The sequence below is a fragment of the Xyrauchen texanus genome, chromosome 5 (genome assembly GCF_025860055.1).
Source record: "Xyrauchen texanus isolate HMW12.3.18 chromosome 5, RBS_HiC_50CHRs, whole genome shotgun sequence".
NCBI lineage: Eukaryota > Metazoa > Chordata > Actinopteri > Cypriniformes > Catostomidae > Xyrauchen > Xyrauchen texanus.
The window spans coordinates 44,606,100-44,678,188 of record NC_068280.1 but is presented as its reverse complement, the minus strand read 5'-3'; the positions used below and the strand labels follow the sequence as shown (position 1 = coordinate 44,678,188).

The 72,089-nt window shown below is 37.3% G+C and overlaps 2 protein-coding genes across 5 annotated transcripts; both read right to left on the bottom strand.

Moving 5' to 3' along the window:
* Nucleotides 1-13,777: 13,777 nt before the first annotated feature.
* Nucleotides 13,778-39,938, bottom strand: micall2b (mical-like 2b). 3 transcript variants are annotated; one of them, XM_052126300.1, is made up of 16 exons: nt 39,627-39,938; nt 37,686-37,734; nt 33,627-33,765; nt 33,053-33,201; nt 32,087-32,217; nt 27,986-28,335; nt 25,814-25,919; nt 25,329-25,652; nt 22,944-23,110; nt 21,786-21,853; nt 21,335-21,452; nt 20,040-20,142; nt 19,858-19,931; nt 18,816-18,930; nt 16,224-16,270; nt 13,778-14,913 (listed from the first exon to the last, which is right to left on the bottom strand). In XM_052126300.1, the coding sequence occupies exons 1-16, from the start codon at nt 39,767-39,769 to the stop codon at nt 14,828-14,830; spliced, it is 2,169 nt and encodes a 722-aa protein (XP_051982260.1). In that variant the 5' UTR covers nt 39,770-39,938; the 3' UTR covers nt 13,778-14,827. The 3 variants fall into 3 exon arrangements, 1 of the variants encoding a protein (XP_051982260.1); XR_007970528.1 differs by lacking the exons at nt 13,778-14,913; nt 16,224-16,270; nt 18,816-18,930; ... (3 more) ...; nt 21,786-21,853; nt 22,944-23,110 and having other exon boundaries at nt 25,507-25,652; nt 25,814-28,335; XR_007970529.1 differs by lacking the exons at nt 13,778-14,913; nt 16,224-16,270; nt 18,816-18,930; ... (4 more) ...; nt 22,944-23,110; nt 39,627-39,938 and adding an exon at nt 38,512-38,547 and having other exon boundaries at nt 25,507-25,652; nt 25,814-28,335.
* A 6,791-nt stretch (nt 39,939-46,729) lies between these two features.
* gaa2 (alpha glucosidase 2) lies at nt 46,730-67,275 on the bottom strand. Of its 2 annotated transcripts, none has more exons than XM_052127453.1 (20): nt 67,128-67,275; nt 62,512-63,162; nt 60,910-61,055; nt 60,176-60,341; nt 59,944-60,040; nt 59,323-59,442; nt 59,103-59,221; nt 58,663-58,794; nt 57,500-57,610; nt 56,722-56,835; nt 56,555-56,639; nt 55,298-55,415; nt 55,056-55,189; nt 54,387-54,538; nt 53,956-54,104; nt 53,560-53,701; nt 53,345-53,443; nt 50,701-50,865; nt 50,235-50,381; nt 46,730-48,098 (listed from the first exon to the last, which is right to left on the bottom strand). In XM_052127453.1, exons 2-20 carry the CDS (start codon nt 63,151-63,153, stop codon nt 48,036-48,038), a joined length of 2,901 nt encoding a protein of 966 aa, XP_051983413.1. In that variant the 5' UTR covers nt 63,154-63,162; nt 67,128-67,275; the 3' UTR covers nt 46,730-48,035. The 2 variants fall into 2 exon arrangements, with proteins under 2 accessions (XP_051983413.1, XP_051983412.1); XM_052127452.1 differs by having other exon boundaries at nt 67,136-67,275.
* Nucleotides 67,276-72,089: the final 4,814 nt, after the last annotated feature.

Genomic DNA, 72,089 nt, shown 5'->3' with positions numbered 1-72,089 from the left:
AGACCATTTCATGTCCTTTGGGATGATTTTCATCAAAACAAACAGATGTCAACACTTTTCTTTTTGTTATATGAGGGTCTCATTGAAACCTTTTACCATGCCATTAGAATTTATTTTTGGTACTTTTAAAATGATTTTTTATAGATAGATGTGACTGTTTTAGCCTTTTCCTAGACCCAGACTATCAATATTACACTATGAAAATCTATTATGAAAATACAAATTATTGCTTGCATAAAGCTATAAAGATATAAACAAACAGTGAAACAAACAAACAATTTCAATATTTTTGTGAGAAAATTATTTATGTCAATTTTTAAGTGCAAATTAGCCTTAGCTTAGCCTTAGTAGTGAAATTAGCCTTAGCAAATTCTGCCATATTATTTCAAAAGCATTAAAAATGCAACTTTAAATCACCATCACAGAACTAGAATAGAACAACACAGAATTCTATTCTAGTTCACACAAAAATTATAAATCTCTCAGCATTTACTCACCCTTATGTCATCTCAAACTTGTATGGCATTCTTTCTTCTGCGGAAATCAAACAAAAATAAAGATACAATATGTTGTCTGTTTGTCCATACAAAGTGAATGGTGACCAAATTTTCAAGTTCCAAAAAGGACATAAAAGCAGCATGAATGTTGTCCATAAGACTCCAGTGGTTTAATCCATCCCTGCGTCCGAAATCGAAAGTATGTACACAATACAGAAGAGGTAGTGGAAATGACACCGTGGTGGGAATTTTCATGACATGACTTAATTATATAAATCTCATGTGATGCACGTACATACACTGTTGGATATTTTTAGAAGACAAATTTGTGAAAAATGTTTTGACAAGACTTTACGTTCTAGAAATCCACAGTGCTAAAAATTGAAGAAAAACCTCTTGTACAGAATGGCATACTACATTCTAAATGTGTAAAGAAAGTAGTATGCATTATCTACAATGTGCATAATATGCAAATGTTAAGTATGCATGGAACTCTGCATGGCATATCCGCTTGTCATGTGAAGCATTAACAAAAATACATAGCAGACACAAAATGCGTATAACAGTCCATTTTGCTTGAGAGTGAACTACACTTTTCAATAATTAATTAAATATATTTATAACCAACATAACTCTTAACTCCACCATCTTGAAAAAAAAAAAACTCAGCTGATTGCAATGCATACTAAGATTGCCTTATCCATGAAGGAGACATGCAATGCAATGCATGACATCTTATAAAGTAGCATAATTTGGAGCATGCCTACATTATGATGCCTTAAAGATGCACTCAGTCATTTTCTGAAGGATGTTGAAGTGGCTAACATTGGCTTACACTGACACCTAGTGATCTGGATGTTCCATCATTCAAACACAGTAGTTTTTAGTTATTAATGCCATTGTAGAAATTTACTTTGCACAGTAAACCAGGATTAATTTAATCCATGAATAAAAGTATCCAATAAAAGGGCATTTACTGAGATTAAGCGAGTGGTATTCAGCTGGTCATGTAATGCTAATATGGCTGCACACATGAGGCGCCCCTGCTCCATGTAGAATAAAAGAGCTTTTATGAGGTTACTGATATGACTGAACTCTTCATCTTACATGAGTGGTCATGATTTTCTGAAAAACATTTCTGAGTGAACCTTTAAAGTACAGTCTACGTAAACAGCTCACTAGGTTTTGGAACAGTAATAATAATTGTTTATTACATTTCTAGCAGTTAGTGTGCACTAAAAATACCCATTTAAAATAGGCTACCATTTTTTCCCTTCTTGACAAACTGAAGCAATTAAGTCTATCTGTTATAATAATCACTGTCCAAACGGTGGGATGAAATATGCCTCATTCATACATAATGCATGCAAATCACTGTGTGTAACTTGGCCAGTGAGTTTGAAAGGTCCCATAATTCACCACTCTGTTTTCTTATTCTATTCCGACCTCTCTCCTCTCACTCCCCACCAATCTGCCACTTCTTATGATTTAAAATGTACCTTATTTAATTTCTTAACACATCTGCCTGGTCTTATTGTGCAAAGTTTCTCTCTGTAATCTTTCATCTGAACTTTCTCTGCCTCTAAAATGATTTCCAATAGTTAGTTATATAATCTAAATGTCAGTTAACGTACATATAAAGGTAACTACTTTAATGGCAAAAAATAATGCATTTGAAAAAAAAAAAGAGTACTACCATTCGGATATGTCAAAATGCTCTGGAGGGAGAAATTCAGCCTCCATGTTCTGATCAAAAAAACCTCCTCAAAACCAAACATACCATGTTTCATGAGGGGAGTATAGTTTGTGCTATTTACTGACAAGAGAGAAAATAAATGTTTACCAATATACAATATAACGTAGCATTAAAATGGGAGTTCCAAAAATGTGAAATGATCAGATGGGGATAGGGCAGCACCTGTCGTGTGTTTACCAGTCTATGTGTATTTAGGAAGTGTACCTGTGTGTAATAGTGTGCTTGTGATGGCAGGTTCCAAATCTGTTCTCGTGCTGAGTGGGTTTTGGATTATCTGTGTACGAATTAACGCCCGGGCAGAGGAGAGGAGAGAAGGTCTGTCTCAACCCCAATGAAACACGCACATGCAGATACATGCAAAATGCACACCAATTTACACACACACAGTTCACTGATGAGTGTGCAACAAACATAAACAACATGCGCACACGCACACATGCTCACAAGGCTTACATTAAAGTAAATGCCTTTGAATGTCTTCAATGAATATTAAAGATTTGTACAATTTCTTTAAAAGACTGTAAAGGGTTGGGAGGGCATTACTATTTGGTTGGTGTTCTAGATGCAGGGTGGTAACTTACTGTTACTAAGTCTTTTTGATATGCTGGTCCCAAGATATGGCTCGGGTCCCTCCTTCGGTGTAAGCTGATAGAACTTTATCACCCAAAAGATGGAAATCCAAAAGGGATAGTTTACCCAAAGATGAAATTTCTCTCATCATTTACTCACCCTCATGCCATCCTAGATGTGCATGACTTACTTTCTTCTGCTGAACAAAAACTAAGATTTTTCTAAGAATATCTCAGCTCTTTAGGTCCATTCAATGCAAGTTAGTGGTGGCCAGATCTTTGAAGAATGAACAATAATAATTGTTAATCTTGTCTTAGAGTGCACACTAATAATCTTTTAGAGCAAACTGACCCATTGCCAAATAATGAAAAATGTCTGCACATTGAACTCAACATAAGAGCAGACGATTAACTATGAAAATCAGCTTTGCTATTGGATAAAACAGACTAAATCCTTCTTAATATCTAATCAACATAACAATCTGGATGTTGTTAGAAACTGGGCCATTTTATTGCTGGATCTAAAGTACAAGAGATAGTATAGTACATCCCAAAGATATGCAGTATCTTATGATTCCATCTGTAATCATACTTTTATAGACCATTCATAACTTTTTGTTATGAGTTAGCCTAAAGATTTATACTTACTGCGCTAACAAAATGCACTGACATTTTTGTTCTGCTAAGGCATTCTTATGATAATATGTCTCGTGTTAATATTACTCATCCCTGAAATTCTTGACCTAAGAGACCTCACAAAAGTGTTGATGATTGGTTAAAATTAATCATCATTGTGGTTTGGACATGACGGCCTTTATTTATTTTCCTCAACAAACTAATTTAAAAATGATGCAATAGTATAAACCAAAGCTTCGTTCGCCTAGGGTGCTTTAGGTTGTTCAGGAGTTTGGCTTCTTCCATTGTATAAATTAGGCTTAACTCTTCGACAGTGTTGTATCTTATATTGGAGGGGGAGTATGCCTCATTCCCCTATATGGGAGGATGCAAGCCATTCATTGCTATCTGGCTCGCTCACACAAACCATGAGAAATAGGTCTGAAACGCTGCTTGAAGGCATAAAAAAAAAAGAAGATGCGAAATTACTCGCAAAGAGAAACAGAGAAAGTGTGAGACGTATGGAGAGCGGCCTATCAAACGACTCCAGGCAAGATGATACGATAAGGGCATAATCAATCAGGAGCGTGTAGAAATCCTTAAGTGGTTGGTGTAGCCTGCCTCAAATTCAATCAGCCAGCCTTAGAGGAAGCTTATATGGCATGAAGACATGCTGAAACGTGAAGCTCAGATATCAGGTAATTCTATCATAGGAGCGTGATGAAGTTCTACACGCCCATTGGAAAGGCAAAACTAAAAGGTCGGGGGCTTTTTTAATATTGAAAACTGAGGAATATTATATCATTCAATTTGTAATAGAGGGAGGGAAGATATGATTAGGCCGTCTAATGTGCTTTGGTTGAGAGAGGTGTCTCATTTTCAATGGGAAGCCAACAGAGAGGTTGTAATACACTGTGATTAACTATCTAATCCACTAAACGGAGCAGGATCTGTCTTTATCTGTGCAGACTACATGGTCTGAAATCAGGTTAGCTTAGAACCAAGAAGATGGAACGCAAGAGGAGAAAGAGGAGATGAGGTGTAATAAGAGTAGAAAATAAAGAGCTAAGAAATGAGAGCGGTAGTAATGGAGAAAGGGGTGTAATGAAGAGGATAGATAGCAGACAGGAGAGAAATGAAAGGACAGAAGCGAGTATTGTTTGTCTATAGAATCCACTTTTATTGATATGAAACAGAGGCATCATGTCAAGATTGAGAGATTGGCATTCACATCCTTGAGGCAAATAAACTTTGAATAGCTGCTTTTACACTATTGGGTCAGTGCAAGCCAGGGCTCAGCCGGGGCCAATAGCCTCGGACCTCAAGCTGTGAGACCAAAATCAATCTTCATTTCCACTATCAGGCTAATAGTCACCCAGCGTTGCCCTACAACCTGGCCTTAATATGCCCCCTTGTTGCCAACACACCCTGACCATTTCACAAGCAAGAGGGAAACTCAAGCTGAGGCATCAGACTCTGGAGACTAGCTAGCCCTCGAAATGAACACAGATTTGTACTGTGCCCGCAATTTTAAAATAATTTTCTCGAATCTGTACCGCTGTGCACTGGATACACAACTTGGTAAGTTTGGCAACAATAGACTTAATCACGTCTTCATTTCTGCTTGTCTGCTGCATACGTCATTGAGGCTGTCTCGTTTCAGAAAAGCGAGTAGGACACTTTGAATGCAGCCTTCTTTATAGGAATTCGGAGGATGCATGAGGTGTATCCTTTTGGGCAACCCACAAACCTTTGCTTAAATGGAAATGTAAAAAAAAACGCAGTGTCGTGCACGTTCCATAACAAAAGATCTGAATGCATGTAGACACAACAGTCTACGTCGTTTAATGTATTTTTTAAACAGACACTGCGCGCTAACGTTTGAACTATAAAACAGAAAGACCATAACCAGTGTTGTCAACTTAGCGACTTTGTCACTAGATTTAGTGACTTTTCAGACCTCTTTAGCGACTTTTATTAAAACAAATAACTAGCGATAAATCTAGCGACTTTTTGGACAAACCTTATCTACTTCCGTAGAAGTCACCAATACTGCCCCGCGAGCATGTGGTCTTGCTTTCCTGCCCGAACTCAGAAGCACACCTCTCTCTGTGTCTACTCTGTTCAGTGAGATTGACAGAGAGAGAGGTGAGAAGGCGGAGCAGCACAATCAGTTGACTGCATGGCAGCTGACATATATGTGAATGAGCTGCGCATGTTCAAACAGTGTTGTCAATGACCAATCACGAATCTGTGTTGTTTGCTCCCCTATAATTTTACATTTAAAGAGTTTAATTTGACCATTTATTTTTATTATTTTCATGCACTTAATCACAGGAGATTTTTAGAAGGTTGTTCATTCCTGTTTCTGAACTCTCTGAATTAAGACACTTGTTTTTTGTAAATATGTCACGTCAACTAAATTTTATTTGTATAGCGCCTTTCACAACACACATCTTTTCAAATCAGCTTTACAGAAGATCAGGCATTACCATGGTGAGGGGGGTCAATGTTGGGGTGTTCCTCCTAAAGTCCACAATCATCTCCACCGGTTTGTGCGTGTTCAGCTCCAGGTTGTTTTGACTACACCAGTGAGCCAGCCATTCAACCTCCCTTCTATATACAGACTCATCATCATCTTGGATAAGGCCGATGACAGTAGTGTCATCTGCTAACTTCAGGAGCTTGACAGAGGGGTCCTTGGCAGTGCAGCCATTTGTATACAGGAAGGAGAGTAGTAGGGAGAGCACACATCCCTGGGGGGCACCAGTGCAGATTGTACATGTGCTGGAAGTGAATTTTCCCTGCCTCACTAGCTGCTGCCTGGCTGTCAGAAAGCTGTTGATCCACTGACTGATAGAGGTAGGAAAAGAGAGTTGGTTTAATTTAGTCCGGAGAATAGCTTGGATGATGGTGTTGAAAGCTGAACTGAAGTCCACAAAAGGATCCTTGCATAAGTCCCTGGTCTGTCCAGATGTTGCAGGATATGATGCAATCCTATGTTGACGGCATCATCCTCAGACCTGTTTTCTCGATAAGCAAATTGAAGGGGATCTAGAAAGGGTCCATTGATGTCCTTCAGATGGGCCAACACTAGTCTCTTAAATTACTTCATCATGACAGACATCAGAGCGACAGGTCTGTAGTCATAAAGTTCTGAGATTTGGGGTTTCTTTGGGACAGGAATGATTTAGGAAAATGTTGGATAGCATTTTTATAATTTATGGCCATCATTAAAAGTACTACATCTGTAGTCTTGTCACACAGCAAAATCGAAGGCACATCACGATAGTTATGCTGCAGCTTTTAAATAAACTTGAATAATATTTCAACCTTTGAATTAGCTTTGAAGCACATTTTACAGTGGATTTGTTCAAACTCTCAGCAGCTGGACAATTGTCCTCGTTTTGCTAAATTAATATGCCTACTGGAAAAAACACTGTCACATTCTCATTTCTTCTTGATATTTAAATGACTAATGGGACAATACATCATAAACTGGAATAATACAGGATGGAATAAGTCTTGAATAAGTTGTCACATTTTGGGCCTGGCCTTGTTGGTGTGGTGACGCCAACGTGTTTTCTTGGGAGATGATTAGTCAGAAAGTAATAAACGTCAGCACAAAATGATGGCTGCGATGAATGACAAGGCCAAAATCAGACCCAGATTCTGATTTGAGTCACAGTCGTCTGCCTTTAGACAGAAAGACGGCAGAGTGCTGGACAAAACCGCACACGAGCCACAACATTTAAATCACACACAAAACAAAAAACCAAGACAGAAAACACACTTGCTACATGACATCAGTTTGCGCAGAAACACTCATGTCTTTTAAGCGATAATTATGCTAGAGCAATGTTAGGTTTGGCGACTTGTCCTCCTTCACCATGATTTTAAATTATTGCTTCGGACAGTCTATATGTGTGAGAGAGACATATTACAAATTGTTCATGCACTCTGACATTCGCATCAGTGGAGGTGATTCACAACCTTTTTTGAGTGAAAAAGCAGAACCGATCTGAACTACACAACAGAATACACACACAAGGCTAATAAGAGTGGATAATATCAGAGGGCAAAAAAACCTGCAAGAAGTAAAAAAAAAAAAAAGGTGAAATAATTTAGCTCAACTCACTCTCATATCCTACAATGATGTCAACTGCTTTGGAGAGCTCATAGAGATCACTAAACAAGTGGAACAGAGTGAAATGCTAGCTGTGCGCTTGCCCACACAAACTTAAAATGATTCATCTCTCAAGAAAACAACAAAGATTAATGTAGATGTAGCTTATATTTGGAAAATGTGTTGACTCGCATCCTCTGCTTGAGTCATACCCCAGTCCTTCACGTTGCAAGTGAAATGCTCCATCAGTTGAGCTACCGCACAACTTGATTGCATTTGAATAAGCATGTAAACGTAGTTGGTTCAGTATTTCAAACATTAAAATGTAACACCTTACATGCACTATAGAACAAGTGTTTTGATGTCATAAGACAGTGTTTCCCAACCTTTGTGTCTCAAGAACCCCCACAACATCACAAACACCATCAGTAAGACTCAAGTACCCTTTTCGACACAAAACCAAAGATGTGTACCAACACTACAATTTAGCAATATCAATTATACTGATTATTATTTATCAAGGTAAAGAAAAAAGTGGGAGGTGTCCTATGCGTTTTCTCTGCCACTTTTTGAAACGCCGCTGTCTCTATAGTTTTAGTGATAGTAAAAATAACAGCTTGTCTGATATAAAGACTAAACACAATGGTTTTTACATACCATACAAACACAGTTTCATTAAAGGGGTCATGATAATCCTCATGATATCTTTTGGCAACTCTATAACCTGTAAATCCACTTTGCTGGCTAATTACACTTGGCATCAACACCACAGATATCTAGAAAACATTAGACTGGAAGTTCATTGACAAAATCCCTGGTGGAGTGGTGGTGGTGGTGTAGTGGACTAAACCACATAACTGGTAATCAGAAGGTCGCTGGTTCGATCCCCACAGCCACCACCATTGTGTCCTTGAGCAAGACACTTAATCCAAGTTGCTCCAGGGGGATTGTCCCTGTAATAAGTGCACTGTAAGTCGCTTTGGATAAAAGCGTCTGCCAAATGCATAAATGTAAATGTAAAATTTTCAAGATGGCTGTGCACAGATGGGGCAAATTATTGGCCTGCTTCAAGCAAAGAAAAAACTAAACTAAAGAGATTGCTGAAATCACTGGAATTGGATTAATTGTCCAACGCTAAATTAAAACCTGGTAGGATAGTGTTGACCCATCAGATTACCGGAAGAAATGTGGTTGGAAAAAAATCTTGAATGATCTTGATCGGAGATCACTAATATGCACAATGCAACAATAACTTACAGGATTGAAAGCCACTTGTTAGTGAGGCTAATCAGAAAAAACAACTTCAATTTGCTAAGGAGCATAAAGATTGGACAGTGGTGCAACGGCAAAAGGTAATTTGGTCTGATGAGTCCAGATTTACCCTATTCCAAAGTGATGGGCATGTCAGGGTAAGAAGTGAAGCGCGTGAAGCGATGCACCCATCATTCATAGTGCCCACTGTACAAACTTCTGAAGCCAGTGTTATGATCTGGGGTTGCTTCAATTGGTCAGGTCTTGGCTCAGTAATGTTATGCGGCAATAAAACGAAGTCAGTTGACAACCTGAATGTACTGAATGACCAGGTAATCCCATCAATTAATGGCACAGGCATATTCCAGGATGAAATGCCAAGACTCATCGTACTCAAAATGTGAAAGAGTGGTTCAGGAACCATGAAGAATCATTTTCACACATGACTTGGACAACACATTGTCCTGACCTTAACCCCATTGAAAGTCTTTGGTATATGCTGGAGAAGACTTGACGGAGTGGTTCAACTCTCTCGTCATCAATACAAGATCTCAGCCAAAAATAAATGCAGCTCTAGATGGAAATATATTGTTGTGACATTGCACAAGCATGGCGAAACAATGCCACAATGAATGCACGCGGTAATCTACAGAGCCCCCGAAGTGACCTGTGCAAAAAAAAAAATCTAAGAGACTTTCGCGTGCGCACGAGAAACTTTCGCGTGCGCACGAGATACTTTCGCGTGCGCACGAGAAACTATCGCGTGCGCACGAGAAACTTTCGCGTGCGCACGAGATACTTTCGCGTGCGCACGAGATACTATCGCGTGCGCACGAGAAACTATCGCGTGCGCACGCGAAAGTCTCTTAGATTTTTTTTTTTTTGCACAGGTCACTTCGGGGGCTCCGTAGTAATCAGAGGTAAAGTCGGTCCAAAGAAAAATTAGACCATATGACTTTTATTTTGGCCAGCCAGTGTATAAATGCTGATGTTTCTCAATATTATAAATCCAGCCCCATGTATGCCCTAATAACCAAAATTGGCCATCTTCCATATTTCTTTTTCTACCTCTGCACTCCTTTTTGAAAATCTAAATCATCACGTGAAAAGGAAACAATCTTTACAGTATGTTCACCGCACTTCATTGGTGTTTACTGTTTTATTGAGCCATCACACTCAAGGCAGAGTTTAAACCTGGCTTAAATACGTGCGCATAGGCGCGCGTGCGTGTTCGTGTGTGTGTGTGTGTGTGTGTGTGTGTGGAGGACTTTGCACATGGCAGCTGACTTTGACAAGGGCTATCACTCCAGGTTTTTCCATCTCTAATGTCTTTCCCAGAAATCTCCTCACTCACAATGAAGGGCTTATATTCCACCTTAGATGTGTGTGTGTGTGTGTGTGTGTGTGTGTGTGTGTGTGTGTGTGTGTGTGTGTGTGTGTGTGTGTGTGTGTGTGTGCGTGCGTGTGCGTGTGCACACTGAAATCCATTTAACCCAGGTCTTTTATGACAATAAATTATCCTACTCAGCACAGTGAACCTACTGAAAAGAAAAAATTACACACATATCCGTACAGTATTTTACATATACTGTACATGCCTGTAAAGTAGAACCTCTCTGTTATGTCTCTTTTACAACCATTACCTCCAACCATATGCTAGAAATGTTAGTGGTGGTGGCGCAGTGGGCTAAAGCACATAACTATTAATCAGAAGGTCTCTGGTTCGATCCCCACAGCCACCACCATTGTGTCCTTGAGCAAGGCACTTAACTCCAGGTTGGTCCAGGGGGGATTGTCCCTGTAATAAGTCACTTTGGATAAAAGCGTCTGGCAAATGCATAAATGTAAATGTTGACAAATTGGTAAAATTATAAACCAGAGTAGGATTTAGTTAAAATTGCTTAAAACTACTTAACCTTCATTAAATCAGTTGTTCTTAACTGGTGTGATGCAGACATGTGGGGAAATGCTTAATGTAAATTAAAGTAACTAACCATATGATCAGGCGTAATTTTAGGATAGCAAAATAAATTAGGCACATGCCAACACTGACAGGTTGCTTGAGTTCTCCTCATTATCCTTAACATCTTGTTGGCCCTACGCAGTGTTTTGGAATTGTTAATAAAATTAAATCTTTGATTTTAAAGTACTTTTTATGCAATGGGTTGCAACTTAATCAAATTAGGGTCCTGAAGCAAAATCTGTTAAAAGCCACTGCATTAAATCTTAATATCTGCACATACACTCACAAAATAAAACACATGCACATCAAATGCATTGTTAAAGTTGTTCAGATGTGAATTAAATGGGGCTAAATATGGAGAACTGCTGGACTTGTGCAAACCTACATTCATCAATCAATGCAAATAGCAACACAAAAAGACTCTTAGCATAAATGCATATCAAACGCAGTGTAACATGTAAAGCTCAATTGGGTGTCCTCTGTTGTTGGCACTTGCAGTGGATCAGATGTAGAGAAACACAGGTAATCCACTCTATCAGCACTGACAGAGCGTCAACACATACATTAGCATATGTTAGCATTCCTATTCTTGTGGCTTCACATACTGTATAATCTGTGTGGCAGCCGATTTCTTCATACGACGACAAAGCCAAACACGGATAGCACCGGAATAAATTTGTATATATTAGAAGCCCACAAACACATGAAGCAAGATATAGAAATGCAGGCCTGTTTCAACAAAACCTACTTCAACAATCATGGTCAGTACACATATGCACATTGTCTACACACGTATTAAACAAGGAAATCCTTAAAATGAGGTCAAACATTGTATAATCATAGTACTGCTGCTAGATGTTTTTTAGGAAAATCTTTCACTTGTTTAAGTGAGTGATGTGTCACAAAAATGGGTTCCTACAGTCATGGAAAAACTATCAGGGAATTTTTAAAATTTGTTTTCCAGCGCTGGGAAGTCATGAAAGATTCTTTTTTATTTTTCTACATATAATTTCTAATTATTTCCAGTTATGTTCAGCTCTAAAATATTTTCTATACACTCCAAAAAGTGATTTTTTTCTGCTTGCTAATTTACATAATTACAATTAACTAAAGCAAAACAATTTTAGAACATAATGTCACAATCAGCCACGTCTCTAAATTAGGGGCATGTGGGGCTAAGCCCCACCAGAGGTGGTACTGTTGTGCAAATTGCATGGCATAAATTTATTTTAAGAAATAATATATTTTACACAACTTAAACATGTTTTATGTCCATTACACAAGAAAAAAGTATGTATTCTTTTGAGAAATAATTCTGTTATTATTAAAGCATGCTGTGTAAAAGCCATTTAATTGTTCTCATCTGCTATGGGACTAGCCCTTCATCCTCAATGTTAATCAACAGAGATCTGGAGAACGTAGGCCTGAGGGGCTAGTTTGCCTTTGCCCCTGAACCAATCTAAAGCTTTGATCATATTTATGTCAGCTGCTGACAAGAGCATCTGAACTTTTCTAATGTGCTGTTGGTTGGACTAGTTAAGCACGGTTCATCATGTAATTGAATTGTATGCCATTACATTGAGGTGTTGTGTTGTTGGTGCATCAGTTTTATTAGATATAAAGGACTACTCAATATTTGGAGTCTATAGTTTTGATTAGTTTTGTTATGCTGTTCATTCGAGTTAGTGCGATAATATGCACACCCTTTGACGATTTGCCTATATGTGGTTTACTTTCACGGTCACTTGATCTTTTTGACATGGATGTGCACGTCTTAGTGGTGTTTTGTGCTGAGATTACATTATTAGGGATGTTTGTGTGGCATCACGTTCAGAGGTTGCTCAAAAAAAGTTTATTTGTCACTCTCATACTTGTTTTAATTTTATAAGTACTAGTGCATTGAGGGGCTTAGCAGCTGGTAGAGTGGGTTGGCCACTAATCGCAGGGTTGGTTGTTCGAATCCCGGCTCACACGACTCCACATGTCAAAGTGTCCTTGGGCAAGACACTGAACTCCAAGTTGCTACCAATGGCAGGCTAGCACCTTGCTTGTGTGTGTGTGTGTGTGTGTGAGAGAGTGTGTGTGTGTGAGAGAGAGAGTGTGTGTGAGTGAGTCACAGTGTAAAGCGCTTTGGATACAGTTTAGGTTAAAATGGCACTATATAAGTGCATACCATTTACCATTCCAACCAGCAAGTATGTAGCATGCTAACATTTCACTAGAAAGTACTTAAAAGAAATGAAATACATGTATTTGAGGACACATTGACGCATCTAATTTTGTTAGGTTTTCACAATTCAACTTGTTATTTCTACACAAAGTGTTTGTGTTGAGACAACATAAGTTTCAAGAAAAGTCATTTCAAACCGGTGGATCCACTGTACATGATGGTAATTTTTTTGTGAGAAAAATTATATTTGAAATCATTATTCAGAAACCTTGAACGACTGGAAAAATGTATGGTCAAAATGTGTAGTAAACCTGTACAGGGGACACATTTTAAATACTTTAAATGTCCAATGTTATTTTACCAAAATAAGATTTCTTTTTTATATATATTAAATATAATAAAACATTTATCATTGTTATTATACATAATCCTCATGGTACATATCTTCATTAACAGTAAATGTATATAAGAAAAGAAAATGCCTCATATTGGTTAAATACCAATATGAGGCATTTCACTTTAGTAAAAACAAAGGCTGAGATTTTATATACTTTCTAATGTAAATGCACAACTGACACATTAATTATAAAATGTACATATCCTCTCTCTCTCTCACTCACTCACTCACTCACTCACTCACTCACTCACTCCTATATGGTCTCTATCATATCTATCATATGTACACAGCAATCCTGGGGAAACTAATGTAAGCAGTCATGTAAAATCGCTGTTGTACCATAGAAGGACAAAGACCACTAAAGCAATTGTAAAGCTATCAGCTTATAGAGAATGTTATGGAGAATGTTATTATATTGAATTTCTGTAGATGGACAACAGAAAGGCATTTATATTGCAAATTGAAATACATTTTGTACAATGTATGAAGTAATGCATTTCATTTACATGTTGTGAAAACAAAAGACTTTTTGGCCTAAATTAAAACCTTTAGAAGTTAAGGAACTGTTTTAGTACAAACAATGTGTTACAGAATTTGAAAACGCATATTTGATCAAATACAGGCGAAAGAGAGCTAGAACATCTGAAAAAGAAAAGAAAGTGCTCTAATTTTAGGAGATCATATGCTGACAATTTTAACTTTAGCTCAAATTCAAAGCAAGAATCAAAAAACCCACACAAAATAAATGTAATGTATTATAAAAGTTATCTGGACAGTGGTTAAATAAAATCCTAGTGGCAGATATATCATGATGGATTCATATAATGAGAGAATCTAATGACTAATTTCTTAAAATGTTGAATCGGGCTGTTTAAATGTGAGATACTGAAGACGAAAAAGGCATTCACTGTCTGCCCCCTGCTGTTGAGTTAGCAGAAGTGTGTCTGGCTAATGGATCATTACAATGGCAATAGAGTCCAAAAGACTCCAGCAAAAAAGCACCAAAGGAAATAATTTTACATTCTCAATTAAAATGTATTTATACACATAAATCAAGTGTCAAGTGTAAAACGTTGGACCTTAACATGTCCATTTTCAGTTTTGATCCAATATGAATCAAGATGACTTCCATTTTCTTTTCTCAACATTGAATCCAATTCCCTGATTAACCACATAATGAGAGATAGAATCGGCATAATTCCAAGTATTCAAGTGCACCACTTTTGCTAACAAGTGCACAAATCACATCCACAAAGAAGGATGCAGAGGCAGACGATAAATGTGAGAAAAGTGCATGAGAAAGGAGTGTGAAAATATATAACAACATGAGTCTCCATAATCCCATCTGTTAAGGACTGTGTGATTGCAATTTAGATTTTGTGATCCGACCTCAAACTGCAGTGTCAATGATAATTAGCAGAAAACAGTGTCTGAGATAAATACACACAAGCGCACAAATACACCGACACATCCTCCATGAGGATCAGTCCTCTACAGGCATCCGTTTGCTCTTCCTGCTAAACCACTGGGATATGGATGATCTTCTCTTGATTCTGTCTTTCTTCATATCTGTATGCAAAATGTAGAGCAGAACCCATAATTAAAGATATAGTTCATTTAACATCTTTTGTGATCCTTTGAAAAAAGAAAGTAATTCGAGTTTGGAACAACATAATGACAACGTTGGGTGAACTATCCTTTTAACAGAAAGTTCACTAATTTCAAGAGAAACTAAGAGGTCATTGACTTTTAAATGTAGTTCTTACGGTGACCAAAGTTTCATTTGGTAGCTTGGAATTTCCATAACACCTTCCAAAACATTCCGACAGCTTTTATGACATGGATTGCAAATGGATATGTCTTTTGCGTTGGCTTAATTGGGTTGGTGAATTATACATTTTATTATTACTCATTTTAGCATTGAAAAAGCGGGCAGATCATTAGCCATGGCTGGATAACGATGGTGTCCATTAGCGGTCATTAAATCAAAATGGGTCACATTACTTTTCCTATTGCTCACATAATGGCCTTTTAAAACATGGACTATATAAACATACATAGACCAATTACTCCTAAGATTAGCTTGAGTGGTGGGTGGAGGGTTGCACAGGTATCAGTGATTCCAACAAGGAAACTTTAGTTTTATCATCAGTGATCTAAACTTCAAAAGAAAAAAAAAACTGTCCTCTCACCTGCTTGGTTAAAAGTTCAAACTATATTGTGTAATTAATGCATCTTTATATTAGAAAACTTTTTAGTCTTTAAAAAAACATCCCCTTTACATATAGATCATGTTTTAAATGGCATTGCTGCCCTCAAACAACATCACTTGTATGTCTGGCTTTCCAAACAGTGTTAACTATATGCTAAATATAGCTTTTTATCATTGTATTGAGTGAAAACATACAATAAGCCTCGCACATAATCATCTGTGCAGCTGTATGGCTATCACTGAACAAATGGTGACAATAAACAATTGTCTCACTAGTGCCAACCTCGTATTATTTGCAAACATAAAGAAATGTTAGTTTTCAGTCAATCAGCAGAATGGACTGTAATAAGAGTTGGCTGCAAATTTCTGCCTCTTTAAAATGGGACCAGCTGGTGCACACGAATCAGTTTCTTCTAGCAAGGAAAACGTAATCAGTTTGAGCTTTCTTGAGAAATGCAAGGGAAATTTATGTGGTAGTTTATGTTAAGATCCTTACTAGGGGTAGTTTTTCTTCTTATTATTGTTATTATACCTCCCTGAATATTATTTATTTACTTTTGTACCTTTTTTTTTTTTAAAGGCTTATGGGAAAAACATGCAATAGATAATATTTTAGATTTTCAGGTTGATTCCAAGCGAAAACAAATTTGATAATCATTATGCTTACCAAGACTCTCCATCATCTTATTCAGCTGCTCATCCTCCTCTTCCTCCCTGTGGACACAGAATTTAATTAAAAAGGTACTTCATATGTGTACAGAATTGGATCAGTGACTTGAGCCACATTCTAGTTAAAAATGACCATGGTGTATTGGAATACTTGATTCGGATTGGCTGGTATGTGTGCGTTAAAACAGCTTATTACACAGGTCTCTGGAATACATGATTCGGATTGGCTGGTATGTGTGCATTAAAACAGCTTATTACACAGGTCTCTGGAATACATGATTCGGATTGGCTGGTGGTATGTGTGCATTAAAACAGCTTATTACACAAGTCTCTGGAATACATGAATCGGATTGGCTGGTGGTATGTGTGCGTTAAAACAGCTTATTGCACAGGTCTCTGGAATACATGATTCTGATTGGTCAACGGCACCATCCTGCGGTCTGATATTTAACAACCACATATCTGGGAATTAGGACATATCAGACCAGCTTTTCGGGTTTTGCGTGTCACCTTTCCTACTTGTATCGCTCTGCGATAAGTCTTCTTATTTTGTGTATACTGTATATTGTATATTATTTATTTTGTATATGTCTTATTTGTGTATAATGTATATTATTAGTTGTATATTGTGTAACAAGATGTGTAAACTGTGTTGTGTGTAAATCAGATGTTTATTGTAATTGTCATACTGTTATGTTGCATGGAACCGCACCCTAGAATTTCACCCACTGTTGCACTTGTGTATATGGTTGAGTGACAATAAAGGGATTAGATTTGATCTCTACAAGTAATCTAGTAAAATAATGAATATTTTTCATGTCCATTTATTTGGCAAGTAGTCTTATATTAAGCTGGATAATGCTGCAGTCAGATGGTCATTTTAACTAAATAAACAGCAACAGAACTCCAACGAAAAAATCGGAGGTGGAATTCAGCTGATTTCTTTCTACTCGCATAATAACATAATTTTAACACAAAACCAATATTTCATGACCATTTATTTATTTGGTTAGTCCGACATGCAGATAATTAGAAATGCACCTGCACTTTCCTCTTAAGCCCTGTATGCACATGTAGTGACTTTATTGCTTGATGTTGCTAGTCTCTTGACTGTGAAGTCTCTAGTGTGCATTCCTACTGCTGTCACTCTAGCATTATTGGTGGACTGACGTCTGGCCATCTCTTAAAAATCTGATCAAAAATAGGCATACTGTCGGTAAAATAAAAGATATCATTCTAATTTGACAAGGAATTTGTTTTCTTGTTACCAAAAATGTTTTATATAAACTTCAGCAGTGCTCAATGCATTATATCATTAACAAGACGAACAATAAAATCAAAAACTCATTCAAACGGCTGATCATTTCTTTTCTACGCAATGTTTTTTATTATATCCACGCATGTTCAGAATCAGAATCAGCTTTATTGCCAAGTATGCTTACACATACAAGGAATTTGTCTTGGTGACAGAAGCTTCGAGTGTACAACAATACAAAAACAGCAGCAAGACATAGTTAATTAAAAACAAAAAAAAGAATAAAAATAAATAATTATACATATACGTACATACACTCACCTTCATTCATACCCACATACACACACGTAGTGCAAATCTATTACAAATCCATTATATAAAGAACAAAAATACAGTATATTATGTACAGTGCAATGTATGTAATGGCAGAAGTGGATATGTTGGATAAAAAAAAAAATAGACTTAACTGTGTATTGCACATAATTATTGCTCAATGGGGCAATTTAACTGTTCGATAAAGATGGATAGCCTGAGGGAAAAAACTGTTCCTGTGCCTGACGGTTCTGGTGCTCAGAGCTCTGAAGCATCGGCCAGAAGGCAACAGTTCAAAAAGGTAGTGGGCTGGGTGAGTGGGGTCACAGACAGATGTGTAAGTCATAAGTCGTGTAGTGTGTAGGAGGCATAAGTGTGTACGGGGCTTTACAAATCCATAGGGCTTGCAAAGAAAGTATGGTTTGACATTCAGCTATGTTTTGCATGGAGGGGGAGAGAAGAAAACCGGGACCAATCAAATACTTCTTTCACTGTCCAGCAAGATGATTTGAATTGTAATAAGAAGAAAAATCTAATATTGCTGTGCTGGTCAGCACACACCCGCTAGAGGGCGCCACTTGTTCACGCATTGGTGACCGAAACGCTGAATGAAGACAGTTTTATAAAATGCAGCCTTTTGAGGTTTTGTAATTGTGCAAGGCCATACTGTACTTTTATTCTTAATTCAATAAAATCAATCGTGCAGCCTTAATGGATATCATACCGATGTCTGCAGGTTTCAAAGCGTTTCCGATGGTTATTCCCTCATCTTGTAAGTGCCCCTTTTACAACCATCACATCCGCAATGCATGTTTTTTATTAATAATAATATTGACAAAGAATATAAATTAAATATTAACCCTTCTACATGGTACAGCTTTTTATTTAATTAATTCAAATAAATGTAATCTTATCGCACCACTCATTATATGTGACTCATTTACAACTGGCAGAACTCTAGATCTAACAAACTGAAGATAAAGTTAACCTTTAGGGTTATTCATAAGTTATCTACAGCATTACCTTATTCTGTCTTCATCCAGCCCCTCTACTATGGCATTTCGGTCGTTCACTATCTCCATCAGTTTTGCCATTAGCTCTTCCTCTCGTTTACGATCCCGAAAGGTCTTCAGATGCTCTGCAGAATAAAAAAAAATTAAAAATAAAAAGAATAAATTACTTGTTTAATTGTTGCACTGTTGCATAATTGGGAAAATTGAATTTGCATACCATTCTGATGAGAGGACATGTTAGAAATCATGTTATCTGGCAACAACAATGTAAAAAGACAGTAATGTATAGAAATGTATTTCCTCCTCCTCCACGTAATGCGTGACCTTACCAACGAGCTTAAGTCATCCCTCTCATGAGCGTGCGTGACAGAGATGTACGGAAGCAAACATTTGTAGTTAAAAAGTATAGAAGTATTGTTTTGTTTCTAAAAATAATCAATTGTTTGGGTTCAGAAGAACTTTATTCTTCTGAATGAGTCATGTGGATAATTTTGATGCACCCAATATATGCATTTTGCACCGTCAAAATATGGAGTACATTCACTTGCATTGTTTGAAGGAGGAGGCCTGAAATAAAATCCTAAAAATCATAAATTATGTTTTGATGAAGAAAGAAACTCAGATACATCTTGGATGGCCTAAGGATGAGTAAATTATCAGCAAATTTTCATTTTTGGGCGAATTATTCCTTTAAGTTTTGCACTGCTGCCACATGATTGGCTGATTAGATAATCACACGAATAAGTAGGTGTACAGGTGTTACTAATAAAGTGCTCAGTGAGTGTTTATGATTATGGGCTAATTTAATTATAGCATATTATAAAACACATATACACTGAAATTTAACTTAATTAAATTAAACTAATTAAATAGCCTAACAAAATGTCATAACATTGTCAGATAAATGGGCCCCCTGGCTGATTTATTGGGCAATCACTTCAGTCTGTACAGAGCCTCTTGAGATCTAGTGATAAAGAATTTAAAGGTGGTGTGGATTGTAATTGTGCATGTCAACTATGAGTGAGGCTCTACAATTTTATTGTCCCACCAACCTGGTTTCTCAAGCAGTCTCCTGAGCTCTGCCTCAACACTGGGCTGCTTTTCCTCTAGATCCTGTGTTCTGGCACTATCACAAGACAAACATGGTTATTCAGAAGCACACAAAGCATTCAGATATACAGGATATTCTCTATCTGCATTTCCAGCGATTCAAGAGTTGTTAACACATCCTTACATGTACACAAGTTCAGATTCACGCCTCATGAAGACCTGTTTGTTTCTGATGAGGTTAAACCAGTCCACCATCAAGTCATTCATTAATGCGTCCTCTTCTCCTTCTGAAGAAAAGAGAAGAACAATATTCCTTTACACTTCATTTCATTTCGTTATGCTAGTGATGCAACAATATATAGTAATATCTGCTGTAATATTTGTCTCCACCTACTGGAGCACTAGAGAAGGACATCTACTCTTTTTATTAATGCTCACTGGCTTTTCTGTGTCAATGATATGCTTAATGATGAATAATCACCAGTTTTATTTAGGTACCATAATGAGTTTTAAAATAGCTTTTAAAATATATTAAATTATATAATCTGTTATAGTAAACGTTAAAGAAATTTATAATTTTTTTTCCTTTTTGGAGCTTTTTGTTCTCATTCCCTTTTCTCCCCATTTGGAATGCCCAAATCCCAATGCGCAAGTCCTCGCGGTGGCATAGTGACTCAATCCAGCTGGTGTAGGACGTCAATCCACGCATTTATTCACATGGCTTGTTGAGCACATTACCACGGAGACGTAGCACGTGTGGAGGCTTCATGCTATTCTCCGCGGCATCCACGCATATCTCACCACGCACCCCACCAAGAGTGAGAACCACATTATAACGACCACGAGGAAGTTACCCCATGTGACTCTACCCTCCCTAGCAACCAGGCCAATTTGGTTGCTTAGGAGACCTGGCTGGAGTCACTCAGCACGCCCTGGATTCGAACTTGCGACTCAGCATCTTTACTCGCTGAGCTACCCAGGCCCCTGTCCTTTTTGGAGCTTGATAGTTGCCAGTCACTATCCACTTTCATGGTATGGAAAAGAGCAGCGTGAACACTTTAAAATATCTAATTGTGTGTAAAACATTTTTTAGCATCATTATGGTTAAATTATTATACTATAACAGGGTTTGAATGTCACATGGGTAAGTAAGTGACAAAAGATGACTAGATATATATTTTTTAGCTTGTTTGCGTGTGATCCTCCCCTTTTAACAGAAATGACCCTTCCATTTCAAAGTAATTTTATTACTATATCAATTTCCATTAACAACCTCTTCCAAAGAAATCACTACCTAAAACAATACACAACAATATGAAAGACCATTAATAGAAATAGGAATTACTTTACTTGGTAGTGAATCTGATGAAAAAGTTCAGTGCAGGTCAAGTGTGATTCAGTTGTCAAAATGTTGATTAATTCTGAAAGGTGAGCTGTTTTTAGATGTGTGTATTGTGTATGCATATGTGATATACAAACCCTCATCACACTGTCGGAGTTGTTTTTCCAGCTCTACTCCACTCTTCTCCATCTCATTCATATTCATCTCGATTTCCTTCAGTTCCTTTGTAAGCTCATCTTTAGGAATATAATCCGGCTAAAGCAAAGACATACAAGTATATACAGTATGTCAAATGTGCAAAAGACAAAAGACTCTGAATGGAAAACATTGAGGGTCTGTACAATACTTATGTAGAAGTTAAACACATAATTCTAAAAGAGTTGAAGACACCATTTAAAAATAATGAAGACTCTCTATTTAGATTTCTCTGTCCATTCAAAGATAACGGTTCCCAAAGGTCATTCTGATCCTTCAAAATAGTTTAAATAGGCACGTTGACAAAGTAATCCCTCTGTGCTTACATATATCAGTGCGGACAGAAACGCACACGACCATATAACACATGTAATTACTGTTTGACACACACACCTTGTGCAATTTGTGAGCTTCAGTCCTTGAGGGGCTCACAGAAGATATACTGCTACTACTGCTGGAGTCTGGAAGAAAGATATGATCAAACAAAACAAAAGCAAAAATGAACTGTCGGCAATGCTTCTTCTCAAACATTTTGAATGCAGGTTTGGTGGTATATGGCATCTTTGGTCCCAGTGTTTTCTGTACATGGTACCTTGATAATTCTCTATAAAAAATATATATAAATCTTAATTTGCGTCTTCTTTTTGTCTTGTTTACAGTAACAATATCTTGTAATAATAATAATAATAATAATAATTTAAAAAAAAGACACATTTGCACAAGATATTAAGACTAGATTTCAGAGGAGGTATCTTGAATATGCATGCAGATGTGAAGATTATGTATTTATTTATTACTTATTTTAAGCATAATCTCACTAAAATTTGTATTATAATTATTGGATTTTCCAACTTGTTATAAGAAAAAGCATTACTAAATTGATATCTAAACAGCAACGTCCTTGATTGAGTTACAATTAGTTTTAAGGTTGAGGGTTTGAAAAACATTGTCAACCTATCATTTTAATGACATCAATCTGCTTATAAAGCTTCCAGGTTATTTAGTCACAACCTCAGAAATGGACATTGCGCAGACAATTTTATGAAAAATCTGAAATAGGTCTTAAAAACCGTTTTACAACAGTTAGTTCTGGTCCACGAGTCTGATTGGATGAGCAGCCTTTCAAGAGTGCCAATATGGATTGGTTCAGTGACCATTTCTGGAGATTGCAAATTCACTCCAGCAGGTGGCGACAAATAAGAGTCTTTAATGTTATAAGTGAATCATTCAATCGCTGACTAGACTTTGTGATTTTCCAGAGTTGATTATGTCACCATTATATCATAATTGAATCACTATTGAAATCATGTGAGAACAACAAAGCATATCCATCCCTTAACAGTGTGAAAAAAGAAGAAATCGCAATATAATTATACAATAAATATACTGTTCATGATTGCATCGATTCGGCACAGCCCTAAATTAAATAGTGTCTAAACGTGTTTAAAAGTGTGACATCTGCAAACACATAATAAAAACAAACATTCCAAATTGCATTTAAATGGAAAATGACAGACAGTGGAGACAAAGAGGGAGTTTGAACTTCCTCACCCTTGCTGTTTGTAGACAGCGAGTTTGCAGACTTGGGTGAGCTTTTGTCATTTATCCAGGATGGTGTTCCAGCAGCAGGGGCAGTAAGTTCCACGCTGATATCGAGTGGTTTCAGACGCACCCTTCCAAGGGGGCCTTTAACACCCGATTCCGCAGGGGAAACATTACTATGAAAATGAATGAAAGAGGGCACAGCGTTAATGATGGTTGTCCTTTTGGAGCAGCGTTTACATGACTTGAGATAAGCAACAAAAGGTCTTTGTACAGAAACACATGTCAACAAACACTTCAACATACAATATATCTGGAAATCAAACAAGACTCAATAGGGCCGTGTACATAAAGGCTATAATTTCGCTTCATTTATCATGATCTTATTATTACCCCACCCTATAAAAACAAGTGCTAAAATAATTTATGTAATAGTATGGCTGGATGATATAGCTAAAAAATTTATATAGCAATATTTTTATTTAAGTTTTTCTGGCAATATTATGATATATTTAAGCAATATCACATGAGCAAGAGTGTGATATGGCCCTACATCAGAGTGCCATTGGTAATCACAGCAGTACTGATTTAGGGCCATATAGCACGATTGCGAGTGTGATCTTGCTTATATACAACAGTTCAACGAACAAGTAAATAAAATAAAAAAATTGGAAAAACTGAGAACGGTCATAAAAAACGCATTTGTGCATGGAACTACTTTCTTACGCGACGGATCTGCCGTTGCTGGTTCAAACCAAATGATGCGTCCAAGCCTTTGTTAGTAATTCAAAAATGACACTTCAGAAATAGTATCATGGCTTGTGCTGTTTCTACCAAGTTATCAGATAAACAAGGATTGATATGTGTGTGTGTGTGTGTGTGTGTGTGTGTGTGTGTGTGTGTGTGTGTGTGTGTGTGTGTGTGAGAAAGAGAGATATGGAGCATGTGTGATCACCTGTTGCCACACCCAAGCAGAGATGCTGTCAGCTTTCTGAAGATCAGCTTTGTCAGTGGAAAAATAGCGTCCAAGCGGAGGTAATTCTCCCTATTTCGAGGTTGCTGGTGAGCAAGTATTTCACTATAGAAACAATAATCTTCTCCGCCATTTTAAACAGTATGTATCCAATGTGGAACTCCAGTAAGAGGTAAGTGTCGAGTTTGTGTAATTAATCAGTCTGTTGTGCGTCTCAGCTGTGATGAGCCTTAATGCTTAAGTTATTCGTTTAAAGCCATTTTCTAGCTTTAGTCGTGTAGTAGTAATACGAGCGATCACGAAGAGCTGTTGTATGTAAACAATGACTGACACGAATTCACTTCAGGTCACCTAACTGTCTCATATTAACACAAAAATTATCTTTTGCCACCACCTGCTGGCTAACATATGTAATAACCCCAAAGATGAAATCGATATTTCAGCGTTTGCTCGGAAAAGGCTTTAAAGGGTAATTTTTCTAATCAGGGAAGCATCTTTTTGACCAGTCACTACTGCTAAGCATATTAAAAATGTTTCGTGAAAAAACAGAAACAGTACAAATTTATAAATTAATTATATATATATATATATATATATTAAATAAATAAAAAAACATACAAAAATGAAGGCATGCTTTCTGAAGGACAACCGATAGTGGATTTTCCTTGATTCATTAAATTTTTAGGAGGTCTCTCTAGGGTTAATTTTTACCTCATTGAGCATTCTGCCCTTTGAGTCATCTTCTAGGGAGAGTAGCCACAGAAATAAATAGTCCCCATTATAGACAATTTGTCTAACTGTGGACTATAATAACTAAGCTTTTTTGAGATAACTTTGTAACTCTTTCCAGCTTTATGTGGTGCAACAATCCTTGATCAAATTTTTTCTGAGACCTCTTTTTCGCGAGGCATAGTCCACGTCAGCAGATGATTCTTATGAATAAAAAAAACTCAATGTTTTTAATAAGTCAAAGTAGCTCTAACCCACACCTCCAATCTCATTTCATTAACTTGATGTCAGGTTTGCCAACTCCTGACTTTAATTAGCTTTTCTTGATGCCATTAGCCTATGGTTTTACATAATTTTCCACAACCTACACTCTGAATGTTTGAATCATGTACTCAAAACGTAAACGAACAATACAATAATTAGTGTGTTATTAGTTGAAACAGATTGTGCATGTTCGTTATTGTAACTTAAATATGTTAATCGACTGACAGCACTAATTAAAACCTTTGGCTTAACACTCTCACACAAGGATAAAAAAATATAAAAAAAATAGTCTATTCGCACCCTTGAAAAAAACATATGGCCAAATAAAAAGTACATTAAAAATCATCATATTTTATATTGCCAATAAAATAACTGAATATTCCATATATCATTCAGCCCAATGCAGTAGTGCTTTAAACATAGCTCACCTGCCATTTGCATTCAGCACAGCTGGACTCTGAGATGAGTTAATGTTATTTTTATCCTCTGTCACCTTGCAGATCAGAGTCTTGGCTTTCTCCTTTTCATCCTCCTCTTTTTCTTTCTCTTGCGCTTGCGCTTTCGCCCAGTCTCCCACCCGCAGCAGGACTCGACCTTTCCTTGCTCCTGTTCCAGCAGAGGTGCCAGATATTGTGTGCTCTGATGAAGAAGTTTTAAGACCTCCTGGAGTCACTGATGTAGTAGATGTGTCTGCTGAGGTGCTCTTATTGGGAAGAACAACACTGCTGGAATTGGTGCTTGAATCAAATAATCTATTTAATGAAGAGAAAAAAAAAAAGAAAAAAAAAAAAAGCCCACAAAAACCATCGTTAAAAGACATTCATTTCAAGGTCTTCCTGTATGAACTGCCCCTTCAAACGTCAATATAGTAAAATCAACAGAAAATCAGAATACTGAATTTATAGACATTTACCTTTTTCTGACTTCTTGGTTCTTCTGTACACTGTTGCTTATGGGTTTAGGCATCTCAGTGGGCGTTCTGAGGTTAATGGGGGTTTTTATGTTTGTAGATGCTGGTGCTGGAGTTGTAATTGGTGCTGGTGTTGATGTTGTTTTTGGTGCTGGTGTTGGAGTCGTTTTTGGTGCTGGTGTTGATGTTGGAGTTGTTTTTGGTTCTGGAGTCGTTTTTGGTGCTGGTGTTGGAGTTGTTTTTGGTTCTGGAGTCGTTTTTGGTGCTGGTGTTGATGTTGGAGTCGTTTTTGGTGCTGGAGTTGTAATTGGTGTTGTAATTGGTGCTGGAGTTGTAATTGGGGCTGGTGTTGTAATTGGGGCTGGTGTTGATGTTGGAGTCGTTTTTGGTTCTGGTGTTGTAATTGGTGCTGGAGTTGTAATGGGGCTGGTGTTGTAATTGGGGCTGGTGTTGTAATTGGGGCTGGTGTTGATGTTGGAGTCGTTTTTGGTTCTGGTGTTGTAATTGGTGCTGGAGTTGGAGTTGTTTTTGGTGCTGGAGTTGATGTTGTTTTTGGTGCTGGTGTTGGAGTCGTTTTTGGTGCTGGTGTTGGAGTTGTTTTTGGTGCTGGAGTTGATGTTGGAGTTGTTTTTGGTTCTGGAGCCGTTTTTGGTGCTGGTGTTGATGTTGGAGTTGTTTTTGGTTCTGGAGCCATTTTTGGTGCTGGTGTTGGAGTTGTTTTTGGTGCTGGTGTTGGAGTTGTTTTTGGTTCTGGAGCCGTTTTTGGTGCTGGTGTTGATGTTGGAGTTGTTTTTGGTTCTGGAGCCGTTTTTGGTGCTGGTGTTGGAGTTGTTTTTGGTTCTGGAGCCGTTTTTGGTGCTGGTGTTGGAGTTGTTTTTGGTTCTGGAGTCGTTTTTGGTGCTGATGTTGATGTTGGAGTCGTTTTTGGTGCTGGAGTTGTAATTGGTGTTGTAATTGGTGCTGGAGTTGTAATTGGGGCTGGTGTTGTAATTGGGGCTGGTGTTGGTGTTGATGTTGGAGTCGTTTTTGGTTCTGGTGTTGTAATTGGTGCTGGAGTTGGAGTTGTTTTTGGTGCTGGTGTTGTTGTTGTTTTTGGTGCTGGTGTTGGAGTCGTTTTTGGTGCTAGTGTTGGAGACGTTTTTGGTGCTAGTGTTGGAGTCGTTTTTGGTGCTGGTGTTGATGTTGGAGTTGAAATTGGTGCTGGTGTTGATGTTGGAGTTGAAATTGGTGCTGGTGTTGTTGTTTTTGGTGCTGGTGTTGGAGTCGTTTTTGGTGCTAGTGTTGATGTTGGAGTTGTAATTGGTGCTGGTGTTGTAATTGGTGCTGGAGTTGGAGTCGTTTTTGGTGCTGGTGTTGATGTTGGAGTCGTTTTTGGTGCTGGTGTTGATGTTGGAGTAATTTTTGGTGCTGGTATTGGAGTAGGAGTTGTTTTTGATGCTAGTGTTGATATTGGAGTTGTTTTTGATGCTAGTATTGATGTTGGAGTTTTAATTGGTGCTGGTGTTGATGTTGGAGTTGTTTTTGATGCTAGTATTGATGTTGGAGTTTTAATTGGTGCTGGTGTTGTAACTGGAGTCATTTTTGGTGCTGGTGTTGATGTTGAAGTCATTTTTGGTGCTGGTGTTGATGTTGGAGTCGTTTTTGGTGCAAGTGTTGATGTTGGAGTTGTTTTTGATGCTAGTATTGATGTTGGAGTTGTAATTGGTGCTGGTGTTGTAATTGGTGCTGGAGTTGGAGTCGTTTTTGGTGCTGGTGTTGTAACTGGAGTAATTTTTGGTGCTGGTGTTGATGTTGGAGTCGTTTTTGGTGCAAGTGTTGATGTTGGAGTTTTAATTGGTGCTGGTGTTGTAATTGGAGTCATTTTTGGTGCTGGTGTTGATGTTGGAGTCGTTTTTGATGCTAGTATTGATGTTGGAGTTTTAATTGGTGCTGGTGTTGTAATTGGAGTCATTTTTGGTGCTGGTGTTGATGTTGGAGTCGTTTTTGGTGCTGGTGTTGATGTTGGAGTCGTTTTTGGTGCAAGTGTTGGAGACATTTTTGGTGCTGGTATTGGAGTAGGAGTTGTTTTTGATGCTGGTGTTGATGTTGGAGTTGTAATTGGTGCTGGTGTTGATGTTGGAGTCGTTTTTGGTGCTGGTATTGGAGTAGGAGTTGTTTTTGATGCTAGCGTTGATGTTGGAGTTGTAATTGGTGCTGGTGTGAGCTGAACTGCTGGGGACGGTGTAGCAACAGGATCACAGGTGGGTGGACGGTCACCTTCACTGGTCAGCCAGCCAAGTTTAGATACATTAGGCGCTGAACCAACCTTTCCAGAACCTCCACTCAAAGCATTCTGTTCAGTCAGGGTGGAGTTTGTGCTCTTGCTGATAACGGTAGACAATGTTTTCTGTGGTGGTCCTGTGATGTACTTTGTTTGGGTGGTCAGAGGCTCCTCAATGCTTGTGTGTGTCTTGCAGATAAAAGTGCCTAGTTCTTTTCCAGCCTTGTAAATGCCAGAGAGGAGAATATTGGAACACTCCTTGCATCTGATGAAAAGGGAGGTTGAAATGGACCATTAACAGCAAAAATACACAATCAGAAAATAGGTCTAATAGACTAAGAGTTAGTTTTATTTTGAAGTATTTTAACAAATGAACAATTCTTTGTTTTGGTTATGTACATATGCACATACAGTATCTCACAAAAGGGAGTACATCCCTCACATTTTTGTAAATATTTTATTGTATCTTTTCACGTGACAACACTGAAGAAATGACACTTTGCTACAATGTAAAGTAGTGAGTTTACAGCTTGTATAACAGTGTAAATTTGCTGTCCCCTCAAAATAACTCAACACACAGCCATTAATGTCTAAACCGCTGGCAACAGAAGTGAGTACACCCCTAAGTGAAAATGTCAAAATTGGGCCCAATTAGCCATTTTCCCTCCTGGTGTCATGTGACTCGTTAAGTGTTACAAGGTCTCAGGTGTGTTAAATTTGGTGTCATCGCTCTCACACTCCCTCAAACTGGTCACTGGAAGTTCAACATGGCACCTCATGGCAAAGAACTCTCTGAGGATCTGAAATAAAGAATTGTTGCTCTACATAAAGATGGCCTAGGTTATAAGAAGATTGCCAAGACCCTGACACTGAGCTGCAGCACGGTGGCCAAGACCATACAGCGGTTTAACAGGACAGGTTCCACTTAGAACAGGCCTCACCATGGTCAACCAAAGAGGTTGAGTGCACATGCTCAGCATCATATCCATAGGTTGTCTTTGGGAAATAGACGTAGGAGTGCTGCCAGCATTGCTGCAGAGGTTGAAGGGGTGGGGTGGGGTCAGCCTGTCAGTGCTCAGACCATATGCCGCACACTGCATTAAATTGGTCTGCATGGCTGTCATCCCAGAAGGAAGCCTCTTCTAAAGATGATGCACAAGAAAGCCTGCAAACAGTTTGCTGAAGACAAGTAGACTAAGGACATGGATTACTGGAACCATGTCCTGTGGTCTCATGAGACCACGATTAACTTATTTGGTTCAGATGGTGTCAAGTGTGTGTGGCAGAAACCAGGTGAGAAGTACAAAGACAAGTGTGTCTTGCCTACAGTCAAGCATGGTGGTGGGAGTTTCATGGTCTGGGGCTGCATGAGTGCTGCCGGCACTGGGGTGCTACAGTTCACTGAGGGAACCATGAATGCCAACATGTACTGTAACATACTGAAGCAGAGCATGATCCCCTCCCTTCTGAGACTGGGCCACAGGGCAGTATTCCAGCATGATAACGACCCCAAACACACCTCCAAGACGACCACTGCCTTGCTAAAGAAGCTGAGGGTGAAGGTGATGGACTGGCCAAGCATGTCTCCAGACCTAAACCCTATTGAGGATCTGTGGGGCATCCTCAAACAGAAGGTGGAGGAGCACAAGTTCTCTAACATCCACCAGCTCTGTGATGTCGTCATAGAGGAGTGGAAGAGGACTCCAGTAGCAACCTGTGAAGCTCTGGTGAACTCCATGCCAAAGAGGGTTAAAGCAGTGCTGGAAAATAATGGTGGCCACACAAAATATTGACAATTTGGGCCCATTTTCACTTAGGGGTGTACTCACTTTTGTTGCCAGCAGTTTAGACATTAATGGCTGTGTATATATATATATATATATACACATAAGACAGTGACACTTAAACTTGGCTAAATCACTGTTATTAACACAGGGATATGTCCTATTATATTAAAACTGCACTACGTAAGATTTTTTGGTTAAAATGTAACAAATTGCCTTTACTGATTGAGTACATAAACAATCAGTGTTCAAACCAATGTCCTTACCTTTCCACGATTCACTACGGTAAGCCTATACAAATTATTTGTATTTTGAGCAGTCGAGTCAGATTTGGCACAGAATCGCTGGGTTACATCCTTATGTTAGGTCCGTAAACACTGGAAAGTGGCTGTCTCATGTTCCAGCTGGAGAAACTACGTTCAGTTCAGTCACACTTACACAGTTCAGGTCAGCATTGCAGAAATCTGGATGTTTATCAGTTTGGCGAAGTTTACCTGCTATAACACTTGGATATGTTGTCAGGTAGGGTTGTTGAAGCTGTCATGCTTGTATGAATTGAACGTAGCGCGTGCGTCAACCGATTGCGATGTATCTACGTTGTCGTGGGAAGTTACTGTGACATGTTTACTAATATTTGTGACTTCTGAAATTGACTTCTTGTTATGGTTATATTAAATACATTTAAGCATATTATTTTCATGTTTAATAAAGTATATTTTATCCCCATCATTATTGAATCCTTGTTTTTAGTTTACGGTGTTATTGTGTGCATTGCATAGACATACTATTGTAGTATTATGGTTTACTTGCATTATCAACAGAGGCTGTACAATATAATATAATGTAAAAATAATAAGTCTTCCTTTGAACTCGTATCAGCCATATCACAAGTTTCAACTCTTACATCAATAAGTGTAGTACAATATAAAAATCTATAGTAGATAAAACATTTGAAAAAATCTATTAAAATATACTGGTAACTGCTGGTGATTAAAGTAATTAAGTCCAATGTTCTCCATGTAAAAGTGCAATGAGTGTAGTGTCAGAAAAGCTCTACATGTATAACATTTATTCAATCAAAATGTATAAATAGGAGTGTAGTTTATCTCCATCAAAGCAAGAAATATTTCAGTTTGAAATGTTTAATTGTTCAGCATAATATCAACATGAAAATAGCACGTTATGACTCCGGCTCTGAATATCTCGAAGTCATGTTCACACACACAGGCGATGTCCTGGTAAGCTCAAACCATGAAATTCATCTGCCAGAAGAGCAGTGCCAAAATACGACTGACAAAGTGTTCTTCCAAAAATTGCTTGCAATTTTAAGTTTCAACCACAGACGTCGCTAGAGAGCACAACGTTACATAGAGCAGCTTTAAATACGTAACATTCTTTAATATGGTTTATAAAGTATGCTAAAATAGGAGCAAATTATTATTCTGAAAATGAGTGGATAAAAATTATATTTTTACATATACCAGAAATGTACATGGAAAATTCAAGGTTCATTTTTATAGTATTTTATATCTGACCAAGATAAATGTATCTATTGTTTATCTGGTTGTCTCTTCAACTTCGGCACCTTCATGTCCCAGGAAAGCAAATGGATTTCAACTTTTTTCTTTGTTATATGAAGGTCTCATTAAAATGTATTCAGATTTTCAAATGTTATATTGAAAATACATTATTAAAATACACATTATTAAATGTTTAAAACTATGATAATATAAACAAAGACTGAAATAAACCATTTCAGTATTTATTGTTTGAAAATTATTTCTATCAAATTTACTTTCTATTAATTTCACCATATATATATATATTTATTTTCTTTCAACAAGGCTTTACTTCCTACAAATCTACAGTGCTAAAAGTGCCCAAAATTGAAGAAACACACATTTATTGTTCTCAACATGTCTTGTAGTCTTTGTTCTCATACTCGTACATTCATGGAGGCACTTAGTAAAAAAATATTGTACTAGATGATATATTTGCAAATAAAACTTAGATACTTGAGTAATGTTTTGCCATTTAGAAAAATAAATTAAACAAAAAAAATCAGAATGTTTTTAAATATTACATCATCACCACAACACACCCATGATTATGACTCAGTACTCATGTGAGATGGATGCATTCACATGAATGAGATATTTTTACAATGAAAGCTAAAAATAACAAGTGAATAAAAGAGTCACATTGAAAGCAGTGTGAATTGGTGCGTCTCACCTAAAACAGTTCCTGTGGTACAACTTGCCATCGACTAGGTGGCGCTGCACAAGGTGAACATGTTGGTTGCACACACTACAGTTGCTGCTCAGAGTTCCTGTTTTATTAGCACGCTCAACCAGAACTTCCCTCTGGAAATAACAAAACATGACAAAAGTCTGTGTGATCTATCATGCTAATACACGCTCGACTTCAGATAACTATCAAGAGCAAAAAAGGTTTTCGTGCAATTAAAGGGATAGTTCAACCAAAAATGAAAACGATCTTATCATTTACTAATCCTCATGCCATCCCATATGTGTATGACATTCTTTCTTCAGTTGAACACAAAAAAAGATTTGTAGAAGAAGATATCAGCTCTGTAGGTCCATACAATGCAAGTAAATGTTGACCAGATCTTTGAAGCTCCAAATATCACAAAGGCAGCATGGAAGTAATCAATATGACTCCAGTGGTTCAATCGGTCTTTAGAAGCGATATGATAGGTGTGGCTGAGAAACAGATCAATATTTAAGTAATTTTTTAACAATAAATCTCCACTTTCACTTTCACATTCTGAAAGCGAATATTTTAATGTTGACCTGTTTCTCACCCAAAGCGATTGCATCACTTCAGAAGACATATATAACACCACTGGAGACTTAGGGATTCTTTTTATGCTGTTTTAATGTGATTTTTGGAGTTTCAAACGTCTGGTCACCATTCACTTGCATTGTATGGACCTACAGAATGGAGATATTCTTATGTTTGTGTTCTGCAGTAGAAAGAAAGTCATACACATCTGACATTGCATGAGGGCGAGTAAATGATGAGAGAATTTGCATTTTTGGGTGAACTATTCCTTTAATTTTAGAAATTTGCAATACGCAGTACACCAACATAATCAATTACTAAGCATTGAAATAAACAATGGTTCCTAAAAGAATTGAAAGATTGAGATCAATTATGAGAGTTATAATTGTGTACCTTAATTTCGTTTGCTGGTTTTGGTGTCTTAATCTCTGTTGCTGGTACAGGCAATGTATAAACTTTAGCTGTAACAGGTTGGTTCTTCTTCCCAGATGGTTCTTCATTAGATTCTTCTGCCGGTCTTTTCACCCCTGACATACCTCCAACTGCACATCCACACACAGGGAAACATTTTTATCAATGCTAAAAAATTTGAAAAGTAATGCAATAAAAGGCAACAAATTTGCAATAGCAAAATAATTATTGTTTCCAAACAAACAGAAGCTCACAATGTCCATGTATTATTAATATTTGACTAGCCATTAGGACTAGCATACTACCATCCTATTATTTCTACAGTAAACAGTTCATACCATCTACAATATATTGTGTATACAGTTTGCACATTTTCAGTGTATACTGTACAGTACGCAGTATGCTAGTATTCCATTCTGATTGATTATAACTAGTCTCTTTTCTCTTATTTCTTGGCCACTGTGGGCTTCTGTAAGTTTGAAAACAATCATCATTTTCTAAATCTGTTCAGGTAACAGCTATGCATTGAATGCTAATATTTATGTGCGTGTCTCACTAGCAGAGCGTCCTTGGAAATAATTGTAATATTGAGAGACATAGGTGAGAATACTAAGACGATCAGGCACTTTTAAAGCCACCATGTCTTCTGCGTCCAGCAGCGCAGGTATACCCAACTCCTCTGCCACCTGGAAAGCCTGAAATGAAAAATGTGAGGGTGGGGTAAGAATTATATGAGGAGGATTGAGCTTTCTGTAAAAAGTGCATTTCAGTGTGTGGAACAATATCACTTGAAGATCAGTGTGGCAGCACTATTGGATGATTTTCTATTGAAACAAATGCAACCCTATTATCAAGTGCCAGATTTGCAAAAACAACAAAAAAAAAGCCTTCAGTAGATTACGCTTTGATATCTGAAATCTGCAAAGGGAAAGCACTCGAGCTACCAATGCAGGAGATAAATAGTAACTTGGAATTGACAAGGAACTAGACAATTCAATTAAAACTTTACTTACTTGGAGGACATTTAAGGCCACAATTCAGCATTTGAGACATGTTATTGAGGTACTGTCACTAGTCTGCACTTGTGAGATTGTCTTTTTTCACTTAAACGTTTTGAAATAAAACCGGAATAGTTCACCCAAAAATGAAAATTCTCTCATCATTTACTCACTCTAATGCCATCCCAGATGCATTTGACACTTTCTTTTGCAGAACACAAAGACTTTAAGTGAATGGTGACCAAAACTTTGAAGCTCCATAAAGCACATAAATGCATCATAAAAGGTAATCCATCTGCCACCAGTGGTTTAATCCATGCCTTATGAAGCCATCCAATCATTTTTTTGTGAGAACAAACCAAAATATAATAACTCCTTTTTCACAATAAATCTTGACATCTGCAGTCTCCTTGGTGATCATGATTTCAAGCTCATCTAGCACTCTATGCATGCATCAAGCAATAGGAAGTGTAATCAAGCTTGAAATAATGATAATGTCTAGAGACCGCAATGGCAAGAAAGTGAAAGACAGTGAAAAGGAGTTATATTGTGCTCTGTTCTCACACAAAATTGATTAAATTGCTTCAGAAAACATGGATTAAACCACTGAAGACTTATGGATATCTTGCATGCTGCCTTAAAGAGTTTTTTGGAGCTTCAAAGTTTTGGTCACCATTCACTTACATTGTATGGACCTACAGAGCAGAGATATTGTTCTAAAAATCTTCGGTTGTGTTCAGCAGAGGAAAGAAATTCATACACATCTGGGTTAGCATGAGGGTGAGTAAATCAACTTGTGGTTCCTTTAAAGGGAAAGTTCACTCCAAAATGAAAATTGTATCATTCGCTAATTCACCCTCATGTTGTTCCAAACCTTTAAGGTTTTTGTGGAACACAAAAGGGGATGTCAGGCAGAACATTAGCCTCATTCACCATTCACTTTCATTGCATGGAAGAAATTAATTTAGGCACTGAAATTGAACAGTGACTGCGGCTAACATTCTCCCTTACATTTGCGTTCTACTGAAGGAAAAAGTTATATGGGTTTGGAACAACATGAGAATGAGTGAATTATCCATTCAACTACATTGCTAAATACTGTATGTACACACAATAAGCCCAATTTTCGCTTGCTGACATTTTGTGGAGATCGCAGACAAGAGCATGAAATCGTGGGCAAATCGGAGCTTGCTCCCATGAGTGACGAACGCAATGTATGAACCATCAAAGATGCGATTTGAGAGAAGCGCAGACGCGTCACCAATGTCAGCGAGATATCTAGAATGTTAAATATCTGGTCCGGTCTGTGAGTCCAAATCGCTCAATGTGAAATGTGTTTTGACTGAATACACCTGCAGCGTTGACATACAGCCAACGATAGAGCAAGAAACGGGGCACGGGAAGTTTCAGTGTGAGTCCTGATGTAGCTGCAACAGGACATTATCTAGCATGGCTGCGGTATCGAGAAAGTCACACTGGACTGAAGAAATGGAGGAAAAATTTGTGGAACATTGGCAGGAGCATCAGTGCCTATTGAGGTTTCATCTGTACTGTACCAGAACCGGGTGGAGAAAGAGAAGAGTTGAAGAGAAATTGCCAATTCTCTTGGACTGTCAGGTAAGCAAATAGGTTTTTCAGTAGGAGGTACTTTTTCATATTGTAATAAAACATATGATGCCTTTAGGCGATTAAAAACATACACATCATATTCTGAAATGCATAACATGTGATCATGCATTTGTTTTCGTATCTCGTATCACTTCTCGCATGTACTCTGTTGTGAAACATAATTTGGAGTGCAGGCAGAGTCGTCTGGGATTTGTCAATAGTGAAATTGTTTTGTAAGTGTTCACCCCTGTCGCCGATTTGTCGTGTAATTTGAAAACGCTACGACTTCCATGACAAGACAGACAGTTGTGTAATATGAACAGTACCACGATCCGACATCTTTGAAAGTCATGTAGTGTTTAGAAGGCATAAGTTGCTGGAATTTTGGCCCATTCCTCCAGACAGAACTGGTGTAACGAGTCAGGTTTGAAGACCTAATTGCTCGCACATGCTTTTTCAGTTCTGCCCACAAATTTCTATCGTTTTGAGGTCAGGGCTTTGTGATGGCCACTCCAATACCTTGACTTTGTTGTCCTTAAGCCATTTTGCCACGACTTTGTAGGTATGCTTGGTCATGGTCCATTTGGAAGACCCATTTGCGACCAAGCTTTAACTGCCTGGCTGATGTCTGATGTGATGATAATAGACTTGAATACCTACAGGATTCTGCCAAATATGGATCCAAGACATTCACATCTATTTTGATCAGTATTACTCAATTCATAGTGTCACATTATGTGACTGGTCATATAATGTGACTTATGTAGATCAACATTTTATGCATGACTTCTGTATAGTTCTAAAACATTACAATGATGAAGAACAGTTGGGCAAAACTTTGTCAGTTGGTGATTTTTCTTGCAAAAGGCATTTACCATGGCATTATGCAAACTCAAAATGTGAACATAGCCTGTCTTTTTTATATAGAGATGATTTTGGAGGTTAATTTGTTTAAAAATAAACAAGAGCAGACATAATTGAGGAGATAAAATCTAGATAAAACAAAGAGGTATTTCTCCGTAAATATTCGTTTTGATTTCAAACAGTTAATACAATTCTGAGAACACAACTTGATGTGTAAAATCCAGTAATCAGCAAGTGTCATTACATGCCAAAGTGTAATGATTATCTTGTTTAGAAAACAAGATAATCTCCACCCCTTAAATCATGCATTCCCTTCTCTTTTCTTCTCATAACGCTTTCACATTCTCTGGCTCTTTGCCTTCACTCTCTCTGCATATTAGGATGGCACTCCCTATCAAAATCCCACCCATTTGCATTTCTTTGCTTCTACTGCAACTAGTTTAATTATCCTTTAGTTTTATTCTCTATTTTTTACAAAAATGCCCTAATTGGACAGCATTCCTTTCCCCTGTAAACAGGAACAAATAAAGTGTGCAGTAGATGATTTATAATAGTCTAAGACAGCACAACATGTGATTCAACTACAGCAAAGAAAAGCTCAAACTACAAGAATAGGCCTCAAAATGCATTCTTAAGCCAATCCGTCAGATCGCAGCCTTGGTCAACCACACAGAGGTCACATAACACTATGAGGGATCAATTAAAAATGACACAGTTAAAATGACAGGGAAGTGATCTGCTTGGAATTAAAGCATTTCCCAGGAAACTTTGAGGAGATTCAGTTGCTAAGCTGCTCTACACTCTTAAAAATAAAAATAAAGGTTGCAATCAGAACCAAAAAGGTTCTACAAGTACCACAAAGTGATTTTTATTTTCTAGTTCTTTTGAAATTTATTGGTACTTTTATTATAAATTTACAATTTATTGAAACCAGAATCCAATACACTACTATGCAACTCAAGAAACCTATACAGCCCAAAAAATGGTTCTTATTTTTAAGATATTAGGATTAAAGACCCTAGAAGTTCCTAAAAGGATGCGATGTTACCACTCTATTGCCATATGTGGGTATGACAACTATTGACTGTAGAAATATTATAAACATTAAATAAATAAATCATTATGGAAAACAAACGCAGTCTTACCAGTTGATTGTTTTCATAAATATTTTCCTTGCTCAAAGAGTCAAAGTCTCTGCAAGAGAGCAAACATTTAGAGACATATGTGCATTAGTGAACACTGACACTTATCAATGTGCACTGGGGATTTCCCCAGAGCAAATATTAACAATAAGTGTGCTGTAAAATCTGACAGTATGAATAGGTATAGAGAACAAATGGCAGATATTGCTGCAATAAGGATGTTTCTTCAACTTCAATTTCATGATTTGATTTTAAACAGATTTAAACTTTTTGTTTTTTGGAGATCAAGTTAAACCTGACTTACTATGCCCTCATCATTTATTTTTGGTACTTTTCAAATACCTTTTACATGAAGATTTAGTTGTTTCAGCCTTGCTGCAGAGTTAGACTAAATTAATACTACTTTAATTTACATGACAAATTATTGCATTTTTAAAACTATGATAATCGAAGTGACATCATAATAAACCACATCAATACTTGTTGTGTGAAAATGATTTCAATAAATTTTTCCAACTACAAAGTTAGTTTAAAATCAAGGTAAATATAACCTCTGAGCAAAATGTTTTTATTGGGTGTCATTTTCAGTCAAGATGTAATTTGAAAAAAGTATGCAAAAAATGGGAAAATATTATTTCATCATGTTTATTTAGGATTTATAACATGTTAGCTATGAAATTAGCCTTAGCAAAGTAGTCAGGATATTTTTATATTAAAAAAAAATTACAATTGACCTGTAATGCATGTTCATTCAACGTTGGACATTGTTAGCAGTAAATTAAAGGGATGGTACACCCCAAAAATGAAACATCTCTCATCATTTACTCACCCTCATGCCATTCCAGATGTGTAAGACATTCTTTTTTTCTGCTGAAAACAAACAAAGATTTTTAGAAGAATCTCTCACCTCTGTAGGTCCATACAATGCAAGTGAGTGGTGGCTAAAAACTTTATAGGTCAAAAAGCACATAAAGGCAGCATACAAGTAATCCATAGGACTACAGTGGTTTAATACATGTCTTCAGAAGTGATATGATAGGTATGGGTGAGAAACAGATCAATATTTTTTTCATATCATAAATAAAGAACATTATCAGATTCCTTTTTACTACATATCTCCACTTTCACTTTCTTTGGTTTTTGGCGATTTGCATTATTTGAGTATATCGCCACCTACTGGGCCAGGAGGAGAATTTATAGTAAAAGAGGACTTAAATATTGATCTGTTTCACATCCACACCTATTATATGGCTTCTGAAGATATGGATTTAACCACTGGAATCGTGTGGATAACTTATGCTGCCTTTGTGCTTTTTGGAGCTTCAAAGTTCGGGCCACCATTCAGTTGCATTGCAAGGACCTAAAGAGCTGACATATTCTTCTAAATATCTTTGTGTTCAGCAGAAGAAAGAAAGTCATACACATCTGGGATGAAATGAGTAGATGATGAGAAAATTTCCATTTATTTATTTTTTGGGTGAACTATCCCTTTAAACTAGAGTGAGAAAAAAAAGAACGTTTTAACGAGTTTCTACAAGTCCGCAGTGCTAAAAGTGTCCAAAGTTGAAGAAACACCCTCTAATGTTCTTATCCAAATTAATAATTTTCCTTAGTTTTCTTTTTCTACGTCTGTTACAAGGTATAAACTATGAACATATGAAAGCTGGAGTATTTTAAGCCCTGAAAGTGCCAAATTCCAAAGGTTTTTAAGTTCTCATCATCATGTAGAAGCGCAAATGATGTCTTCCAAATTTCAAAAGGTCTCTTCGCGTCCTAAATTCTAAGTAAGGTTTTCGTCTTAAGTTGTCACACAAACTCTAGGGTATATTTAAGCATCGCAATTCTTGTCCTTCTTTCCGAGAGTCCTAATCGTTCTAAAGTTGTACTTTATACAGGGCAATACAATATAACCCGGCATTGGGTGAATGGGTGGTTGCTACTTACATCAAGTCTGGTCTGTGTTTGTGAATTAGAGCGCAGAAAGCCAAACCGTCGCGAAATGACGTGGTCATGTTTGTGATCGACACATCCCGGTATCCTTCACACTTGATTTTGCTCCACTGTTGAAGAGCCTTTATAGCTGCCATCGGTGCGAATGCGATTTACACAGCCACTAATATCGCTTCAAACTCCAGCAATCTGTGGACGGCACTTTTCGGCTCTCTTTAAATGCGGTGTACACGTAGACGGATCGCTGAATGTTTTCACCAACGCTTCTGGTTTTCACTCTTCCACACCAAGTGATCAGACCGTCATCTGAAGTTGAGAAACCCCTGAAAGTCCTGAGAAGCAGAATGACGTCCACATGGGTGGAGTTAAAGGTAAATGCTTTATAAGGACTTCCCCAATAAATCCCATACCTTGATGTTACACCATGATATAGGCTACTGCACAATCGTGCCATTTGCATGTTACTCTAAAGTACTTCTAGAGATACCAAGGTACTATCATGGTACATGTTTTGGCACTTTTTATTTAGTTGTTGGTACTTTAGTTTATTTAGTGAATGTCATACCTAGGATAATTTGTTCATGCAAGTCAAATCCATTTTACCAATGGATTACTTTTATCCTGCCATTCTTTGCTTTTTGGACCTTCAAAGTTTTGGTCACCATTCAGTTGCATTGCATGGACCAATAGAGCTGAAATATTCTTCTAAAAATCTTTGTTTGTGTTCAGCAGAAGTCAGTCATATGGGATGGCAGGAGGGTGAACACATGATGAAAGTATTTTCTTTTTGGGGTGAGCTATTCCATTAAGGGGACCTGACTTGAAACAAACACTAAAAATGACCTTGAAGCAAGTTGGTGAAAAACAATGGCAAACTTAAATATTGATCTGTTTCTCACCCACACCTTTCTTATTGCTTCAGAAGACATGGATTTAACCACTGGAGTCATATGGATAACTTTTATGCTGCCTTTATATGCTTTTTGAACCTTCAAAGTTCTGGCCACCATTCACTTGCATTGTACGGTCCTACAGAGCTGAAATATTCTTTTAAAAATCTGTATTTTTTTCAGGAGAAGAAAGAACGTCAAATACATCTGTGATAGCCTGAGAATTAGTTTATGATGTGAGAATTTTCATTTTTGGGTGAACTATCCCTTTAAATTCACATTGATTTAATCGCCAAGTACCCATGTAGTTGCAAACTTCTTTTTGATCAAAGTTTTTCTTGAAAAATGTATTTCTTTCAAATATGCCACTTGGTTATATTTTTCCATTATATAATGCAATGAAATGTATTCATTTTAAGTGTGGCTTACATGTCCAAATAATGTTTGGGGCCACTGTCTGTATGTGTTTTAACTGTCTGAAGCAATAGTGTGTATACTTGAACAAGAAAATCTGTATACTTGCAGCTATCAGGGTATTTCTACCATGTTTTACATTCTGTAATAGGTGCATTGCTGCAGGTATTGTTCGTTATGTCTTGATGGGTGTGTCAGAATTGCCTGAGCTCTGTAGGTGTTGTTGGGCTTGTCTAATCTTGCTGAGTCACCTGCTCACTCTGCAGGAAACAACAAAGCAACACTCTCACTTTGGATACGATTGACCTTTGTCAATTGTAATATCAGTATGACGTAAAAAAGGTATTTACAAACCAACTTTCAACGTGTACTTGCTTTCCATATGATTTACATTAAATTATCAATATATTTATATATTTATTTAGTCCCTGTTTTGAGTTGGCATGAATTACAGAGATAATAACATAATATCTTACTGGAGAGGGTTTTGGATTTGTAGAATGCTGTGAGAGCTGTCAATCCTTTATGGACCACTAGATGTCAGCAAGAGACTTTAAAAGTAATAGTTCACCAAAAAATGACAATTCTATTGTGATTTACTCACCTTCATGTCATTCCAGATGTGTATGACTTTCTTTCATCTGCTGAACACAAATTTAAATTTTAGAAGAATATTTCAGCTCTGTTGGTCCATACAATGCAAGTGAATGGTGACCAAAACTTTGAAACTTCAAAAAGCACAAATGCTTTTTAAAAGTAATACATAAAAAGTAATTCAAAAGGAAAATAATAGACACTCCAGTGGTTTAATCCATGTCTTCAGAAGTGATCAAGTCGATTTTGGTTGAGAACTGACCATAATAATACGCCTTTTTCACTACAAACTGTCACATCAGAAGTATGCGGACATAATTTAAAACTGGATTACGCTTGCTAGTTGCTCTGTGCATGCGTCAAGCATTAGGAAGTGTAATCGAGCTTGAAATCATGATCATGGCTAAACTGCAATGGCAAGATGTAAAGTGAAAAATGTGTAACATTTTGGTCTGTTCTCACCCAAAACCAATTGGATCCCTTCAGAAGACATGGATTAAACCACTGGAATCATATGGATTACTTTAATGCTGCCTTTATGTGTTTTTTTAAGCTTCAAAATGTTGGTCACCATTCGCCTTCATTGTCTGGACCAACACAGTTGAGATATTCTAATAAAATCTTTGTTTGTGTTCTGCAGAATAAGAAAGTCATACATATCTGGAATGCCATCAGTGTGAGGAAATGATGAGAGAACTTTCATTTTTGGTTGAACTATTCCTTTAAATTGATCTTGATTATTTGGGGAATAATTCCAGTCGAATTAAATGGATAGTTCACTCACAAAATGAAAATACTCTCTTCATTTACTCTCCCTCATGTCATTTCAAACCAGAATTACTTTTTTTTTTAAGGAGATATAAAGAAACTGATTGGTGACTGAGGCTGTCATCCTAACTAACATTCCATTTTGTGAAAGAAAGTCATATGGGTTTGGAGTGACATAAGAGTAAATATTGTAAATAATGATCGTAATGATGTTGTGTACCTATGATAAATGAAGCCCACGAAATTGGGGTTTTTATGAATTTTCATAATGTTTTAATTCCCTGCGACTGGAGGTTTTATTTAGATGTATAATTTCTTTTAGCAGCCCACACATACGTTTATCATAATTTGTACAATAAAAAGGAAGAGAAATTAATTTATAATGGGATGCTGAGTTTGCTTTGCAAACAAAAGAACACGTGGTATGATTGTTCCATTTCCCATGCACTCTCCTACTGTGTGTGTGTGAATGTGAAACGTTACTGCCTCCTGAAGGCCCTTTAAGTTACCTAAACATGTTGATAGATGGAAACTGACTTTAAGACAACAAGTCATGTAATAATGTCACTTCTTTGGCAGCTGAAAGTAATGAAAGGCAATGTAACAGTAAGCTTGTGGAACATCTGGAAGCTGTTATCTCTAAACCCCTGGCTGCTTGGCCGTGCCCTCAATAAACTCAGAGAAATAGAGGGGGAGTATGTGATATTGTGTTATTGTCCTGTACATTTAGGCTAAACAAAGCAGAAAGGAAAAGCTTGTGTGTTTACTGTCAAAATAAACATTATTTTGAGTGCCGAATAGTGTGAATATTTCCATTCAACTTACTGTTTAACTTTTGTGTGATAACTGTTATACTTTTGAAAGAGTATGTTTGTGTATGGACTGGCCTTATTCACTTCCAGTGTAAGAAAATGGAAAAATCCTTTAATAAGTTTCTTTATCATAACATTTATTAAACTACATAAAACTACATCAATTTACATGTGAAACACCAGATATTCAAATTTGTTTTACACATAAATATGTAATTTCTTATCTGTCTGATAATAGTTCTCTACTGATTAATGTTTTCTCAGAGCAGAATATTACAATGGGAATTGTTTGGATGTCTCATATTAATTGACTTGTCAGAAACACACTTTAAAAACATTAGACTGTCTTCAATAATTATGACAATTGCCTTCATTTGATTGAAGGTAATTATGATAAGAGTTTGATTAATAAAGGAGATCTTTTGACAGAGGGAGCTCATCAATAAATAGTGTATGTTTGGGCTTTTTGAAAATGAGTTTCTGCATTCAAGATGTTCTTAATGTTTAATCATTTTTAAAAACAAGATTCTTTCTGCTTGCATTGGTCTGTAACAAGGCTTTCAGTTTCATGTGGAAGCAAAAAGTCTGGCTTTGATCTTCAAAACAGCCCTGGTGCCAGTTTGAGAAGAAAGCTTTAGAATCAGGCAGCAGATCCACTCGCAGAGGATGACACATTTGTTGAGTTGTAGTGCAGGGTTTACAACAAAAGTTTTTTTTTAACTAAAAAATATTTTTGTGTGTGTTTGAAGATAGAAACCATGTATTGCTTCAAACAACAGTGTCAGACATGTTCAAGGTTTAAACAAAATCTCATAGGTAATTTGTAATGCTCTGTTGACACAATGAAAAAAAATGTCATGTTGATGAAAACTACAAACAAACATATATTGATATGTAGCATTCAAGAGAATGACTTGAGTATTTATTTATAAATGTTTTGGTAGTCTATATAAAAATACAAACCAATCTAATCGGAATCAATGATTTAATATAACATAATGCTAGAAAGATGCATTTAGGTAATGGTGATGGATCATTTGCAACAGATTACAGGCCATTTCAGTGCACTGATATATGCCTTTTTCCTTCAAAACAGTGAAAAGACTGTCTCAAAATGCAGTTAGGATCATGTACCAATAACCTGGCCATATTAGAACTAGAGCTCTCGCCGTGAGACATAAAAATAATCAAATTTTTAAAGTTCTGGGTACTAGAATGTTCTCTTTTTTTATTTCCCCAGAGCACATGCTGTGCGGTTTGAAAGTTAATACCAGCTTGACACTGAAAGATCTAAACAAAGTCTATGATAAAGGACTTGATAATGCTCACACTAAGTTAGGAGCAGAAACAAAATGAAGTGAAGCCATTTTTCAGACTAGATCCCATCTACAGGGTTGATGGTGATGCAATAGTCTAGCCTTCAATAGTTGGGCTTGATTGTGCATGGCCTGAATAAAAAACAGTGGCAAGAAAAATGTAGGTGAACTCTTTGAAATTAGCTGGGTTTCTGCATTAATTAGTCATAAAAGTATAGAGAAACACAATGTGCTTATGACCTTTCATGTCTTTATTGAACACATCCCATTAAACATTCACAGTGCTGTGGAAAAAGTGGATTTAATAACTGATCGATCCTCCCTTGGCTGCAATAACCTCAACGAAGCCGATGGGGATTAGACCTGCACAATGTTCAGAAAGAATTTTGGACCATTCTTCTTTTCAGAACTGCTTCAGCTCAGCCATATTCTCAAGATGTCTGGTGTGAAAGGCTCTCTTGAGGTAATCCACAGCATCTCTATTGGGTCAAGGTCTGGGCTCCGACTGGGCCACTCTAAATGGTTGATTTTCTTTTTTGAAGCCAATCTGTAGTGGATTTACTTCAATGTTTTGTGTCATTGTCCTGCTGCATTACCTAACTTCTACTGAGCTTCAGCTGGTGCACAACCTTCCTGACATTATTCTGTAGGACATCTTGATAAACTTGGTAATTAATCTTTCTCTTGATATCGGTCCAGGCCCCAAAGCAACCTGAAATCACGATGCTCCCTTCACAGTCAAGGTGGTCTTTGGCAAACTTCAGGCACCCAGCAATGTTTTTGTTGGAAAGCAGCATCTTCCTTCATGGTGTCCTACCATGGAAACCATGCTTGTTAATGTTCTCTGTATAGTAGACTCATTAACAGAGATGTTAACCAGATTCATTGATTCTTTCAAGTCTTCAGCTGTCACTCTAGGGTTCTTTTTTAACCTCATTGAGCATTCTGCAATGTGCACTTTGAGCCATCTTGGCTGGACAGCCACTTCTAGGGAGAGTAGCCACAGTACTAAATCATCTCCATTTATAGACAGTTTGTCTAACCGTGGACGAATAAATATCTAAGCTTTTCGAGATAAATTTGTAACCCTTTCCAGCTTTATGCAAAGCAACAATTCTTGATCTTAAGTCTTCTGAAATCTTTTTTTTTGTGTGTGAGGCATGGTACACGTCAGCAGATGCTTTTTGTGAAAGGAAAACTCAAAATGTTTGAGTGTTTTTTGTAGTCAAAGTAGCTCTAACACACAATTCTAATCTCATTTCATTAACAGGTTTGCCAACTCGACCTTTTGTTGACATAATTAGCCTAGGGGGTTCACATACTTTTTGTATGCAGGTAATTCCAAATGGTTCAAATAATTTCTTTTAATTAGGTATCAAAAGTTTAAATTAAGCTTCGAGATAGCAATATTGACGTCAACAAGAAGTGGCTTTTCCAAACTATTTTACTTCTGTAATGTGATATATTGAGTGAAACAGGAGTTTTATCCACCAGGAAAACGTTACTATACCTACATTTTTGACATTCTCATTTTAACATGGCTCATTGTATGTATCACAGCAGGTTGCTGGTGAAATTAACACTAGAAGTGCTACAACTGCAATGACGTTTATTCCCTTTCCCACAAATCACAAGTAAACTGGCAGATTATCAGGTCATAAACACTTTTCGCCCTGTTCCTCAACACAAACACTTAAACGCTTGACTTATTAGGGGATGCATTTTAACGTTCACATAACATAACCAGCTTGTTCAAAAACTGACATTCCACTGCATTTGCAATGCAAAGGATCAGGATACGAGTCCTAAAGTGCAAACAAGTTGACACGTGAGCAGAAAGTGTCATAGATGCACCAAAAACTGACGTGATTGCTTCAGCAATTGCATTTTTTCCTGTCACATTGGCTTTTTAGGACACTATCGGTTAGGATTACTTTTAAGGTTTCGGGTAGGGAGGTAGGCTTTGGTGATTTAAAACTTGATAGAGCATTAACCTTAAAAACCTCAACTGTTTGGGAGGAAATGCAACTTGCTTTTAGCGCCACTCAGTGGACATTTTAACCTTGGAACTACTGCAATATTTTTAAGGACCCACGTAATATAATTTAGCAAAAATTTTACCACGATCACTTAATTTTCATGAGATTGAACTCCAAAAGTGGGCTTTCAGCATTCCATACTGATGAATAGTGCACAAGAAGTCCATGGGCATGTATTAAGAAATTAAATATTGTTTATGAATGAAGTTTAAACAGCTAAATGTAAAAAAGGTAAGGGAACAAAGAAACAAGACAAACTGAACACTTCAAATGTTTATTGCACCTACCCTGTGTGTCCTCTGAAACTCTGTACACTAGTTTGTTCAGGCTTAAAGAAAGGAAGCCTTAAACACACTAACACACTCAGACATATCGTTTAACCTACGTTTTAGGAGCATATGTCTACACAATTGAACTTAGACATGTCATTGCCTTTAAATTCATTCCAGTTACTCATTTTATTTTGATAAAACTTTTAAAGCAGCCCAGTGTTTTTAGACAGAGGACTTTTCTACATTCACAGTAAAGCCACTAAATGTTGAATCACAGCTTTGATGAAATATAAGGCACAATGTTATGCTATGAGCTGTAATATCAATAGCACAAACACAAATGACAAAATACTGCATATACATGCCTCTTTACGCCTTGATGAATAGTATACGGTGTCATTTGAATATCCATAATATTTTCATGGTTTTGCATTATGTCAGCAGTGTGAAACTTTTACAATGAGTCCCTTTGAGCATTAAAACAAACTTCCAATAATTTATCAGAACAAAATATTATTCTGCCTGGCTAAAGGTACTGGATCACATTCATTGTCAGTCTGTCAGCACATGTAAATAATTAAATGGATACATACCAAAGCTCAAACATGCATTTCTGTTGCACACCGTCTCATCAGTATGTCCTGATCAGTGCAATTATGCTTGTAAACAAAATATAGACATATGTGATTTAAAAGTAATTTCAATAAACATAATTTGGAATACTTTGAAACCTTACTTCAGCAGGATCATGTTTAAACTTGAAAGACAGTTGATCTGTAAATCCACTGGAGGATAATGATTACTGATGGTCAAGTGCAGCGCAAAAAAAACAAAAAAACGTCTCTTGTAAAATATTCAAATTAAGCCTGAATTTATATAGTTATAGGTACAAACCAAACCAAATCTGATTAAAAATTTTTACAATTCACCACTAAAATTGATAGAAGAAATGTCCTGCTCTAAAAACAATATGAGCAGCAAAAGGCATTAATATAAATGCAGATTTAAAAATATCTATCCATTCAAATGATCAAACCATATTTAATCAAAACACACTGAATTCTTTCCTTTATTCTTGCTTCCTCTGAGTGCAACTGACTACGGCTGGTCCAATAATACATAGTACACTTAAAGTGCACATGAGATATACAACAAAGGGATGTTCTGCAATATTCGTGATTCCAGTCTAGAACAAGAACCAACACTGTCTTTGTACTTGAATAAAGTCCGTTGAGATGTTGCGTTGATGTACAACACGTTTCTGCAGCTTTGAAACAGCATTTTGATCATTTACAAATTTACATCCAGCTGATAGTGAAGTTTTGACTGAGGTTTAGACCCAAATCTGTTACCCTCAGCACCTAAAGGGACAGAAAAAGAGAAGGTTATTTGTACAGAAGTCGTCTAAACGACTTTCTAAATGGGGTCTAAAACGTTTTGTGATCGGATCACAAAAAACACATATGATGGGGGGGCTGGGTAGCTCAGTGGTAAAGATGCTGGCTACCACCCCTGGAGTTCGCTAGTTCACCATCGAGTATTGCTGAGTGACTCCAGTCGGGTCTCCTTAGCAAACAAATTGGTCCGAATGCTAGGGAGGGTAGAGTCACATGGGGTAACCTCCTCATGGTCACAATAATGTGGTTCATTCTCGGTGGTGCGTGACGAGTTGGGAGTAGAAGCCTCCACACACGCCATGTTTCCGTGGCAATGTGCTCAACAAGCTATGTGATAAGATGCGCAGGTTGACGGTCTCAGACACTGAGGCAGCTGGGATTCGTCCTCTGCCACCCAGATTGAGGCGAGTCACTACGCCACCACGAGGACTTAAAAGCACATTGGGAATTGGGCATGCCAAATTGGGAGAAAAAGGGAAAAAAAAAAACTTATGATTGTGGTCAAAAACGCATGTGTCCACATCGTATTTGAGGGGTAAATGCTAATCCGTCCTGATGGTCAGTGGTCTCAATTCAAGTAGGCGATCCAGGCTGTTTAAACTGTCAGGAGATTGCTAATGCTCGCTGGATCCGCATAAGCACGAGTACAACAAAGTCTTTCTAGCAAGTTAATCCACTGTCGCCCATGTTTGGAACGCTCTCTGGGGGCTATTTCCAGTCATGCCAGTGCAGCTCCTATCTACTTGAATGGGGAAAGATCGAAATCTACAAAATGGTTGGTCAAGACTACGATCAAAAAACATATTTCAAATCATCAGTAAAATATGACAACACTGGTCTCATAAATGGTGCTTCTTTACCTCAGATTACTGCAAAAAAAAAAAATAATTAATTCCCAGCTTTTATAGATAAATGCGCATGCTCGAGTTGATTGACAGGCCGTATCTGTATCTAAAAGGTGATTGGCTCTTTTACCTGTAAGGCGGGACTTCCTATCCACATCCGTTGACCATTGGATGCAGTTGAGCGTACTAATTTTTCCCATTCATTTTAATAGAAGTGGCCCGTCTCTGCTAAATAATCTCTGGTACAACTTCAAGGTAAAAGTGCTTCATGTGTGCTATCAGTAAATTGGCAATTTGATTCAGTATTTTTGGAGTAAATGCGATTGCTAACATGGACATGCCATCCATGGTTGCTGGACTACTGTGTGTACTGTTATTTCCTTCTTCCTATAATATTAACATTTCTACATGTGCAAATAAATTACAAAAAACTTCCATCTACCATTTAAAATACAATAATTGTTTTTTTACAAAGATTTTGTGAAATTGAGTAAATATAGTGAAAAACAGGGGTTTATATATATTTTTTTTTTGCAATTTTATGTATATGTTATTTACTATATTAAATTGAGTGATATATCGGCATTGTATTGGCCACCCTGCACCCTGGATATCGGCCATTAAAAAAAAAAAAACATATCAGTCAACCACTAGTTTTAACACATTAATATGTGGTTGCTAAGGTTTTGAGTAGTTTTAACATGTTTCTGTGTGGTTGCTATGGTGTTTTGCATGATTTTAACAAGTTTCTTTTTGGTTGCTAAGGTTTTGAGTGGTTTTTAGCTTGTTTCTATGTGGTTGCTAAGGTGTTCTGAATGGTTTTAGCATTTTTCTATGTTTTTGCTAAGGTTGAGTGGTTTTAACATGATTCTCTGTTGTTGCTAGGGTGTTCTGTGTGATTCCTTGGTCGGTTCACCCACCCTTCTCATCCCTATATATGGCTCAGTTCCTTTTTCTTGTTTGGCCTGTTTTATCATCTACCAGTTAAAATTACATGTTCAATGGCTTAGAAAAGTAAATGGCACACCTCTCCTCCACACAACCACACAAATTGAAGTATCATTCATGTCTGAAGCACAAACGGTGCAAGACGATTTAAGCATGGAGGTTTAATTCTTAGGTTTAGGGGTTTGATTTTGTGTGCCTTTGAATTTAAAGGAACAAAAATGGTACTGTAGTGTATAAAATAGGTAGTTCATATAGCCCTGGAGACAGCAGCCCTGTCCGTTAGCAACATGCTATTCGAATATATTACCTGATTGTTTTGGTAAGTGAACGCTGCCTCATGGGAATTCACGGTTACATTTTCTGGTTCCACCTTCACTCCATAAAAGGAAACAGTTTCCATGGTGATGTAAGTGGCCTCTTCATGATTATGCAGCACCTCTGACCTCATTGTGTTCTGTGGAACATTAGTAAAGGAGCTTATTATTCGTTTTACAAATGATCCCTAATATCAGGCATGGTAGTTACTGATGCATATTATGCAAATTATCCAACAGCAGATTTGTTTACAGAAATAGCTAAGAGTGAACAGATGTGTTTAATAAAACATTACTGAGAGCAGTTACACTCAGGCGTAAATTGAATATTTGATGGGAAAAATTAATAGAGGTGAGATATGAAACGTGAGAAAGCAGCATGGAAAATAAACAAATGATTACTGAATCTAAAGCATGATGATGTGCTACAGCATATGTGAACGGTGGTGCTCTCTGTACCTGTTCTACTTTGAAACATATGTATGCATATTGGTCAGTCTCGTAGGAGTCAAGGGTCTCTCCATCATCCCAATACAGATCCCCCTCAGCCAGACCCTCCACATTAAGAGACACAATTAGATGAAGGGGCTGACCACTGCTCACCCATAGAGTAGTGTTAGGTCTCTGAAACACACACAGAGCTTAAATATACAGAACACAATTGCAATATATATATATATATATATATATATATAAATAACATACATACATACATACATACACACACACACACAGGTTGTAGTAATTGGACGGCCTATATATACTGTATATACAGTGAGGAAAATAAGTATTTGAACACCCTGCTATTTTGCAAGTTCTCCCACTTAGAAATCATGGAGGGGTCTGAAATTGTCATCGTAGGTGCATGTCCACTGTGAGAGACATAATCTAAAAAAAAAAAATCCAGAAATCACAATGTATGATTTTTTAACTATTTATTTGTATGACACAGCTGCAAATAAGTATTTGAACACCTGAGAAAATTAATGTTAATATTTGGTACAGTAGCCTTTGTTTGCAATTACAGAGGTCAAACGTTTGCACACACTGCAGGAGGGATTTTGGCCCACTCCTCCACACAGATCTTCTCTAGATCAGTCAGGTTTCTGGGCTGTCGCTGAGAAACACGGAGTTTGAGCTCCCTCCAAAGATTCTCTATTGGGTTTAGGTCTGGAGACTGGCTAGGCCACGCCAGAACCTTGATATGCTTCTTACAGAGCCACTCCTTGGTTATCCTGGCTGTGTGCTTCGGGTCATTGTCATGTTGGAAGACCCAGCCTCGACCCATCTTCAATGCTCTAACTGAGGGAAGGAGGTTGTTCCCCAAAATCTCAATACATGGCCCCGGTCATCCTCTCCTTAATACAGTGCAGTCAGCCCTGTCCCATGTGCAGAAAAAACACCCCTAAAGCATGATGCTACCACCCCCATGCTTCACAGTAGGGATGGTGTTCTTGGGATGGTACTCATCATTCTTCTTCCTCCAAACACGGTTAGTGGAATTATGACCAAAAAGTTCTATTTTGGTCTCATCTGACCACATGACTTTCTCCCATGACTCCTCTGGATCATCCAAATGGTCATTGGCAAACTTAAGACGGGCCTTGACATGTGCTGGTTTAAGCAGGGGAACCTTCCGTGCCATGCATGATTTCAAACCATGACGTCTTAGTGTATTACCAACAGTAACCTTGGAAACGGTGGTCACAGCTCTTTTCAGGTCATTGACCAGCTCCTCCCGTGTAGTTCTGGGCTGATTTCTCACCTTTCTTAGGATCATTGAGACCCCACGAGGTGAGATCTTGCATGGGGCCCCAGTCCGAGGGAGATTGACAGTCATGTTTAGCTTCTTCCATTTTCTAATGATTGCTCCAACAGTGGACCTTTTTTCACCAAGCTGCTTGGCAATTTCCCATAGCCCTTTCCAGCCTTGTGGAGGTGTACAATTTTGTCTCTAGTGTCTTTGGACAGCTCTTTGGTCTTGGCCATGTTAGTAGTTGGATTCTTACTGATTGTATGGGGTGGACAGGTGTCTTTATGCAGCTAATGACCTCAAACAGGTGCATCTAATTTAGGATAATAAATGGAGTGGAGGTGGACATTTTAAAGGCAGACTAACAGGTCTTTGAGGGTCAGAATTCTAGCTGATAGACAGGTGTTCAAATACTTATTTGCAGCTGTATCATACAAATAAATAGTTAAAAAATCATACATTGTGATTTCTGGATTTTTTTTTTTAGATTATGTCTCTCACAGTGGACATGAACCTACGATGACAATTTCAGACCCCTCCATGATTTCCAAGTGGGAGAACTTGCAAAATAGCAGGGTGTTCAAATACTTATTTTCCTCACTGTATAAAGCATTTGCAAATGTTAAAAAAAACAATTTCATGTCACCTAAATACAAATTTGCCTTATAGTTAGGCTGGTTAATAGATTAAAGTAACTGCTTTTTAAGGTTTTTTGGGGAACTCCGGTAACTTGAACCGCTTCTTGCAATTCATTTCTCAGACAAAAAGACATTTTCCCAATTTACTCATTCAACCTATATACAGTATACATTAGTGCTGTCAGTCAATTCAAAATTTGTAATCTCGATTAATCACATAATTTCCCACAGTTAATCGTGATTAAATCAAAATTGAAAGTGCTGAAATGTACACACACACACATATATATATATATATATATATATTATTTTCCTGTCAAAATACATTTATTTCCTTCTTTTGAAAGACAATTAGTGCTGTCAGTCAATTACATTTTTTTAAATCACAATTTTTTTTAAAGTTAATCGTGATTAATCACAGATTTTTTTTAAATGCTGAAATTTGACACTTTTCCTGTTAAAATACATTTATTTCCATCTTGTTTTTAAGTAATCCATATGACTCCATTGGTTAAATACAATTAATATTAATCTATTTCTTACCCACACTTATCAAATCACTTCTGAAGACATAAATTAATCCACTGGAGTTATATGGATTACGTTTATACTGCCTTTGACCTTTCTGGACTTTCAAAGTTCTGGCCAACATTTTTGGGTGATACATTCCATTAAATCTTTTTCCATTGTTTAGTGATAAACTAGCATTAACCTGTGTAGGTATGATGGAACCCTCTCGGAGATGCAGGTTGATTTTGTCTAGTGGAGCGTGAAGTTTGATCTCTTCCCCTCTGCTGACCAATGAGTCGCCCTGCATGTCACACAAATGCAAACAAATATCAACACTGCAATCATACAAGTCCAGTTTTTGAAAATTGTATACAAAGTAAAACACCCAAATGGTCTTTGATTACAGATATGACTTACCGTGTAGAAATCGTACCAGAGACCTTTAGGGAAATAGCCCACAACATATTCCACGCCTGACTCCAAAACTGGTGAGACCAGCAAACTCTTTCCCCATAGGAACTGTTTATCTATGCCATAGGTCTTCCTATCAGTAGGGAACCTGAAATACAGCACAGACTGTATTTATAGTGGTGCACAAATGAGGTGCTCCTGCAAAATCTACCATGGTAACCATACTTTCCACCAAAACACCATACTAGTTATGTTTACAACAATAAAACTGTGGAAACTTGGTTATGAATGCAATTGTGATCTTACTTAAACAGCCAGATGATGCATATTACACTCCTGGATCTATTTTTGTGTATGTGTGTACTAACAGATTTCAGATTCTGTCATGTGTGTTTGTCTTACTGAAAGAGCAGTGGCGTTGCAACAGTGTGTCCACTGATGTGTGCATGATGGAAGAGTGTGTAGAGATGAGGAAAAAGGGAATAACGGAGGAGGATGACTTCTTTCATCGCTGTACGTCCGGCAGGACTGAATGCAGTTGGTTCCTGATCCTGTTGTAAAATTAAACATTATAAAAACATAATATTGTACTGGCAAAGCAATAGACAAATGGTTTACTAATCAGATGAAGACAAAAATGCCTTGAGACAACATAAAGGACTGTAGATAAAAGATTCTGAAAACAAAGCAGAGCCCTCCTACGGTAGGACGCATCTGCTAAAGAAAATGTTTTATCATCTGCAAGCGCAGATTTTGTGGTAGATCTAAAGCTTTAAATAAAAACATAAGAAAAACAGTCATAAAAGGTTTTTGGTGGATGTAACAAAGCACACCTTTTCATCTTTGGAGTTGTGATTTCTAGTAAAGGGGTAGAAAGCTCCTAGCTGAGTCCAGCGGATGCACAGTTCTTCTGTGGTGCTGCCCCCAAAACCACAGATGTCTGCCCCAATCAGAGGAATCCCCAGGATGTTAAAGGTCAGCATACCTGGGAAAGAGAAAACAAATTTAATTTGTTTAATTTGTTTCAAATTAAGTCAAAATAAGTTAAACTGTAATATATACAAAAACTATGAGACACTAAGAAAAAAATAAGGCAATTCCATTATTATTATTATTTCACAGCAATTTATGTAAATGTGGTTCCTTTAACAAATATTCTGGTATTTAAGCTAAATGTTGGCACTGTTCCAAAACATAATGAGTCAAGAGAAATGTAATAAATATTGATTATAAATATACCTTAACAGTGAAAAGTATCATTAAATAGATCTAATTACAAATTTCACCTAATGCTTGTTGCATTTCTTGTGCAGTACTGTAGAGGAGTGCGTTTGTAAGGCACACATCAATGGAGTTGCTGCCTTTGTAAAGCATTCCAAACCAGTCACTTCTGAGTTTCCACTTTAGTTTTATGCTGCCTTAGAAGATGCATATGTAGGCAGCAAGGCAGATCACTAGGTTTAACCTGTGTTTTATGGGCACAGTAGAGCATGTTTATATACCTGATATAGATGTGCCCAAATCTTTCCATTGGCTCCTGTTATCTCCGAGCCAGTGTCCAGAGTACCTGCCCTGACTGGGAAATGTAGAGCGGGAAATGACGAAGGGACGCTTCCCAGTTATCTTCCTCAAAGCACTGAGACACAGAGCAAGTTGAATGCATCATTATTAATACTCCATATGAAACTATTTATTATTAATGCCACTTATATGCATGCACATGCGTGTGATTGTGCATATGCACCTTTCTGTGGCTTTGGCCTCCATTAGTCCATAAAGACTGTGTATGTTGTAGTGAGAGGACATTTTCTGTTGTGCAGATGCACATATAGTTTTGGCCTTTAATGTTCCACCCAGAATACCTGCAGCAGACAATACCATCTCTCAGTATTTAAAAGAAGCTCAACTCATACCCCTTCCAAGGTCATAATACATGTTGACTTCAATCATTAAGTATTTAAAAAAATAAACTTCACTGACCTAAATCTTCAGCCATTTAAACTGATAAATCCATCAGTCTAAACCAGCAGAAATTAAGGTAAAATCAAAAGTAGCGACTGGCCATTTAAAAAATATTGATGCAGTTATACAGAGAGCATTTTAAAATGAATAGTCCACCCAAAAATGAAAATTCTCTCATCATTTACTCACCCTCATGCTATCCCAGATGTGTATGAATTTCTTCTGCTGAACACAAACAAAGATTGTAGGAGAATATATCAGCTCTGTAGGTCCATACAATGCAAGTGAATAGGGTCCAGAACTTTGAAGGTCCAAAAAACATATACATTATTCATTCATATGACTATAGTGGTTAAATACATCTTTAGAAGCTATATGATAGAAACAAATCAATATGCAAGCCCTTATTTTACTATAAATCTCCACTTTCACTTTCTTCTTTTGTTTTTGGCAATTCACATTCTTTGTGCATATCACCACTTACTGAGCAGAAAGGAGATTTCATAGTAAATAAGGGCTTAAATATTGATCTGTTTCTTACCCACACCTATCATATCACTTCTGAAGACATGGATTTAACAATTGGAGTCGTATGGATTACTTTTATGCTGGCTTTGTGATTTTTGGACCTTCAAAGTTCTTGCCAACATTCACTTGCATTGTATGGACCTACAGAGCTGAAATATTCTTCTAAAAATCTTTGTTTGTGTTCAGCAGAAGAAAGAAAGTCATACATGTCTGGGATGATGGCGATTAAATGGTTAGAGAAGTTTCAGTTTTGGGTGAACTATCCCATTAAGGCATATTTAACTTACACAAAATTGCTGAAATGCATATTCATTTGACACAAAGATACTCAGAATTTTCTCAAAATAATTGAAAACAATAATTTTCTCATGCCAATAATATCAACTGATTAATCAGTTTTGCCAGTATATCTCTTGTCAAAACACTTACTTTTAAAGTGAAAAGTACATATTTGTCTGTATTAATGGTAGAGTTTATATAATGTAGACCTGCCCAACAAACACACTGATACCTGGGGTGTAAGGAGGATTTTCCAGTTCATTCTCTGGACAACCATTCAATGATCCATCAAAGAAATTAGATGGCTCATTCATATCCTTGAGAAAGATGGAAGGGAATTAGGGAGGGGTGATGTAAATAATCAACTATTCACTGTGGAAAAGACAGAAATGCACTTACAATCCACACGCCATCGAAAGGCACTTTGCTGTGGAACCTCTGCAGATTCTGGTACCACCACTCGTGCGTGTCTGGATTGGAGAAATCTGGAAAGGCTGTGAGTCCTGGCCAGACCTAAGAGACAGCAAAACATTTGCATTTAAGCTCAAGTAACATATGGCAATTACTGTATATTAGTTTATTATTGTTATATTTGGATGAATTGAACTGATGTGAAGATATTTCTTTTAATGTGTTACTGGCCAAGCACTCTTAAAGGTTCAAGTTCAAAGTTTTTTGTGGCTCTAAAATTGTTAAGAGATTTGCCATGTTTAAAAGATTTAAACATGGAATTTTAAAGGGATAGTTCACCCAAAACATTTCATTCTCTCACTATTTACTCACCCTCATGCCATCCCAGTTGTGTAGTACTTTCTTCAGCAGAACGCAAAGATTTATTAGAAGAATATCTATTATATGGATTTAGCCACTGCACTTTTTTGGACCTTCAAAGTTCTGGCCACCAATCACTTGCATTGAATGGACTGAGATATTCTTCTAAAAATCATCCTTCATGTTCAGCATAAGAAAGAAAGTCATACATATTTGGGATAGCATGAGGGCAAGTTAATGATGAGAGAATTTTCATTTTTGGCTGAACTAAAACTTTAAGGGGCCGCTCACACAGGACATGTTGTTTGCACTGTTTTGGAATTTTCTATGTAAATATGCGTTAAATGGACATCTTTGACTGTTGTGATGTTTCTCTCTGTTCTTTGGGGTCTGCTACAATATATACCTTCCCAATGAGTAAGTCTCCATTTGAGTCATTGATGAAAGTGCCCCTCTTCACCCCTTCATCAAATGGCCAATAGGAGCCAGATGGCTGAGAGCTACTAATACCAGGATCCTGATGATTAAGAATACAAATACACACAAATGTATTGTTAAAATGACTGCTGTACAAATGAAACACACTTCAATTAAATCCACACTGACATGTCCAAATGGTTTAGTAAAGTTTCATGTCAAATACAGTTTGTTAAACATGTCAACTGCAGTTGCCAAATCAGCCTCATGACTGTCAATGTGACTCTTAATCATTACAAAAGAGACGGTGACAACATGAGGAAGTGTGTCATATGGATTTTGTCATGTTTTGCTGGAGAGACATTTTTAATGAATCAATCAAATAAAGCATGGATGTTTCTCTCAGTTCGTTCGAGTCCATGTCTGTTAGCTTTAAGATCATCTAATGTACATTTACTCCTATAACTGGACAAAACTAACTTTTAGCAGATATACACAATGTAAATGTACCGTTTTTCACTATAAACATTTTGACTAATAAAAAGGAATGAGAATGTTACATCCCCTAAATTAGAAATATCAAGCTTTAAATAGCTACAGCTAGTATATCACAGCCTTGCTAGGCTGTAATGTAACAAAAGGCTATCAGATATATAAAAATACAAATAAAAAAAAATATAAGTCAATCCGTCCAGCTCAAACTTCCGGTTTCATTAGAAAATGTGTCAATACAGCACTGGTTACCAAACTGGTTGCCAAACTGGTTGCCACAAACCAAGTAGGTATTGCTGCATCCTGGGGATCTCCAAACGGGTGTAAACACCAAAAGAGAGTGGGAAAACTCCATAAGGGGATGGGATTACTCCAGAAGCATGTTGGGGCAACTCCAAAAGGGGGTAGCACTTCCACCCACGGTTAGGTTTAGGGGCTCTGTATATCTTTGCTGCTGGTTAGAAGCTTCCGCCCCATTTGGAGCTCAGCCTGCAGCTATATCCTTCTATCCTTCTCCCATGATTTCAGCAGCAGAACTTTTGACCTCCTGTCACTGAATTCACAGTAAACAAGACTGCAACTCTTTTTGGATTTTCTAAAACATGCTGCTGAAGCAAATGGTTAAAAAAGACATTTTATTATGTAAATCTAAATATGTACCAGAATCATGACATAGTGTTGATCATGTCTATGAAGGTCTTTTACAAGGTCAGGTAGAGTGGAAAAATTTGCAGGCTCATAAGTGAAGTCTAAAGCATGATCCATGTAGTCGATATCATTCCACTGTACATCCTGAAAAATTTAAATGACATGACAAAGTATGGCATTATTGCAATTGTGAAAACATTTTTGCAAGATGAGCATTAATATATTTTTTTACCGTCATAATTTCTGCGTGAATGATATATATATATATATATATATTTTTTTTTATTATTTTTTTTTTGCTGTGGAACATTCAAAGTGACATTAAAACCTGCACTGTATTTCAATTGATCAGTTGTTATAGTAAGGGTTACAATATGTCTATGAACACAATCGGAAAATAACTACCTACACCAAGCCAATCAATGTGTGAAAATTAGCTAAAACTGTAGTACCTGAGGTATCCCATAATTCCTCATTTCTCTCACAACATCCCATGTTTTGTTGCTTGACTTGTAGCCCCATCGGCAGAGGTGGTATCCCAGAGCCCAGTAGATGGGCATTGCAGGTTTACCTAATGTGAAAAGGAAAGTAATTAGTTGGTGAATTTCTATATTTGATTTCCTTGCTCAGCTCTTTTCAGCAATCAATACTTTGAAAAACATATGTGCTGACCTATGACATCCAGGTATTGACCAATCACAGAGCTGGGATCTGGTCCCAGGAAAACGTAGAAGTCTAGAATTCCACCAATCATACGCCAGGTGAGTGCAGGGGTGGGCTGCAGAGCCACATCTACGTGAAAGATTATTTACACACTGTTAATATGCTGTTTATACTCTTCTGAGAGCAGCAAATACACTTGGTTGGTAAAGGTTACTTTTCAAAAATGAGGGCTGTTACAGAGGAAAGAGCTGCTTTCCAACAGAAAGAACATCTTAGCACAGCAGTAACAGCATGGACTCATAAGGCAAACATTGAGAATCTTTCAGACACTGTTCAGAGGAAAACACTTTTGAATAAACAGCCCTGTTGTTCAGCTAAATTGCTGGTCATAAATGTTTACAACACAATTGGGTCATTAACCAGCCTGTGAAGGTAAGGAATAATGTTTTCATTAGAGAAGCTGGCATTTATGTTTGAGGATATGAGATGGTGCTGATATGATCAGTTTAGTTTTTCAATCACTTTTGTGATTAATTGTTTGTGAAGTCTTTTAGAAGCAATGTACTTATATGTGTGTGTGTGTGTGTGTGTGTGTGTGTGTGTGTGTGTGTATGTGTGTGTTGAACCCACCCATTGCATTGCTGTTGAGCATGAAAAACCCATGTGCTGTTCCATCCGATTCCAGAGAGAGATAAAAGGGATGGACACCATAGAGGTTGGTCAGCTCCTACAAGAAATAGACAAGCTGATAAGTCAAGACAAGGCTAAAATGTTTGCTTTCAATTTTTTATGCCTTGTTATGAGTCATCAACAGCACTTATGGAATCTAAAGTAAAAAGACAAAACACTTTTGAGTTGTTACCATTGGTGGGACATCTCGAGCCCACATTGTGAGAGTGTTCCACTGGATGTCATGCAGAAAGCTGGAGCGATGTTCTCCCAAACCATAAATGAAACTTGATGGTAACAATGTGGACATCTGAAGGAACTGATCCGCATAGAATAGAGGAGCTATGGAAGTGTTCAGCCTTAAAGCACATGAACATGCGTGTTAATAACACAGGAATCACATTACTGGACAGGTTTGTGATCATCACTCACTTCCAATGAAAAACAGTATCAGAATCATATATCATATAAATCATATATACAGAATCAAGTATAAATAGCTGGGTTTCCATCCACATAATTTTTTGCACATTTCGAGATATCACACAATCACCAAGATGCAAATTAAGTTTCCAAAATGCACATAAGAAACATAAACGCTCCCATGAGGTGGATACATATTTTACTTTTATTTGCAAAAATTGTACCAAATATATTCTACAACATCAAAATTATTTGCTACTATTCTCTCCCATATTTGTCCAGATACACATAAAAAAAAAGTGGCTTCAGCTTCCATTTTCGTTACTATTTTGCACCAAATGGCCCAGAAGTGACAATGTTGTTCTCTTAAACACATGGGATGGCATTTCTGATATTCCAATTTTTCACAGGAATTAAATTTGCACCTTGGATGGTGAAATAGTGTTAACCTTTTCTAAAAGTGGGCCAATGTTTTCACGTTGGTTATAAGTAAAAAGTGCTTACAGTACAGTCCCTGTCTGCGTTCTCATGACAATCAGCCCGAATGGTTCTTTGATAAAGTCTACAGTGTAAGACGGGTTTGCTGCTCTTTTCTGAACCACAGGAACATCTATGGGCACCTCATACCTCTTCTGAGCCGGATCTGTTATCTGTACAAGACAAAGGAGCATTATGAAACAATATAAATGACAGGCAGTGAATGGGCTCTATTTTCATGAGTGCGAAAAAGCGCAGCTCTAGGCGTTACCTACTACCATGCACAACCTTATTCAATATTCGTAAGAGTGCCAATTCTAAGTGCAATTTCCGTGCCAGCGCAAAGCGAAAGTGGGCGTAGATGGGAGTGTTTGTGCTATCTGTGGGTGTATATGTGCAAACCGGGGGTGTATTGTATGTTAATGCAGTGGTGCAAAGCGCAATTAACATTTCTGGATTTGGTATGATTTTTTTCCCCCACTTTGTTATTTTGATTACATTTTTGTTTTGTTTGAAGTGTAATTTGAATTTAGAAATATTTTTGGTTGAAATTTTTGTGTCACAATAAATGCATTTCATTTTTCAAAATCAAAATAGACCAGTAGAAGTGAAGTGCAATACAATCACTGTTAATCCTAGCCATGATTTTTGTGTCAGATAAAAATTATTAATAATACTTACATTATCTATTATTTAACGTAAAGTGTAAAAGTGTAAATCTGAATCCTGAAAAGACCCACATTTTCAATGCGTACTAAAGTAGAATGTCACTGTCATAGAAATATGCTGACATTCAATGATGCAGTTAATGCACAAAAGAACGTAAGTCCATATTTTTATTCTTTTGATTCATTTAATAGAGTCCATTTAAACTAAACACTTCTCATGAATTGCTGTCTTTGTATACATCACTGGTGCTTCACGGGGAAAGGACTATATAATAGGAGGCAGATGTTGCCAGAGAAGAACCTCCAATTTAAGTTGCATTTTATCCAGCCCATTAGGGTGTTGAGTGCACAATTTCACCAAACCCACTTGTGCCTAGACTTAGCACATGCTTGCACAAAAACACCAAACCTTCATGGCCATTCAAACTGACTTTGCGGAGTGGTGGTGGCGTAGTGGGCTAAAGCACATAACTGTTAATCAGAAGGTGGCTGGTTCGATCCCCATAGCCACCACCATTGTGTCCTTGAGCAAGGCACTTAACTCCAGGTCGCTTCGGGGGGATTGTCCCTGTAATAAATGCACTGTAAGTTGCTTTAGAAAAAATCGACGCATGAATGTCCATAACACATCATTATTGTTAATGATACCAATACATGGTGTATATGCCTATGCTAACTTCACCCTATGTTGTTAAACCTTTTGTTGGTCAAAACTGAGATGTTTAATTGGCATTATTTTACATATTGATTTTCTTTAAACCCATGATGCACACTGTCACATTTATGTATTGTGATAGATCGTGGCACAACATGCATGAGACTGCACTGTAAGTCGCTTTGGATAAAAGCATCTGCCAAATGCATAAATGTAAATGCAAATGTATGACTTATGGCATAGCACTGCGCTTAGCGCTAGCACTCTTAAATTAGGGCCCACTATGAAATATGGAAGTTCTCTCACCTTCACACGCAGTCTGTTGTCTTCCTCATACAGCACTTCAAGTTGCAAAACGTCAATGTCTTTAGGGTAGTACGTCTTTTTGTTCCTAAGCAGTTTTCCCACCTTCCCCATCTCACTGTCACTAATAGATACCAACTCATAGGACGGATAGTCAGGTGTGTAGAAACACCATGGCACTCCATTCCGTCCTGGTTTCTTACCCTCTGATCCTGCTATGAAGCAGCAGTTTCGTGCATGACACATCTCTTCTGTAACCACCACACTTCTCTCTGGATAGCAGTCAAACCTCCAACCTTCCAGAACTTTAGAGCAGGACTCTGGCTGCAGCCATGACCCATTTCCCTGAACTATGTCTGTGCTTGGAGCTGCAGCGGGCGGTAAAGGTCTATGAGGTTCTGTGGAAGGAGGATTATGTAACCAGAATATAGTTCCCAGTAGCCAGACACCAGAGAGCACTAGAATAAGTCCTCCGAGTGTCAACAGGGCAGCAGTGATGGAGCATTGAGGGCTCTGGGGCAGCAGGGGCAGTTCTGGGTCTAATTCCTTCACTTCTATGTCTGCTGAATCATCAGGAGAGTGATCTAATAAAGCTGCTCCTGAGAAATGAACCTCTTCTGGGGTAAGCCGCTTGTACGACACCATTTCAAACGTCTGTGGGTAAATAGGATATAAAAATAGAAGTTAATTTCTATTTATCATGATTTCTGAGGAAATAAATCTCATGAGTGGACATATACACCACCGTATTTCATTGTTCATAGACAATATTAATTGATTACAATCTTCATTTTATAAGAATTTAAATCTGAAACGTCAAATAAAAAAGGCACAATAAACAAAAACTAGGGGTTTTAATTAATGCATTTAATGCAGAATCTGGTTTTTTTTACACTTCCTGAAACTTCATTAATGTTTTCCCCCACTTTGCTCACTCACTGCATAACTACTGAAGCAGTTTCAGAAGCAGTTTCACCAGAGACCCAACGTGTGCGTAATAGAGACTGAAATGCAGCCAGAGAAAATTATTTTAGATTTTAAACTTCAGCAAATTAAACTTTAGCATTCAATTTGTTGTTGTAGTGTTTAAAAATGCATTGGCAGTGTACACTTGTTTATCTCGCCAATAAAGCTTGATGATCTGAATTTAATGAATCTGCCCATTTGATACTATTATAAAAAGTCCACTGGAAAACGGCAGAAGATTTAACCCAACTTTTAATTACAGCATGCCCACTGATTTTATGACATGTAAACATATACTTGTATCACAAATTAATATCTGTAAAAGTGTCAAATGTAACGATCCACAAGAAAACAGAAAACGTTTTTAACATGTACACTACCTTTCAAAAGTGTCCCTTGCCTGAAAAGTTTCTCATTATCTTAAAAATCTTTTGATCTGAAGGTGTATGCTTAAATGATTTAAATTAGTTTTGTAGACAAAAATATAATTGTGCAAACATATTAATTTATTTAATTACACAAAACAAAAAAAAATGGATGACTTGGACCGAATAAATAAGAAATGCAGCCACTAAGTGCCCAGCATGTAGATGGGAACTCCTTCAATACTGTTTAAAAAGCATCCCAGGATGATACCTCAAGAAGTTGGTTGAGTAATGTCTGCAAATTCTAGGCAAAGTATGGCCAATTTGAAGATGCTAAAATATAACACAGTTTTGATTTATTTGAGATTTTCGGTCACAACATAATTCCCATATTTCCATTTCTATTATTCCATTGTTGTGACTTAACTTAATAACCTTTTGAATGTTAGTGTATTCATTTAAATAATTAAAATAAATGATGACTTACAAATTTCTTGCAAGTTCTTTGAGACAAAGTATAAAGTAAATATACTTATAAGTTAAATTTTTGTTTTAATGTACCACGATTAATCACAGAAAGCCATGTCATTCATTTTTAATCGAGTCACAGCCCTTCCGAAAAAATGTGTATTGTTTGATCACATTTTAGTGATCAAAGTAGATAGAAACCATTAATTATGAGAAAGAGAGGGCAAGGAATGGGATCTGGACTCAACGTAATACAGATTCAAATCAGCGACTCCCACATAGGCACAAAAGCTCAATTTGTCTGGAGTATGTCTGTTGCACTGGTTTGTTAAATGCCAATTTGGGTCATAACGTTTAAGTTGAAACACTAATCTAATATTCTACATAAAACGGAGGCTGTCTGAACGTAACTGGTCTCAACAGGAACTTTGTGTGAAGTGCAAACTATGGCTTTGGCAAAAATTGGCATTTCCATTTCCATCCCGACAAATGCAGGATGACAATGATTAAGCAGCTAACACTAATGCGACTGGCAATAAGAAGACTGTGATATAGTCCAATGCATTACACACAGAGAGTTGGATTGGAATCATTGAATCTCATTGATTCAAAACAGAAATCTTCCCATTGTTTGAAAATACTCAGGATTAACAATGCCTTCAAAAGGTATGTAGCCCTCTAGATTATCTCTCATTCTGCTGTGCTTTAGTATCAAATACTGTCATATTTAAATGGGATTTTTCACATTCCTGTAGAAGTTATTCTATTTAATATTAAACTAAATGTTTTGCAAGTACTTTGGTATCATAAATTAGAATTATATGAAAAAATGCTAGACAGGCCACATTCACAAGTGTAAACACAACGGTGATTCTGAAGACATAATTCTAAGTCACAGTCTTTTGACAAAAGAGCTGTAATAAAATTCAGGCTCATGACTCTTTTTCCAAAATTAAAATTCAGCATACTGAAATATACCCATATTAACTGGTATCGGAATCGAAAGCTTGTGAAACTTCATAGTAAAAGAATAACATACAGTACCATGATACATACCACCCCCCAAATTTGTTTTCTTTGAGAAGAGGTGGGTCAATACAGCATTTTGAGAAGGTTATAATGTATTCATATTGTTCTGGCAATGGATAAATATAATCATTGGAAAAAGTGGAAAAGGGCTAGTTAGCAAACAATGGCCATAACAGAGTTTTTTCTGAGAATGACCTTCCGACTTACACCATTTTTACATTTTCAATTCAGTTTTCACCAATAAGCTGAGGATATAAAATTAACATCTTGACATTATTAGGGCCTGAGCACAGATGGTGCGAGGACCCTATTGTTTTTCTAGGCATTTTTTCCCACCCCACAAATGAATTGCATTTTTGAGGGCCTAAACATACTCGAAAACACATGAAACTTTGCACATGCATCAGAAGTGGAAAAAATGTACATCTTATATGTGTTTCAGAATTAGAGGTGGGAAAATGGCTCGATAGCGCCACCTACAAACTTTCAACGATGTGCGCTATCTAGACATACGAAAATCGGTACACATGGGTCTTTTGGACCCATCTTCTAAACTCAACAGGAAGTCAGCCATTTTGATTTTCTCTTCAATTTTTGCTCAGTTTTTGCCATTTTCATACTTTAACTCCTCCTAGAGATTTCATCAGATCTACTTCATATTTGGTTATTCTAATCTAAAGGCCTATGCGATACTAAATTGCGAAGCTTTTGAGTTTTCACTGCACGGCGTGGCCGTGACAGTCTGAGAAATTAGATGTTTCGCCATGAAACTGGAAGTTGTTATAACTCATACATACAATGTCCAATCTGCCCCAAGCTTCACATGTTAGTGACTGCCGTTTGATAACAGTCCTGGCCAGAATAAATCTACGAGCAAATATCCAGTTATAATCATAGCGCCACCTACTGGCAACAGCCAATTCCATTTTTTTATTCAGGTTTATTTTGATAAACACCAGTGACAAGAAATCAAGGGACAAAGATTATTTAAAAATTATTTAAAGGATTAATTACTTATTTTGCACAGATGTTAGGCCTTGCACTAATGCTTGACCTGAGAAAACCAAATTAGTAAAAAAAATTAAACATAAATAACTGTAAATGTTATAGAAGTGGTGTACCAGAAGAGGGGGACAAGTATTTTTTAGTTTGTTTTGTTTTCCCAAGCAACTGACAAATTGAAATACAACTTCTAATAAATGTCTAACCATTTCATATTATTTAATAAAAGGTTAGGTTATAGAATGATGTGTTTTTAACTGGGTTTCTTGACTATTCGAAATCTTTTTCCATGACTGAAAAGTCAAGGGTCAACAGTTCATGTAGATGTTTCGTGCTACCATAGTATATGAATGTGATAATCATATAATGCCATGGTATACATCGAAGTACTATGGTAACACCATTTGATACCGTCACTTTACCATGGCATGGATTAACCACAAATTAAATATGTCCTGAAAAAGAACACATAGGCCTGGTTAGCAACATGATCAATAAAACAAGGAAAGCTAGATCAAATTAACGTTACTGTTTATGCAAATGCATCTAGTATTGTTTTCTGTCAAGAGGAAAGAGATGCGTAAAACATTATTTTGCAAATCGACAGGTCGACATTGTAAACAAACGATATTTTTTTGTAGTTTCGATATAATGGTCAACATCACACGGGCAACTTCTGTTGCACTGATACACACAACAGAAAGAAGTAAATAATATCACATCAAACAGCACAAACATAAGCAAGCCTGCATATTTAGATTCAGTATACTCAAATTAAATATCACTTACATTCTTACCTTATGTAGTTAGTATATTGAGGAAATGCAATATTTAAGAGACTCAATTAAACGAGAGAAGATCCTCGTGTCTGTACACTGACGTGAATTAGACACGAATGTTTCATGTCTTATGAAGTTGGTGTTGTTGTGTGCGTGCGTCCTAGCTGCGGAAAACTGATTCATTGAAGAGAATCGGTTCGTTTGGAATGTTTGTTTAAATGAGCCGGTTAAAATGATTCACTAAGTCATACATTTTAAATTATCCCCATTTCTCGAGGTGAAACAAATATTAGCTTTAACTGACTATTTATCACCATATTAGCATATACGTTTTAGAAATAATTTCAACGTGTGTCAAGCTTATCAGTTTCACTCCCTAAATTCTCCTCAGGCGAATGATTCATATCACTATGGGAATCGGTTCAGACAAACCTTTGAAAAGAGCGATTTAATCACGATTCGGACATCGTCTGTGAGAACACTACTGACATCTGCCGTTATGGAGACTGGAGCGTTTATGACAACACATTTATATTTAAATATTCATTCACAAGCCCTATGAAAATTTAAACAAATTTTAAGAGAAAGGTTTTTTCGTGATTGCGATACATAGTTGACTAAATCAAACTTTTAACGTCTTTGGACCCTGGAGTTAAAAGCCGCATCATTGTTGTGTCTATGTAACATCAGTCCAGCAGATGGCAGCTCAGTATAATAAGTGTCTGTGTCAATATAATATAATATAATATAATATAATATAATATAATATAATATAATATAATATAATATAATATAATATAATATAATATAATATAATATAATATAATATAATATAATTTTTATTTCTATAATATAATAATGTAATTTTCATATATTTAATTATGTGTCTTCTTTTAGTTGGTGGGAATACCTTTAAAACTGTAGAAACTATTGGGTTACTTGAAAAATAAGAAATTCGTGAAAGCTTCTCTTGAATTGCTCTTTCATCTTCATTGATTGAGTTCGCTTTGGTTAAACAGATGGAGGGCTGGTCAGTCTTTTTGCTAAATTACGAAATCATAAGCTCTGCAACAATATCTTCAAAATTTAAAAATGTAGCATTGTGGAAACCACATTATATGTATTATTATCACACTAGAATGAACTGAACTGTACTTCAGAATGTGCCAATTAGACTATTGAACAAAAAAGATATAATACTCAGCTGAATTCACACCCCACACATCCAATTAAAATGATAGATCTCTTTTGTTGTTTTAGTTATCGATGTTAAGAGATTTGCTCCGAGATGCGTGCTGTTATTAGACAATTTGACACTATAATCTTCTTCTTTCATGTTCACCCACGCTATGATCCCACAAGAGAAATCAAAGAATAAAAGTAGGATTTACAGAGCAAGCTTCCTAAATAGTAGGAATATCAGCTTGTTTGCCCACGCATTATTAATGAGTGTGTGTGTGTGTGTAACACTGTGTGTTATGAGCCCCCATTATAGTGTAATAAAGGTGAGACAAATTATTCACAGGTTTTTCTCAAACCACAAACCCTCCAGTCAAAATTACATTTATCTCACTATAAAGTGTTTTACTCCATGCTTTTTTAATATTTATGTTATTACTTTTACCCCCAAAAAAATCTGCATCTACAACATAGAGAGACAATTCCTCACCTGAAAACTGAAATTATTTAATCTAAACATAATACTGAAACTATACTATATATCTATATTACTGAATTAGGTCTAATCAAGCCTAATACAAGCTTTTTATATTTTAATAAGCTTTTCAAAAACAAACAGGAAAGTTTAAAGCAGTTAAAAAGTTAAAAAGCAGGTATAAACCAAATACAAACTATGAAGTTTCATTATTTTTATATTTTAAATAACATTGACCCCATACCTTAAATTACACCCAGAGGCAAGATAGGAGCTTGAGGTCAAGACGAAGGATATAAAAACAGCAATCCAATGGTTTTATGCAGTGCATCCAGGAAGTATTCATAGCGCTTCACTTTTTCCACATTTTGTTATGTTACAGCCTTATTCCAAAATTGATCAAATTCAATATTTTCCTCAAAATTCTACAAAAAATACTCCATAATGACAACGTGAAAGAAGTTTGTTTGACATCCTTGCAAATTTATTACAAATACATGTACATAAGTATTCACAGCATTTGCCATGACACTCAAAATTGAGCTTGGGTGCATCCTGTTTCCATTGATCATCCTTGAGATGTTTCTACAACTTGATTGGAGTCCACCTGTGGTAAATTCAGTTGATTGGACATGATTTGGAAAGGCACACATCTGTCTATATAAGTTCCCACAGTTAACAGTGCATGTCAGAGCACAAACCAAGCCATGTAGTCCAAGGAATTGTCTGTAGACCTCCGTGACAGGATTGTATCGAGGCACAGATCTGGGGGAAGGGTACAGAACATTTTCTGCAGCATTGAAGGTCCCAATGAGCACAGTGGCCTTCGTTATCCGTAAATGGAAGAAGTTTGGAACCACCGCGACTCTTCCTAGAGCTGGCCACTCTGCCAAACTGAGCGATCGGGGGAGAAGGGAACCTGATGGTCACTCTGACAGAGCTCCTGCATTTCTCTGTGGCGAGAGGAGAAACTTCCAGAAGAACAACCATCTCTGCAGCACTCCACCAATCAGGCCTGTATGGTAGAGTGGCCAGATGGAAGCCACTCCTCAGTAAAAGGCACATGTGGAGTTTGCCAAAAGGCACCTGAAGGACTCTCAGGCCATGAGAAACAAAATTCTCTGGTCTGATGAAGCAAAGATTGATCTCTTTGGCCTGAATGGCAAGCGTCATGTCTGGAGGAAACCTCATCACCTGGCCAATACCATCCCTACAGTAAAGCATGGTGGTGGCACCATCATGCTGTGGGGATATTTTTCAGCGGCAGGAACTGGGAGACTAGTCAGGATCGAGGGAAAGATGAATGCAGCAATGTTTCAGAGACGTCCTTGATGAAAACCTGCTTCAGAGCACTCTGGACCTCAGACTGGTGTGAAGGTTCATATTCCAACAGGACAATGACCCTAAGCACACCGCAAAGATAACAAAGGAGTGGTTACGGGACAACTTTGTTAATGTTCTTGAGTGGCCCACTTGTGGAGGATGATGACATACACCTAGTGCTAATAGAACCTACTATAAGTCCAGCATGTGTCCGCTAAGCTGGAAGTGTTTTCACCCGGCATGAACAAGGTGATCTCAAGGGCCAGTTACAATGACCTTTCTTTCTTAGGATGTTTTGTGTGGTTGCTAGGGTGTTCTGGGTTGTACTAGGGCACTGCAAAGTGATGGATAAAGAGTTCTGGGTAGTTGCTTGGGCTTGCAAGATTATTGCTAGGGCATTGCTGGATGGTTGTTCTGGGTGGTTACTAGGGCATTGCTAGTCAGTTGCTTGGGTGTTCTGGATGGTTTCGAAGGCACTGCAAAGTGATGGCTAAGGTGTTCTAGGTGGTTGCTTGGGAATAGCAAGATGGTTGCTAGGGCACTGCAAAGTGGTTGCTAGGGTGTTCTGGGTGGTTATAAGACATTGCTAGATGGTTGCCAGGGTGTTCTATGTGGTTACAAGGGCACTGCAAAGTGGCTGCTAGGGTGTTCTGGGTGGTTGCTAGGGCATTGCTAGGTGGTTACTATATGGTGTTCTGAGTGGTTACAAGGGCACTACAAAGTGGTTGCTAGGGTGTTTTGGGTGGTTTCTAGGGCATTGCTAGGTGGTTGCTAGGTTGTTCTTGGCGGTTACTAAAGCATTGCTAGCTGATTGCTATATGGTGTTTTGGGTGGCTATAGGGCAATGCTAGATGGTTACAAAGGCACTGCAAAGTTGCTGCTAGGGTGTTCTGGGTGGCTGCTAGGGAATTGCAAGGTGGTTGTAAGGGTGGTTACTAGTGCACTTTCTTTCATTCTTTCTTTCTTCCTTTCTTTGGATGTGCTGGGTGGTTATAGGGCATTTCTAGATGGTTGCCAGGGTGTTCTGGGTAGTTACAAAGGTCATTGCATGATAAGAGGTGTATTAGGACCAGTAGACTCCTGTATAAACCGCTGAATTTCGGACGTATTCAGATATCCACTGGCCCCAAGTCTCAAAGTCCACAGTTCCATTTATATTCGACTGTATGCCATTTTGGATTTATAAAGACTGACGATTCCTTCCGTGATATGGCCATTTGATGATATGGTAAGTAATCCCCTTAAGTTGTCTGTCAGGAGCCTTTTTCATACCGGAGTCACATTTGCATTTTTCACCTTCTAGATAAAATGGTCACTCCTATTGATCATTTATCTCAAACTGGATTGGCTGCCCTTAAACGTAACCTAATCTTGACAACCTTTGGGTCACTTCACACACTGGGTTTTATTTTATTGGTTAAATTGATGTAACATCCCTAAATCTTGACAGCTTTTGGGCTACTGCATGAATTGGCTTTAATTTGATTGGTTAAACTTAAAATGTACCCCACCCAATCACAAACAGCATTTATCTTATGCCTCTTATTGCAGGCCTTTAATCAATGTTGACTCAACATAAATGCTGAGACAATAATTGTGTTTAAAGATCTTTATTTAAAAGGAAAATGTGAAATATACAAAATATAAAAAAGATGTACAAACACCTGAAACACATTGTGAAGCTTCAATTAGAGTTAAGTCTATGAACTGGCATCTGACTGTTACTTGTCATCTTGTGGGTCTGAATCAAGCCTCTTCTGTAGCTCCTGGAACAGTGCTTCTCAAAGCTCCTGGTTTTACAACCAACACTGGCCTCCTGTAGGCACCATCTTCATCAGACATCATTTCCACTGAATATACAATACCCCTGTGCACAGGTGATGCTCAGGCGCTCGAGCACCAACGGGAATGGTCGAGCACCCATGGAAAAGCATGAGAAATTCCCCATAATCTTTCTCCTTAGGCATTTTTTAAAAATGCACCCATGGGCTGAAA

Bases quoted from the DNA above. Each gene is read 5' to 3' on its own strand.
- micall2b (XM_052126300.1), bottom strand. From the start codon at position 39,769: ATGGCAGCTATAAAGGCTCTTCAACAGTGGAGCAAAATCAAGTGTGAA. The intron at 21,453-21,785 runs GTGTGTGTGTCA...TCTTTGCTTTAG, and splicing joins AAGCTCACAAATTGCACAAG to CCGGATTATATTCCTAAAGA. The intron at 18,931-19,857 runs GTTGGTGGGACA...TTTATTCTGCAG, and splicing joins GAGACTGCTTGAGAAACCAG to AGCATCTGAAGACCTTTCGG.
- gaa2 (XM_052127453.1), bottom strand. From the start codon at position 63,153: ATGGTGTCGTACAAGCGGCTTACCCCAGAAGAGGTTCATTTCTCAGGA. The intron at 60,041-60,175 runs GTAACAACTCAA...TATTTCTTGTAG, and splicing joins CTCGAGATGTCCCACCAATG to GAGCTGACCAACCTCTATGG. The intron at 59,443-59,943 runs GTGGGTTCAACA...TCTTTCACGTAG, and splicing joins GCTCAACAGCAATGCAATGG to ATGTGGCTCTGCAGCCCACC.